Here is a 68,764-nt window from a genome sequence, read left to right on the forward strand (position 1 = left end):
CCGCTGTTGCCCCCGCTTAAATGCCATGCCCTCTCCTGCCCTGACCCATGGCCAACTCCTCCTCATCCTTCAGACCCCAGCTAAAACGTCACCTCCTCCCAGAGGCCCTCCCAGACTGTCTCACGTAAAGATGGTCTCTCTGTGTAGGTTTTTTAGAATCGAGATTTTTGTTTGTTTGTTTTGCTTTGTTATGTTTTAATTAATTGATTTATTGAGTTGAGCTGGGCCTGAGTGTAGGTGTGTGCGATCTTCAGTCATCGTGGTGGCACGCAGGATCTTTTAGCTGTGACATGCAAACTCAGTTGCGGCCTGTGGGATCTAGTTCCCTGACCAGGCATGGAACCCCTAAGAGCATAGCATCTTAGTCACTGGACCACCATGGAAGTCTCCAGAATTCAGATTCAATGAATTTTCTTACCATAAAAATCCCATGTACAGAGGAGCCTGGCAGAATACAGTTCATGGGGTTGAAAAGAGTCAGACACAACTGACCACACACACACACACACACACACACACACACACACACCCCATAAAACTCACCCCTTTAAGTATACAATTCAGTGGTTTTTAGTATGTCCACAAGGCTGTGCAACCACCATCGCCCTCTAATTTCAGAATGCTCTCATCACCCACAAGAGAAACCTCCTATCCATCAGCACACACTCCCCATTCTCCCTTGCCCCAGGCCCTGGCAATCACCAACCGGCCTGTCTCATCTCTGTGGGTTTGCCTCTCTTGGACATCTCACATGAATGGAATCCTACAATACAAGGTCTTATGCATCTGATTCTTCCACTTAGCATAATTATTGTCAGGAGTCAGCACCTCGTTCTTTTTTATGGCTAAATAATATGCCCTTGCAGGGGCTTCCCAGGTTGGGCAGTGGTAAAGAATATGCTCGCCAATGCAGGAGACAAAGGAGACCTGGGTTTGATCCCTGGGTCAGGAAGATCCCTTGGAGGAAGAAATGGCAACCCACTCCAGTGCTCTTGCCTGGAAAATCCCGTGGACAGAGAAGCCTGGTGGGCTACAGTCCACCTGATCCAAAAGAGTCAGACGTAACCGCACGGCTAAGAACGCAACATGCCCACCAACTCCCGGAGCCTACTCAAACCCATGTCCATCAAGTTGGTGATGCCATCCAACCATCTCATCCTCTGTCGTCCCCTTCTCCTCCCACCCTCAATCTTTCCCAGCATCAGGGTCTTTTCCAATGAGTCAGTTCTTCCCACCAAGCGGCCAAAGTATTGGAGTTTCAGCTTCAGCATCAGTCCTTCCAATGAATGTTCAGGATTGATTTCCTTTAGGATAGTCTGGTTGGATCTCCTTGCAGTCCAAGGGACTCTCAAGAGTCTTCTCAAACACCACAGTTCAAAAGCATCACGTTCCAACCCACCGCCCAAACTCTGTCTTGGGCTCCCAGCCCAGGGGGACCTGGGTATGCTTGCTTGCCCTGGAAAGGCCTCAGATTCCTCCCAGCCTGACACAGCCCCCTGTCTCCCAGGCTCTCATTCAGGCTCCCAACGGGCCTTCTCTCCAGCAGGCACCCCAACCGAGAAGGCTTCTGGGCTCTGCCCTCCTGCCCCTGCCCTGCTGACCCTCATCACCCACAACCCTTCCCTTGGCCGCCACCCCAAGCCTCTCGGTTCCCAACGCGACCAACGACCCAGGTCTCCCCAGATTCCTGCTGTTTGTGTCGCGTGTGGGAGAACTCAAAATAGCCAGTGCAGTCTGCCCAGCCTGGGAAGCAGACGGTTTTCCCAGGGGCTGGTCCCCAGGGCACACATGATGTCTTGCTCACCAACGCCCCGGCTTTTGGCCCGATGCTCAGCTCACATACTCTCTTCCCAGGCTCAGGCAGGCTCGATGTCCACTGAGGCCCTCACTCACTCTGTGGCTGTAGACAAAGCATGCGGCCTCTCTGAGCCTCAGTTTCCCGAAGTGCACAGGTAGGATCGTTGCTTTGCTAATCTTGGTGGTCATTTCAGGAATGAAATATGACAAGGGCCTTGAGAATTCTCTGTGATCTTAAAACACTGAGTTACGTTTCTCCCAGAGATGGTGGAGGAGGGAGGCAGGGGAGGAGCAGGAACGGGGTCTGAGGTCCCTTTGAATGTCCTTTGTCTCTGCAAATGGGAGTGGCCACTCTCGTTGCCTCCATTTTATGGAAATAGAGACTGAGGCTTGGCAAGGGGGTGGGGCTACTTGAGCTCAGGACAGTGGTTGTGGACAAGGATGTGAATTCAGAGCTGAATGATTTTCCCTTTGAGGATGGGTGATTTAAATGTTTTTCTACTTACTTTTTTGTTTTGGGTGTTGCCTTACTTGCATATGGGATCTTAGTTTCCTGAACAGGGATTGAACCCGTGTCCCTTGCTTTGGAAGTTCTGAGTCTTAACCACTGAACCACCAGGGAAGCCCTTTCTGTGTGCTTTTAGGAATCATTTGAAACTGTTCTGAAGAGCAGCTTTTGTCTTATTCAATCAACAGGAATGATCCCTGGCATGCAGAAGGCCCTCAATAGATGCATGGATGAATGAGTGACGGAATGAATTAAACCATGAAGCCACATTGGCTTTATGGGCACATAAACCATGGACAGAGGAGCCTGGTGGGCTATAGCGCATGGCGTCATAGAGTGGGACACGACTGCGTGGCTGAGCACACATACACACGCGTGCACAAACCACAGGTGTCTGCTTGCCGCTCCTGCAGCTGACAGGGGAGGCCCAGCCCCATGGTGAGCATTGGCCTGGTGCATCCAGGAAGGAAACGGATGTGGCCAAGCAGTGTCAGGAGCAGGCCCAGGGCGCTGGTCATAGCCCCAGGCTGGGAGGGTGTCTGGGCCCCTCTCGGGTCTCCTCCGTGTCCTGGCGGCCTCTCCAGGGCAGCTCCATTTCTTGCTGCTGTTCAGTCTCTGAGTTGTGTCTGATTCTTTGTGAACCCATGGACTGCAGCATACCAGGCTTCCCTGTCCTTCACTATCTCCCCGAGTTTGCTCAAACTCATGTCCACTGAGTCAGTGATGCCATCCAATCATCTCATCCTCTGTCGTCCCCTTCTCCTCCTGCCCTCAGTCTTTCCCAGCATCAGGGTCTTTTCCAGTGAGTCAGCTCTTCGCATCAGGCTGCCAAAGTATTGGAGCTTCAGCTTCATTAGGGCAGAGTTTCCATTATTTCTCTGTGAAACAATGTGGGAATGAGACATGGAACTCGTTGCCCAAAATAACATGGCTGCAAGCATGCATACAGATGCCGAGGGGGCATTTCTATCATTCAAACCAAGTTTGGTGTGACCTGTGGGAGAGAAAGTTCTCTGTTAACAGTGTGAACCTCTAATAGTGGCCCTGATATGGCATGAGGGATGCCCGGGCTGACCCAAAGTCGCTGTCCCCACCAAGAGGATGCCTTCTTCCACTGCAGGTTCCAAGGGACGCAGACGACAAGAGCTACACTGGAAAGGCAGCTTTGGAGGGTGGGTGGAGTCCTCATTCATTCGTGGCATGTGTGTGGGGGGGTGGCTGGAGACAGGAGGACCCTGGCCCCTGTTGACTCTCACGTCTGTTTTCTTGCCTAGGGGCAGGGCAGGAAACGGAGTTTATGACAAGGAGGCGCTTTCTTGTCTGTGTTGCAAACCAGGGATTCTGTGACTGCCTGTGGCTTCCTCTGGGTTGGTCTTGTTTGCAGGGGAGAAGCTGCTGCTCTGTGGCTTTGGAGGGTCACCTGGGCCCATGCCCAGCCCCCCTTGGCCCTGCCCCAGGCCTGGTCTGATGTGGCCTGTCCTCTTGGGTGGCCTGACTCTCTGGTCTGCATTCCATCCTGAGTGGGTCCTGCACTCAGGTGGGCTGCATCTGGTGACTCGTTCTAACCAACAGAACACAGTAGGAGTGATGGGTGTTGCTTCTGAGATTAGGTTCTAGAAGATGGCGATTTCCATCGTGTGAGTCCTCTCTCACTTTTCTCACTTTCTTGTGCTGATGAAGCCGGCTGCCCTGTCATTGGCAACCCTATGGAGAGGCCATCAGCCAGGGAACTGAGACTCTTGTCCACCAGACCTTGAGGAACTGAACTCAGCCTATAGCCACTGAGTGAGCCAGGCCCCTGCAGATGTCTGCAGCCTTTGCTGCACCTTGATCACAGCCTGCAAGAGATGCAGGGAGGCATCCAGCCAAGCTGCCTTCAGATTCCAGTCTTGGAAAAGCTGGGAGACAACAGACGTGGTTTTAAAATGTGACATTTTGGGGTTATTTGTTACGTAGCTGTAGATAGCCATTGTACATATTTCATTGAATGTGTCTTAGGAAACACATAAGCAGCATGTGAAATTGGAACATTTATTGCTTGTCGTTGTTTAATTGTTGTTTAGTCATTAAATTGTGCCCGACTCTTTGTGACCCCATGAACTGAGGAGGCTTTTGGGATTTCCCGGGCAAGAATACTGGAGTGAGTTGCCAATTCCTTCTCCGGGGGAATCTTGATTCAAGGATCAAACTTGTGTCTTCTGCATTGCAGGCAGATTCTTTTCATCTGAGCCACCAGGAAAGCCCATAAACAGCACATGAAATTGGGATATTTGTGCACAGGAGACCCACGGGGCCCTGCTCAGCATCAGGCTGAGGATGAGGGCCAGCAGGTCTGTGGCAGAAAGAGGAAGGAGAGAGGAAAATGGGGATAGAGGTGTCAGCTGACACCCTGGGTCTCCTGCAGGCTTGCTTCCCAGTCTGGGGCACCAGAAGGACCCACAGACAGAGCTGGTAAGAAGCCTGGTGACCTTCTACAACCTCATCCACAGACAGCAGGAGACCCTGGCGAGGTTTGTCACCTCTGGCCTCAGTTTCCCCATCCCATGGCCTTTTGCGGGGGGTGTGAGAGAGCCCGCTGGGTCTGCCTCCCTCCCTGCAAGCTTGGGGAATGCTGTCACAGCACTCTTTTTTCCTTTTCTGTCGGCCTTCTCCATTGGACAGACAGACAGGGAGCTCAGAGGGCTGGCTGGCCCTCGTCACTGAGCGCCCCACTTTGTCCGGCGCCTGACATGCGTCACCTTGCTTGAACCTTCTCAACAGTCACGTGTGTATGATAGTTGCTCAGTCGCGTCCATCCAACTCTTTGTGATCCCAACGATTGTGTCCCACCAGGCTCCTCTGTCCATGGGATTCTCCAGGCACTAATACTGGAGTGGGTTGCCATTTTCTTCTCCAGGGGATCTTCCTGACGCAGGGATTGAATTCCGGTCTCCTGCATTGGAGGCGAATTCTTTACTGTCTGAGTCACCAGGGAAATCTAACAGCCACGTGAGGCTGCTGTAAGTCTCTCCCCACATTATAGACGGGGAGCCAGGCAGAGGGGGTGTGTGGCATGCCCTCAGATAGTCCAGCAGCAGGAGCAGCAGTCACAGTGTTAGCGTCCCAAGCAGCTGTTTTGTTCACTGCTGCACCCTAGCACCCAGCCTGATGTCTGCGGCACAGTAGGTGCTCAGTACACGTGCTGGGCAGGACTGGCTGAGTGACGGCTCCTGGTCAACCTCACAGAGTGGCTAGACTTGCAGGAGGCAGCTCATCCAAGGGCTGGACTTCAGCCAAGGTTACATTGCCTTTGACGGGTGGGGAGCCGGGGAGCTGTGAGTGCCCAGGGACTCCTGAGGGCCAATGCAAAGCTTCACAGCTGTCTTGGTTTTGTTTTGATCCTATTTCACAGAAGAAGAAACTGAGGCACCCAGAAGGGCCATGACTTGCCTGAAGTAGTCACATCGAGAGCAGGCTGGTGTCTCTCTGGTTTCACTCCCAGGCCAGCACTGTTGCCTTGGCCCTGCCCCTCCCAGGAGGTCCACACATGGCACTGCCAGCAGCCTACCGAGAGGACCCTCCTAGGCTTTACTCTGCCCACAGTCACCTCGAAGCATAAGGCTGACCGACTAACTGAAAGCTAGTAATGGACATGGCCCAGAGGCCATCTGTCTGCGCCCCAGGGACAGTTTGGTTGTACCAAGGACATACACTGGCATCTCAGAAGCCTTGTTCCTATTTTCCCTTTTCCTAGAGCTCCTTCTGTTAACCCTGTGTTCAGCATCCAGACCAGCCTTTCTTGAACCAAAAAGTCCACGTAAATGCTTACTCAGCACTGCATTCCATTGTGGCCTCGTGAGTTTGTATAAACACCAAAGGAATTCTTTAATTGCAATAAAGACGAGTGCTTGGGGGATGGGCCATTTTTGCAAAGTGTTAGTTGCTTAGTTGTGTTCGACTCTTTGTAACTCCATGGACTGTAGCCCACCAGACTTCTCTGTCCATGGGATTCTCCAGGCAAGAACACTGGAGTGGGTTACCATTCCCTTCTCCGGGGGATCTTCCTGACCCAGGGAATAAACCCGGGTCTCCTGCACTGTAGGCAGATTCTTTACTGTCTGAGCCAAGAGGGAAGCTCAGACCTGTGTGCATCTATTATTTGCTTTTTCAGAATAAAAATATCTTACTTTTTCCTAGGTTTGAAGATACAAACTGATTAAAAAAAAAACAACAAAACCCAAACCAAACCCACAAACACATCCTGCGATTTTTCTCTACCATCCTGGGATAACCACAGTCTTGCCCTCCAGGACTGTATCATCTTTTAAATATTTGCCAAGTGATGGGCTCACTGATTTCATTGTTATTGCAATTTGTGTATCTTTATTTTAATGAGGTGGAGCTTTGCTTCAAGCATTCATTATTCATATTTCTTCTTTTGTGAGCTTCTCGTTCTTATCCTTTGCCCCTTTCCCATCACCATGATGCTGGGAAAGATCGAGGGCAGGAAAAGTGGGGGACAGAAGATGAGATGGTTGGATGGCATCACCAACTTCAATGCACAGGAATTTGAGCAAACTCTAGATAATGAAGGACAGGGAAGCCTGGTGTGCTGCAGTCCATGGGGTCACAAAGCATCAGACATGACTTAACGACTGAACACCACCACCTATGGGGAATTTAATCTTTTTCTTATTGATCTTTCAGAACTCTGTGGGAGGCAGAATTTTGGGTCCCATGACCTCTCCCTCTCCAGTATGCTTGTGGTTGTGGTGGGTTAGATGGCAAAAGAGATTTGCTGATGTAATTAAGGATGCTAATCAGGTACCATTCAGTTGTGTCTGGCTCTTTGCAACCCCATGGACTGCAGCACGCCAGGCTTCCCTGTCCATCACCAACTCCCAGAGCCTACTCAAACTTATGTCTGTTGAGTCAGTGATGCCATCCAACCATCTCATCCTCTGTCCTCCCCTTCTCCTCCCACCTTCGATCTTTCCCAGCATCAGGGTTTTTTCCAGTGAGTCAGTTCTTGGCATCAGGTGGTCAAAGTATTGCAGTTTCAGCTTCAGCATCAGTCCTTCCAATGAAGGCGGGTCGAGCCGGCCCAAGAATGAGCATTCCTAACCTGTGCCCACGTGGGGCGGACTGAGCGGGCTGGACCACCCGTTAAGAACGCGCTTTTCCCTGCCTCTAGGCCTTTATAGCCCCGCCCACCAGGAAGTTGAGCCCCGCCCACCAGGGGGCGTGTGGGCGGGTAAGTCCCGCCTCCACGAGCAAGCTCTCCATCCTTACTGGCTGGTGGGAAGGGGCGCCCCTTCATCACAGTGCTGTCCCCGCCTCCGCCCGAACCCGGGGCAGGGGCACTGCGCCTGCGCAGTGGAGCTCGCGTTTAGCGCCTCTGCGCGGTCCGGGTGGCAGGCGGAGACCCTATGGCGGACACCCGGGAAGAATCGGAACCCCTTCTGAGCCGGGCCCGCGGCGGCAGCGGCCGCGACTGCCCAAGGGGCGTACCCGCTTGCAGCAGCGTCCAAGAGAACCCTGGTGAGCCGCGGCCTGGGGAGGGGCCGGGCCGCGCGGGGGCGGCGCGTCGGGGTCCCAGCGGCCCGAGTCGCGCCCCTGCTGTCGCTGCGGGAGCGCCCCGCCTCCCCCGGCCGGGGTCCGATCGGGCCTTGCGGAGGGCTGGGCGGCTGCGCCCTGCGGACCTCGATCCCGGCCTGGGCATGGAGCTGGGGGCGCGGGGTCGCTGGGGGGAGTGGTGGTCTCGCCCTGCTCCACCGACCGGCGGGACAGAGAGGCCTCGCTCAGCCCGGGAGCAGCCAGCCCCCCCCCGCGCCCCACCCCCCAGTCCCCTCCGTGGGCTCGGGGCCTCGTACTTTCCGTGGATCGTCTTGGTGACTCCTAGGAGGACGTACTTCCATTTTCTCCAGTTCTTATCGGGGAAAGTGAGGCACAGAGAGGGGCGTTCCCCTACCCAAGGTCACACAGCCAGGAAGTGGCCGAGGTGAAATCCAGCTGGGAGTGAACTGTGAGGCTTCCCAAACCGGGGCGGCTTCCTGCCTTTGCCCTCTGCAGCTCTGGCCTGCCCTTCCTGTTTATCCGCAGGAAGACTGCTTATTCCTGGGGAGGCCTGGGGGGGTGGAGGCCTTCTGTCCCTGTCAGATCCCAGGGGCATTGGGTGCTGGATTTGGGAGGGAAGGGCCTCAGCCTCCTTTTATGGAGGGGGAAGCTGAGACCCCGAGAATGTCCACAACTGGTGCGAGCTCACAGCCCTGGGGCTTCTGCTGCCCCGCACGGGGTGCTCCTTAAGGGGCCTCCTGGGCTCCTGCTTGCAGGGGTCTGTGCCGTGTGCCCGACTGTTGGGGTGGGTGCCTGACCGGAGATAGGAAACATGCCCACCTGCCCATCTCAGAGCCTGTCCCAGGACAGTTCTCCGTCCAGCCTGTGCCAGGCCTCCCAGGGCCCCGGAAGAGGGACATAGGATATGGTGGTGTTCAGGGGGAGCAGACTTTGTGTCTGGAGGTCCAGGTGCCTTTCTGGTGCTGCCACTGCCCAGCTGTGTGACCTTGGCAGGTCTAACCTTTCTGTGGTTGTTCAGTCGCTCAGTTGTGTCTGGCTCTTTCCGAGCCCATGGACTGCAGCACGCCAGGCTTCCCTGTCCTTCACCATCTTCCTGGAGTTGGCTCAAGCTCACGTCCATTGAATCGATGATGCCAGCCTTTCTGAGTCTTGGTAAAACAGAGGTGGTCACTAGGGGTGTCCTGAAGGGGGCCCTGGTGAGGATTCAGGGAGAGTCTAGGTGCCCGGCCAGGTGGCAGAGCTGGTGTTCACTGGTGCCGATAGCTGTTCTGAGCAGAGAACTGTGATCATTGCAGGTCCAGCCCCGGGAGAATGCACAGCCAGGCAGATGAGACCCTCACTGCAGAGATAAGAACTGGGGCAGGCAGTGTGGCTGGTGCGGGGGGGACTCTGGGGAGGGCTCTTTGTCCCGACCCTGTGGCCTTGGTGAGGGCTTCTGTGAACACAGACAAGACACCCTGTGTTCTGGATTCCCATGGCCAGGCTCTTCAGCCAGGCTCTGGGGACCCTCACTGAGGTTACCCCCAGCTCCCATGCAGGGCTGCTGGATAGGACCCTGAACTCAGGGTCTGTCTGGCCTACAGCCAGGCTGTCCTAGGAGCAGAGGTGGGGGAAGGCTGCTGCTGGGTGCCCCTCGCCCCCCAGTGGGCCCCTGTGGTCAGGTCCCGATGCAGCCCCTCCTCACGGACCACGACTTCAGGGTGGGGATAGTCGTTTTCTCTTCCCCTTCCTGGTCAGGGAATGACCCTCCTACTGGTTATGGAAAAGTCAGAGGACAAGGGATTGCTATGCTGTGGAAGGGGCTGTGAGAACACTGACAGCCAGTGCTGATGAAGGGCTTACTGTGTGGAGCACACTAGCTGCAGCAGCCCGCTCGGCCTGCACGGCATTCCATGTGTAGGGGCTGCAGGAACTGAGGCGCAGCGAGGTGAGGGGACTCGCCCAGCGTCATACGGGCCCAGCCAGGGGCTGAGGCGAGCTGGAGCCAGCGGGGGAGGGGATTTATTCTGGGATGTTGGGGCAGGGGGACCAGCGCAGGGCTGACGTGGGGCACAGTTTCTGAACCCTCTTGTCCCCTGTGCTCTGACATCCTACCCTGGTGTGCCCAGTGGGGAGACGGGGGTATGGACAGGTGGTTGCCCAACCCCCGCACCCCACCCCGGGGCAATGAGTTCCTAGACCGCCAAGCTGCAGGATGGTGCTCCTGGCAGGGCTGACGGGGCCTGGGCAAGGGCGTGGAGGCTTTGGAGAGCTTGGCCTTGGTGGAGCCAGGTTCGGGGTGAGTGGCGAGGAGGGCACAGGCTGGAGGAAGTGGCAGGCGAGGAGGCAGGTGGAGTGTGGACTCTCTCCTGGGGTGAGGGGGACCCAGGGGAAGCTATGAGGTGCATGTGGAAGGCTGCTGCAGAGGGGGACAGGGCGGGAGGGCCCTGGGGGGTCTGGCGCTTCGAGGGCCGGGTGGCCGGAGTTGAGCGAGCCCCTTCAGCGGCCCCCAGTCTGGGTCCTGGAGCGGGCTCTGGGGCCTCTGGCTGCCTGTCTTATGCAGGCAGCTTGTCTCCTTGGGTCCCCTCAGGCCGAGCTCCGTCTCTCACCTGGGTTTTCACGATATGGGGGCCCTCAGACCATTCTGCCTCCCCGGGTACCCCTTGGCTGTGGGTCGACAGGCGTCCCCAGCCACTGTGTGCCAGGCCCTGCGGCGGCCTGGGCTCAGTGGACGCAGCAGGGAGCAAAACCGAGCGCCCTCAGATCGCAGCGTGCCCGGGAGCCTTTCCGGGGAAGCAGCGGTCGCCACCCTCAGAGCCTGCCCCGGGGGAACGCCTGGGCCCCTGGGGTTGAGCATGGAGGTTGTCTGTGGGGGGACCCCGAGGTGCTGACGGACATGGTGCTTGTTCTCGGTGACACAGCAAGGTGATGGCACAGTCCCGTCCCCTGTCTCTGTCCATGGTCCCCCATGTCCCCCATTGGTCCCTGGACCTGGCTGCACGGTCCCAGAGGACAGTGGCATAGCCTCCCTGGGGACAGCAGACAGGAGTCGGCAGTGGTCTGGAGCTCTGCCCAGGCATCCAGCGTCCCCTTTCCCGGGCACATCTCTGCCTCTCTGTCTCCTCCCGGTACCCGTGAAGGGTGGTTTTGGCAGCTGCCGACCTCCAGGGCCCAGAGGTGAGAGCAGAGTCTTCAACAGGGATGGTGACTGGTCAGTTCAGCTCGTCTCAAAGCCCCCGAACCGCTGGGGGCTGCACGCCGGCTCTGCTGTCCTGGGTGCCCGGGCTGCACCCTGCCCGCCCCCCGTGGCCTCTCCCGGGGCGCTCCCCGTCGCCCTGGGCTGCAGCTCCTCACGCCTTTCTCACACCCCTGTGTCAGGGAGTGGTCCCGGGCAGAGTCGGAGCGGCGCCCGTGCTCACCAGGCGGCAGGCAGCACACCCGGCCAAGGGGACCGACCAGGTGCGCAGCCCAGAGCTCCCTGATGGGGGGCCTGGGGTGCCGGGCTGAGGTTGGAGCCGCCCGACTCGTCCTGCCCGAAGGCCCCTCGTAGTCGATCTTCCCTGGCCTCCGAGGGCCCCTGTCTGGTTGGCGAAGGCTCCCTCGGCTCCTGCCCTTGGGGTGACTCGGCTGTGGCCCCCGGCCCTGTGGGCCCGTGACACGAGCTGGGGTGGGGGGCAGTTAGGGGGACACGATGACCCCAGAAGGCCCTTCTTAGGTCTCCGTATCCGGTGGAGGTCACGCAGCACCTCGGGCTTCTAGATGTGGTGTGTCACTGTGAGACCCGTGCCCTTGTTTGGCAGAGGGCTGGCTGGGAGCACCACCCCATCTCACAGTTGAGGCAGCTGGGCCACGGTGTCCTGACAAAGGCCGCCCGGAGGCCCGCGGCGGGATGGGGTGGGGAGGGCGACCAACACAGTCCGTGCTCCGTGCGCCACGCCGGCCCTGGGGCTCCTGCACTCGCCTTGGGGGCCCAGCTGGGCGGCTGTTAACATCCCCCGTTGGACAGGGGGCGATGGGCACCGTGGCGGCCGCTCCTGTCCTGGGCCCGGAGCCTGTCGTTCGGACCCTGACTACCTCCCCCCCCCCCCCAGCCCCCAGGGCACAGGCATCTCATTCCACAGCCTCTGGAAGGTCGCAGCCGGGTCCTCACCTTGCTTTCCCCAGGAGTCCTGGGCTGGGCGATCGTCTCCCAATCCCACTCCTCACCTGCCATGTTCCCTCTGCCCGCAGGCACCGCAGCCAGGCGGGATCTGTGCTTGGACCAGGCTGTGGTCCTCATCGAAGACGCCATCCAGGTGGGTGGGCCTGTGCTTGCCCTGGGGCTCGTGGGGCTGGGCGGGCGCTGCCCCACTGGCCCCTTCGCCCCTGCCGTCCTGGGGCCAGGCTGCATTTGCTGGGCTGTACGGTCGTCGCCCCCGTGCTGACCGGGATTTAAGGCTTGGTCCCCTCCAGCCCTCCTTAGGAGACGTGCGCCAGGTGCCCTTCTGGGTCCCTGGCCACTCATTTCGCCGGTTCACCATCTGCCCCAGCCTTCGTGTGCCGTACTGCTCTGGGTTCTTTGAAAGATACCCAGAGGTGGCATGACCTTCCTTCACCTGCAGATGACACCCCGGGTTAATCAGGGAGATAGACTGTGGAAGCGGCAGTACCCTCTGTGAGGGATGAGGCTGGGGGCATCCTGGAGGGTGACCAGCTGAGGCGGGGCGGGGTCGGTCTTGCACAGAAGTGAGGAGAGCCTCACGGGCAGACCTAGCTGTGTGCACAGCTGTGCATCCAGCAGGCCGGGGTCCGTCCACCGGCTGGCCCCGGGGTCTGGCCCTCGGGTGTTCTCCCTCTGCCGGGAAACCTTGTAGCTTGGGAGGGTGCGACCCTGCTGGGTGGCCATGAGCCCCCAGTCTCTGTGGAGCGGACTCTGTGATCCCCGGGTCGTGCCCCCGCTGTGGACGTGTCGTGGGGTGAGGGGCTGCCCTGCACGGGCTGGCTGTGCGGTGCGGCCCCGAGGGGACCCTCACTACCCCGTGTGGCCTCCACTTCCAGTATCGCTCCATCAACCACCGCATGGACGCCCGGTCTCTGTGGCTCTACAGGTGGTACTACTCCGGCAGCAGCCAGTGGTGAGCGGGCACGCGCCCCACGGGGCTCCTGTGGCTGGGCTTGGGGGGGTTTCGGGGGGCAGGCAGGCTCCCCTCCCTGGGGTGGACGAGGAGCTGCTGTCCCCCCTCCTTACCAGAGCAGAGGCAGAAAGGGCCCCTCTCTGGTGAGGGCTCCTTTCCAGAATCTTCCGGCCAGCTGTGGCACCTGAGTCTGGACTCGGTGTGTGTGGTCTGACCACGCACGGGTGGCCCCAGAGCAGGAAGTGGGCCCCGGCCTTCGGACCCGTGGCGTCTGCCCCGCTGCTTTCCAGGCATCCCGCCTGCTGGTCTGCTCTCTGGGCCCCCGAGCGTGGCTGGTTCGTGCCTGCTGACCAGTTTCGGTTCCTTTTCCAGGATTCTGAGCTTCACCATTTTCTTGATCCTGGCTTTGGCCTTCGTTGAGACCCCTTCCTCGCTCACGCGCACCTCGGACGTGCGCTACCGCCTGGCCCCCTGGGAGCCGCCCTGCGGCCTGACCGAGGGCGTCGAGGCGCTCTGCCTGCTGGTCTTCGCGGCTGACGTCTCCGTGAAGGTGAGGGGCCGCCTCGCCCACCTTGCCCTCCCGCCCTGCCGCAGCTTCCCGGGTTCACCCTTCCCCCTCCCGGAGCCAGCTGCACCGTCCCCACCTGCCTCTTGGACGGCCCTCCCCCTCCCAGACCATTGATGGGGGTCGGCCGAGCCATGGGGGCTGCGCAGCCTCGCGGGACCCGGGAAGGGCGTGGTTGAGGGTCCGCAGTGCCACCCTGGGGAGAGACCCCTGCTGAACAGCGGGCCCTGGAGGGGGGCTTTTCATAGCCCTCACTGCCCCGGCCCAGAGGGGAGGGGCCGGCGTGGGGGGCGGGGCAGATGCCCGGCCAGTGTGCCAGCCTGGCTTCCATGACCCGGATCTTTCCAGAAGCCGGGGTGGGGCGTGAGCTGGGCTGTGTCAGGGCGTCAGAGCCACAGGGACTCGGCAGTGAGACCCCGCTGCTGGCCACGCCTCCCGTCACTTCTGATAAACAGCGGTGACGCCACTGCGCCAGCCCTCATGGCTACGTCCAGGGCTGAGTCAGCTGCACCCTGCCTGCGGTCCCTTTAGGGGGCAGTTCAGCCTCTGTGGTCTGACCCCAAGGGGCATGGGCGAGCCTCAGTGCGTGTGTGACCAAGAGCCCTGGGCAGTGTCTTATTTCTCCTTTTTTAGCCTATAATGTGGTTAGGAGGTCAGGGGGTTTTAACCTGGAACTGAAACTGGTGAGTTTTCATTGGCTTTTTTTGAGTGGCCGGTCCGTTGGGGAAGTCTTGGAAGGTGGGAGAGAGGGTGGGTTTTATCTGCAAGTGGTGACCTCTGGGGGGGTCAGTGATAGAAAGTTAGGCGGCGGCCACCCAGATGACAAACCCGCATTCCCAAGGCTGGCCCCTGGGCCACTGCGCTGGTTCCTGGCATTTCTGGAACTGTCCCCACGCACAAGCCTCAGTGCTGACCGGACAGGCAGGACGGCTGTGAGGACTGGTTGGAGCGGGTCAGTGCCGCGCCTGTGGTCACGAGGAGGCTGGGTGAGGCGTGTGGCCTCCCGCCCACCCAGCGCCCAGCTTCCTGCTCTGAGTCACGCGGGGACCACGTGGCTCCCCAAGGCTGCCCAGCGACCCCCGCGTCCACACGGTGCAGGCCTCGCACCGGCTGCCCCCGCTGAGCCGCCGTCTGTCTTGCAGAGCTACCTGATTGGGTGGGCCCAGTTCCGGAGGAACCCCTGGCTGCTGGCCTACCTCGTGGTGCTGGTTGTGTCTCTCCTGGACTGGATCGTGTCGCTGAGTCTCGTCTGCCAGGAGGTGGGTGGTCAGGCGGCCCCAAGGGGGAGTGTGGAGCTCTAGAGGGGGTGAGGGTGCAGATGAACGGTGTGGGTTACGGGGGAGAGCCCTGGGGCCCTGCAGAGGGAGTGGCCAGGCGGCTTCGAGGGTGGCAGGGAGATTTTGGGGGTGGGGGCGCAGGTGAACAGTGTGGGTTACAGGGGAGAGCCCTGGGGCCCAGCGTCCCTCTGGCCCAGCTCTGCGCCATCCAGCCCATGTCAGTCACCCACAGGCCCGAGCCTTGTCCCCACCTTCAGGCCCAGGGAAGGCGTGAGGCCCTGGGGGTGAGTTCCAGGGTCCAGTCTGCCTGCCATCTGCAATCCTGCCCCCAGGTGCGCTGCCTGCCCAGAACACCCAGAGGCACCGCCCTGTGATTCAATAGATCCGAGCTTGCAGATGTGGGTTTGGGGGCGTCTGTAGCCCTGAGGGCCGGCTGGGGACACACAAGCCCGGCGAGGTGCTTTCAAAAGAATTTACCGTATGGGCTCAGACAGGGCTTGAGTAAGAAAGCGAGAGGGGAAAGCCCCTGCCCTGGGGCTGTGGAGCTCAGGGGAGAGGCTCCGGCCCTCTGGGGGATGCTGGTGCTTCCAAGAGGTGCGGCGGTTACTTAGTTCTGGGGGTGCTGGAGGCCGGGGACTGGGGACACCCTGGGTGCTGCCAGCAGGAATGGCATGTGGACAGAGGCCGAGGGGCACCCCTGCCCCTCCTGGTGCCCTCCCGCCCAGTGGGGCAGCCGATGCAGGTGTCAGGGGTGTTAGAGGTGGGTTCCCAGCTCACAGCAGGGCTGTGGGGGTGGGGGGTGGTACCCCCTGCAGCCGCCCTCACCCCCGTGCCTCCTCCACATCCCTGCATGAGCACCCTCCTCCCTGAGGAACTGCTGCCCCCTCCCCACCAAGGAGAAGGCTCGCCCCCTCCCCAGACGGGGCAGAGGCCAGCCCAGCCACCGCCAGCTCCATTTCTGAGTGGTGGTCACGGTGTCCATCAGGTATCCCCGAACATTCTGGGTGAGGGTCGTCCGTGAAATTAGGGAAGAGAGAGGCATGAGGGCCCTTACTGTGCACAGACACTGTCTGTGTAACCAGCAGGGAGGACCGAGTGGCTTGTGTGCTGAGGGGCTGGGGACCTGAACTCACACTTGCAATCTCCCTGCCCCTGCCCCACATCCCTGGGTCTCTGTACACAAGGACCTTCACTCCTGAGGGTCTCAAGTCCGTGGCAGTCCTGCCTCTTTATTCCTGGAATTTTGTGACAGTTGTTTGTCCTGGATGTCCCTCGGGGGAGCCCACACAGACCTCCCTGTTCCTCTGGGCGGCAGCTTCCCAAGCCCGCCGTGGTAACTGGAGCTCTGCGCCCTGCCTACCGGCCCCGAGTCCTCTTCACGGACAGCTGTGGTGCAGAAACACCGTCCTCGGGGGTGGTCCTGGGAGAGGTAGGGGGGCAGGGGGCAGAGTCCATGCCCGCCCACTTGCCTGTCTGCTGAGGACAGCTGACTGCCTTGCTTGGGGTGGGGCTGGCGAGTCCCCCTGGGGGCCACAATGCGGCCGGTGCTGGGCCGTGCCAGTGGCCAGGGTGGGGAGGTCTGTACTGTTGGCCCCGGGCGTGACCCGCAACCCCATCCCCTGAAGCTGCAGGGGACAGGCGACCAGCTGAGCAGAGGCGGGGGTGAGGGTGCCCAGTGGGGCTGCCAGCCGGAGGTGAGGGGAGGGTGCCCTGGGCTTCCAGGCAGCCGTGGAGGGCTTGGGCAGGGAGGGGAGGCCATCAGCCTTGTGTGTGTGAGACAAGAAGATGCCCACTAGGACATGTCTGGAGTTGACAGCTTGGGTTGCAGATTGAACGGGGAGGGGCCCTTAATACTGCAAGGACAGACCAGTTCCCTGGGCCGTGAGGCCAGCGAGAGGGGAGGAGGGGCTCAGGATCCAGCACATGGTTGGGCACAGAGTGGGTGACCCAGGTGTCAGGCAGGGGGAGGTGCCTGCCGGCCAGGCTGGAACACAGGAGGTGATCTTGGGCTCAGAGGCTTGGCAGTCACCGCGGGCCGGTCCAGTGCCCTCGGGCAGGAGGGCGGGTTGGCTGGAACAGGGACAAGGAACACACGAGTGAAGGGGAGTGTGGATTTTTTGTTGTGAGTGGAAGGTATTGAAGCGCGTGGTGTGTGCGCGTGTGGGGACGGGGTGAGAGCTCTGGGGGGCCTCTGAGGGGCCAGGGTCCTGAGCACAGGGAGGAGGGCCCTCGGGTGTGACAGGAGGGGGAGAGGAAGGGGTGTGTGTTGATGTGTGTGTTTGTGTGAGCATGGAGGTGCAGGTGTGTGTAAGCACGTGGAGGGGTGGGGGTGGTGTGTGCGTGTGTGTGTGCGGAGGTGCAGGTGTGTGTGTGTGTGAGCGTGGAGGTATAGGGTGTGTGTGTGTGAGCGTGGAGGTATAGTGTATGTGTGCGCACGTGTGTGAGCATGGAGGTGTGCGTGAGCATGGAGATGCGGGTGTTTGTGTGTGAGTGTGAAAGTGTGGGTGTTTGTGTGTGTGTGAGCGTGGAGGTGCGGGTGTGCATGTATGTGTGAGTGTGGAGGTGCGGGTGTGCGTGTGTGTGAGCGTGGAGGTATAGGGTATGTGTGTGCACTTGTGTGAGCATGGAGGTGTGCGTGAGCGTGGAGGTGTGGGTGTTTGTGTGTGTGTGAGCATGGAAGTGTAGGTGTGCGTGTGTGTGTGAGCGTAGAGGTGCGGGTGTGCGTGTGCGTGAGCGTGAGCATGGAGGTATAGGGTGTGTGTGTGAGTGTGGAGATGTGGGTATGTGTGTGAGCGTGGAGGTGTGGGTGTGTGTGTGAGCGTGGAGGTGTGTGAGTGTGTGTGTGAGCGTGGAGGTGTGAGTGTGTGTGTGAGCGTGGAGGTGTGGGGGTGTGTGTGAGCGTGGAGGTGTGTGAGTGTGTGTGTGAGCGTGGTGGTTTGGGGTTCCTGCTCACTTTCTGCCGGTCTGGTCTGTGTGGGAGGCTGTGACCCAGAGCATATGAGGGCCTGGGGGCCGCAGATTGAGGAGGCCTGGGACAGCCCCTGTAGGGCAGGACAGCGGCTTCCCAGACAGATCCAAGGGCGCCCATCCTCTGTGAGAGCTGGGTAGGGGGGCTGGGGAGACAGGCTGGTCACCCCCTGGCCCGGTGCTGGCTCGTCGGGGGGCCTGAGGGCCCTGGGTTCCGACCTGGGCTCGGAGGGATGTCGACGTCAAGGTCGGCCGAGTGGGCAGCCTGGGGATAGCCGGGGCCGTGGCCGTCCTTACAGAGCGTCGGGCCTCTAGGCCCATCCTGGGGGCTGTGCTCAGGGTCCCGGGTGCGGGTCTCTTGCAGCCCCTGCGAGTGCGCCGGCTGCTGCGCCCCTTCTTCCTGATGCAGAATTCCTCCATGATGAAGAAGACGCTCAAGTGCATCAGGCGCTCGCTGCCGGAGATGGCCAGGTGGGCGCTGGGCCAGGTGGGCGTGGGGTCAGATGGGCATGGGGCCAGGTGGGCGCTGGGTCAGTTGGGCATGGGGTCAGGTGGGTGCTGGGCCAGGTGGGCCGTGGGGTCAGGTGGGTATGGGGCCAGGTGGGTGCTGGGCCAGGTGGGCCGTGGGGTCAGGTGGGCATGGGGTCAGGTGGGCGTGGGTCAGGTGGGTGTGGGTCAGGTGGGCGCTGGGGACAGATGGGAGCTGGGTCAGGTGGGCATGGGGGCCAGGTGGGCCCTGGGACAGGTGGGTATGGGGTCAGGTGGGCCCTGGGACAGGTGGGTACGGGCTCAGGTGGGCACGGGGCCAGGTGGGCGCTGGGGTCAGGTGGGTGCTGGGTCAGGTGGGCATGGGGTCAGTTGGGCATGGGGCCAGGTGGGCGCCAGGACCAGGTGGGCACCAGGGTCAGATGGGAGCTGGGTCAGGTGGGCACTGGGGTCAGGTGGGTGCTGGGTCAGGTGGGCATGGGGCCAGGTGGGCGCTGGTATCAGATGGGAGCTGGGTCAGGTGGGCGCCGGGGTCAGGTGGGCGCTGGGGTCAGGTGGGCGCTGGGGTCAGGTGGGTGCTGGGTCAGGTGGGCATGGGGCCAGGTGGGCGCTGGTATCAGATGGAGCTGGGTCAGGTGGGCGCCAGGGTCAGGTGGGCGCCGGGGTCAGGTGGGTGCTGGGGTCAGATGGGCGCTGGGGTCAGGTGGGCGCTGAGTCAAGTGGGCTGGCAGGGCGGGGCGGGGATTTCTGCTCCCTGCTGGGGGCCTGGGGCTCCCTTCCTCTGGCCAGGGGAGCTTATGGGCAGGAGGCACTTGGGGGTCCCTGTCTCGCACCTAAGGCAGCCCTCGTAACGGCCTTGCTTGACCCCTGCCCCCTGCTCCATGCTGCATGCGCTTCCTGCCTTGGCTGTGGCTGCTGACTTCCCTCCGTCCCTGGCCCCCCACCCGCTCCCTGCACCCCCACCCCCATGGCTCACGTGGCTGACCCCTCACTGCTGGCCCAGGTTGATGGCAGTGGCCTTTCTCCTCTGCAAGTCCTGGGGGTCCTTGGAACTATCTGTCCTGGGACAGGTTTGCTAGGGCTGCACTTCTGCCAGAGTGCACTGAGCAGGCGGCTGGGTCGGGGCAGGGAGCTCCCCGCTGGGCCGGGTCAGCGGGGCCGGGACCGCGTCCTCCCGGCACTGAGTGCCGCCCCCCCCGCCCCCAGCGTCGGGCTGCTGCTGGCCGTGCACCTGTGTCTCTTCACCGTGTTTGGGATGCTGCTCTTCACCGGCGAGAAGGTACTGCGCTGTCTGCTCTGCTCCGCCAGGCAGCACCCTGCCAGGCGACCCACAGTTGGCTGTTCACGGACCCTCCTTCTCTGCACCCCTCTTAGATGGAGGCCTCTCAGACTGGCCATCAGGGAGCCCCTTTCAGCCCCTGCCTGTTTCTCCAGAGGGGACCCCTTCCTGCCGGGACCCCTCCCCTCTCAGCCCCTCACTGCTTCCCAGCCCCCGGCAGCTTCTTGCTGCGTGGAGGTGTCCTCTGTGTAACTCTGTGCGCGTGCTGTGTGTGTGTTGCTACCTTTGTGTGTACACGCGTGGGGGTATGTGTGTGTGTGTCTGTGTAACTGTGTGCCCTGTGTGTGTGTATGTTTTATCTCTGCGTGTGCATGCACGGGGGTGTCTGTGTGTGTGTTTCTATCTCTGTGTGTACATGCGTGGGGGTGTCTGTGTATATGTCTATGTGGCTCTGTGTGCTGTGTGTTTCTGTGTGTGTACACACAAGGGGGTGTCTGTCTGTGTGTCTGTGTAGACTGTGTATGTGTGTTTTTATCTGTGTGTGCATTCATGGGGGCGTCTTGTGTGTGTGTATGTGTAACTCTGTGTATGTGTGTGTGTTTCTGTCTCTGCCGTGTGCATGCATGGGGGTGTCTGTGTCTGTGTGTGTGTCTATGTAACTGTGTGTTTCTATCTCTGTGTGTAGATGCATGGGGTGTCTGTGTGTGTCTGTGTGTAACTGTGTGCTGTGTGTTTCTATCTCTGTATGTGTGTGTGTTTCTATCTCTGCCGTGTGCATGCATGGGGGTGTCTGTGTGTATGTAACTGTGTGCGTGCTGTGTGTTTCTCTGTGTGTACACGCATGGGGGTGTCTGTGTGTGTGTCACTGTGTGTGTGTGTGTGTCTATGTAACTGTGTGTTTCTGTCTCTGTGTGCATGCATGGGGGTGTCTGTGTCTGTGTGTGTGTGTCTATGTAACTGTGTGTTTCTATCTCTGTGTGCATGCATGGGGGTGTCTGTGTGTGTGTCACTGTGTGTGCACACATGGGGTGTCTGTCTGTGTGTGTGTGTGAGTCTGGGTGGCAGGGGCAGCTCGGCCAGGAGGTGGGACCAGTGAGTGTCTCAGGACCCACGTGTCTGCCCAGTGTCACCGCTGTTTATGGAGCGCAGGACGGGTGGGGTGGGTGAGGGTGCCTCCCCGGGAGTGGGGGAGGGGTGGGCCTCTGACCTGGGAACACGGAGGGTCCCGAGGTGTCTGTGGAGGGCTGGCCCTCGGGTGGCAGCTAGGACAGTGGCCTTGCGAGGCTCCCTGAGTGATGAGGTGGTTTTCTGTGCCTGGGTGAGCGCCTCCCGCCCACAGTGTCCAGGGCACATGCACGGCCCGTGGACTCTGGCTGGGAGCGGGTGGGCCGCCCCCCACTGGGCCCTCTTGGCCCAGGCTGTGATGCTGCCTGCCAGGCTGGTGAGAGCTGTTCACTGTGGCTCCGAGCAGGCCTGCCCAGTGGCTGGTGTCCGTGTGGGGCATCCCTGGACACTGCCTCTCAGGCCCAGAGGTCCTGAGTGTGGTCTGCCCGGCCTGGAGCTCGGAGCCCACAGGGAGGAGATGGAGAGATGGGCTCTGAGGCTGCGCAGCCGTAGCGGGAGGTCCGCGCTTGTTGGGTCTGGGGCCTGAGCTTTGTGGCCTGAGGCCCGGTGACTCCTCAGTGCTGCCGTGTCTGCTTTTGCAGGACGCCGGGCAGGACCGGGAGCGGCTGACCTACTTCTTCAACCTGCCTGAGGCGCTGACCACCCTCCTGGTGCTGCTGACCACCGCCAACAATCCCGACGGTGCGGGGGCCGGGAATAGGGCGGCACTGGGGGGTGGGCGGGGGCACGGAGCTAGAGCTGAGCCTGGCACTGGGCGTGGGGGCCCCCGAAGCCTCTTTGTCGAGAGCTGGGGATTAAAGGTGGAGCCCCCGCCTCCTCTTTGCTGGTTTTCTCTTTCCCCTTTTTCGAGTATCCTTCTCTCTCCTACCCTCCACCCTCTTCTTCCCTTTTCTTTCTGGTCTTCTTTTTCTGTTCCTTTTCCTCTTCTGCTCATTTTCTGAGTCCTGAGAAGCTCGAGGTGGACACACTTCTTTGTGGTGATGGACCGACCTGGGCTCAGCGGGCCCCTGGGCTCAGCGGGCCCCTGGTGGCCTCCTCCTCTTTGAGGCTCAGCCCCACCATGTGTGAGGCCCCGGGGTCTCTGGTGGCTGTGACATTGACTGTGTCAGGGTTGTTGATAGGGCCTTGGTCTGCTTAGGCCGGGTGTGTGGCCAGGAGGTGAGGGTGTTGCGGTCCTTGGGCTCAGCTGTGGCCTGGCCAGCCTGGCTGGGGCCTTTCGTCTTGGGCTGGGGTGGTCACCCACCATAGAGACCCTCCCAAGAGGTCAGCCACTGGCTTCCATACTGGGTGAGAGCTGTGCCCGGGACCCTGAGCACTGCCCCCACGTGTCCTGTGAGTCCTCCAGTCACTGAGGGGAGGGCTGGGCTTTGTCTGCAGGGAGTGCTCACAGGGATGTGTACAGGATGAGCATCCCCCGGAGGTAGCGAGTTCCCCGCCCCCACTGGTGTGCAGGCAGAGGTGCGAGGGGCAGAATTTGGGCAAGACGGCCTTCCGGGTCCACCAACACAGGGCCCTCCTTTCTGTTGAAAAGACAGTGGTTTAAGACGATGAAAGGGGTCGGCTGGACCTTGGGCTTATGCGTGTTTTATTTGCTCTGGTTTCTTTCAGTGATGATCCCTGTGTATTCCAGGAACCGAGCCTACGCCATCTTCTTCATAGCCTTCACCCTGATTGGTGAGTCGGGGCGGGTCTGCAGGGGTCACCTGGGGCAAGGGTCTAGGTGTGTTCCCCAGCCCTGCGACCTCCCCTCCACGTGACTCTGTGCGACCGCCAGTGCCTCAGTGCCTGCTGGGCAGGCCAGGTGGCGCCCCCATCTATACACGAGGGCCTCGGGTCCCTGCCCTGCTCCCTCAGCCAGCCTGCTGCTGGCGGGCTGGCGGCCGCTCCTGCCCGCACGGTCCTCGCTGGCCGTGTGGTCCCGCTGACCATGGCCTTTCCTCTCCCAAGGGAGCTTGTTTCTGATGAACCTGATGACGGCCATCATCTACAACCAGTTCCGGGGCTACCTGATGGTGAGCGGAGCTGCCCCCCTGCCCGGCTGTGCCTGGAGCTGCCCCTGGAGGCCTGGCAGGGAGCTGGCCGGCAGGGTGGCCCGGGGCTGTGTGGGTGTGGACGTGGGTGGGAGGGCGGGGCCTGTGGCGGTCTCGGCATGACCCCCGCCTCTCTGCCGTGGGTGACCTCCCTCTCTGCTCCCCGGGGGTGCTGGCCCCACAGCCACCCCTGGCCCCTTCCCTGCCCCACCTCCTCTGGGGGGAAAGCAAGAAGACTAAAACCCCCGGGGCAGTGACCACCCTCCCCACCCCCCTTGTAGGTGGGCCAGGGGCCCCAAGTCCACTGAGAAGGGATGCGCACCTTAGTGAACTTCACAGTGGTGGCTGTCGGCAGGGCCTGGCCCTTGTCCTCTGTGACTGCCCCCCGATGCCCTCAGGGCGAGGGGCTGCTCCCTGGGCTGCGAGTGAGCCGGGGCTGTCTGGGGCGAGGGGCAGGGTGGCCAGGGACAGGGCTGGGCCAAGCCCCTCAGCCCCATCCCCTCTTCAGATGTCTCTCCAGACCTCACTGTTGCGGAGACGCCTGGGGACCCGGGCTGCCTACAAGGTCCTCTCGTCCGTGACAGCGGAGGGAGAAACCCACCCCGAGCGGTGAGAGCGGGGGCTCCCGCCCCTCTCCCGAGGCTGCTCTGGGAGGGGTGTTCATGGAGGGGCGCTTCCCGAGATCCCTGCTGGCAGTGGATAGAAAGGCTCCTTTGGAGTCAAGCATCCCTGGGCGGGTTCCATGGTCCTGGTGTCCGAGTTAACTCATGTCCTCATGACCTGCTTGAGATCCCGGTCTGGCGGGGGTCACACATTCTGGCCTGTCCCCCTGGCGCCCTTCCCACACCCGAGCTGTGACTTGGGGTCCAGGACGAGAAAGGCCTGGGATGCACGTCCACTCTGCCCCCCACTCCGTGACAGCTTGGAGGCAGTGTCACAGAGCAGCTCCGGTCCCCACCACTCACTGGCCCCGGGGCCTGTGGTTGCACGCTCTAGCCGCTCCTCTCTAAGGCAGGACCACGGGGTCTCGGGATTTTGGAGACAGGAGGACCATCAAGCGCTCCTTCCTGGAGAACTTGTCACTGCCCGGGTTGCTCGGGGCAGCGGTCAGGGCGCCTGAGGGTGCTGAGTTGGCTGGGCTCACTGAGGGCATCTTCCCCGCAGACTTGGGGTGAAGCCTGAGGATTTCTTGCAAGTGCTCCAGAAAGTCCAGCTGGACAGTGACCACAAACAGGCCATCACAGAGGTACTGGTCCCCCTTCCCCCCGCCCCACCTGTGCCTCTGGGCTCCCTAGGCCATGTGGGGGTTATTTCAGACCAGCCCGGCTGGCCTGGTCCTGGTGGGCCTGGGGCGGCTCCCTTCCTGCCCGTGGCCTGGCTGCGCAGCACACCCGTGTGCTCCTGCTTTGCAGAAGCTGCATTCCCGTGGCGGCGGCCTGCTGTCAACTGACGAGTTTCAGAAGCTCTTCGACGAGTTTGAAAAGAGGGTGGTTAAAGAGGTAACTATGGCCGGGCCAGGGGCACCTGGGGTTAGCGGGGAAGTCCTTGGTGTCTCTTGGCGTAAATCGCCTGGGTCACTTTTAGTGACCGGCCCCGGGACTCATCCTCCCAGGGTTTCTGGCCCCTAGGGTGTTCGTGGGAGCAGAGCTGGTGTGGCTCTTGGAAACTGGGGAGATTTTGTGATCTCACGAAATTCCCAGGCCACAGGGACCGTAGTCCTGACCCAGAGGAACTTCCCAGTTTTCTCCATTCTTCATGATAGACTTCTCTTCTCCTCTCACATGTCCTAACCCAGGAGGTGCCTGAGTTTGTCTGAAACCTTTGTCTGTTGTCCTTGACGCTGATTTTTAAGGTTAGCGGGTGGGCTTCAGTATCCAGCTTAACACTGTGTCCACAAGACCCCGGCCTGCCTGCATTTTATGTGGCAGGTGTCTAGGAGGTGGCAGGGGAGGAGGTGCAGGGAGACGGCTGAGCTGTTCCCAAGCAGACTGTGGGGCCGTGGAGGGGGCTGCCGCTCCAGCCGCTCCAGCCACCTGGCCTTGACAGGGCCGAGCTGGGCTTGAATGCGGATTGAAGAGGTGGAGTCAGTCGTCTCCTGTTGATCGAATCCCTCGCAGCTCAGTGTCACCATTGAGCCAGTCAGCTCAGCTGCTGTAGCGAGTATCACAGCCTGGAGGTACTTAAATACCAGGGCTTACCGTCTCCAGGTCTGGAGGCTGGAGTCAGAGGCCCAGGCGTGGGCAGGGCCGGCGTGTGGACGGAGGCTGGAGTCGGAGGCCCAGGCGTGGGCGGGGCCAGTGTGTGGATGGAGGCTGGAGTCGGAGGCCCAGTCGTGGGCAGGACTGGTGTGTGGACGGAGGCTGGAGTCGGAGGCCCAGGCGTGGGCCGGGCCTGTGTGGATGGAGGCTGGAGTCGGAGGCCCAGGCGTGGGCGGGGCCGGCGTGTGGACGCCGTATGCTCCCTCTGTATTCGTGTGGGTTTCCCTCTGTTGTGTGTCTGTGCCCTCATCTCCCCTTCTTTTAAGGTCAGCAGTCCTACGGGATTAGGGCCCACCCCAGTGACCTCATTTTAACTTAGTTGGCTCTTGAAAGACCCAGTTTCCAAATGCAGTCGCATTTGAGGTCCTGGGGTTAGGCTTTCAAAATATAAACTTTGGGGGATGCACCTTAGCCCACAAGTGTGTTCTCCAGGTCTGTGGTCAACCTCTGTGGCATCAGGCCCCAGTCAGAGGTGGTTTTCCCTGAGAACATGAGGCCTTTCCAGGTCCCCCCAGAGGCAAGTCCTGTTTGGCCTGGAGCTTTGGGTGCTGTACCCTTGGCCCCTGGGTGGTCAGCAGCATCCTCACTGCAGGACCCATGGGGGACAGGAGATGGTTATGGGGACAGACAGGCGGGCACTTGGTATGTTAACATACATGATACTGTCTGTGTCCAGGTGACTCGAAGGAGATAGTAAGTACGTGCAGGTTTTATAGAAACCATGACGATGGTTTTCAAAGGATAGTAAATCCGGAAACACCTTTCTAGATGATGGTCCTGGGGCAGGAGGTTTGCTGGGCCCAGGAGGCAGCTCTTGGCAGCTGTTTGTTGTTTTGATTTGCTGTGATCCAGCCCCTTTCTGGGTGCAGCCTGACCTGGGTGAGAAAATGTTGGGAAGGTGGGCTCCTTTCTCAAGGTTCACTGGGCCAGCCAGACCCTCCCTGGGCACTTGCCAGCTGGCCTGTAGGATGCTGCTGGGTCCAGGTCGTCCAAGACCAACTCTCCCCTTGTCTTCAGTCAGGATCTGATATCAAAAGGAGGTTCCTGGTTGTGGTGGTGGCTGATGACTGGTCGCCCCTGCAGGCCACCCCCCTCATCTGGCCACAGCCCCATCCGGTCACGCCCCTCCATGGACCACACCCTCAACTGGTGACGCCCCTCCTCTCACCACACCCTCCGCTCGCCATGCCCCTCCATGGACCACACCCCTTTGGCCACACCCCTCTCTGGCCACACCCTCCGCTGGCCACGCCTTTCCTGCTGTGGTTAATAAGATGCTCTTTTCCCATACGCCCTAGATCTGAAGCGCAGAACTATGGTTTGAGGTGGGAGTTTGGGTCCTAGAAGTCTGGGGAGCTGTGATGTCCTTGTCGTTGTTTTATGACGTCCTCCTTCCCCCTCAGCGGGCAGGCAGGTGCTTCAAGGATTGTTAGCACGTGAGTGCTTGTTCCAGGTGCCCTGACAGGCTGTGATTTTGGAATCACTTCTGAAGAGAGGCGTTCTCTAGGTGGCTGATAGCAGGACATCAGGAGCCTTCATGAGAGTCCTCCCACATACAGTCACCTTCTGCCATCACCCAGGCCTTGGTCCAGCGCTTGTCAGTCCGTGCCAATTGGCTGCAGAGAAGGCACCATGCCAGCTTCTGAAAGCCTGTTTCTCTCTTACTTTTGTTGGCTGCGTCACACGGCATGTGGGATCTTAGTTCCCTGACCAGGGATCGAACCCGTGACCCCTGCAGTAGAAGCCCGGAGTCCTAACAACTGGACCACCAGGATGTCCCTGTTTTTGTTGCTTTTGAGGTTAAAAACATAGTAGGCATTCATTATAGATAGTAGAAAGAAATAGAAAAACCCACCTAACTGTCCACCTTCCGAGAAGTCATTTCACGGAAATTGTTTCAGGGTCTGTTGTTTTCCTAATAATGATGTGATGAATGAATTCATCCTTCTTGCAATAGTTTAACATAACGGATAATGCTGGAGTCTCTTTTGGCCAATGTATCAGTCTGGGTTCAGGCAGGAGACAGGAGTCACGTAGAAATTTAACATTGAGAAGTATTAACTGTGATAAGAGAGTCACTGTAACATATGGGGAAGCTCTGTGGTCCCCGAGGGTGGAGGAAGATGCCTGGGGAAGAACAGACCTGGGAGGGGACCCCTTCCCCAAGGCCAGGGTCTGGACGCCTTTGGAGAAGTTGTGGTCCAGAGCCCAGGGGGACAGAGATGTTTGCTGGTTTACCTGGGCTGGAGCTGTTCTGCGGTCACTAGGCAAGCAGGATGCCACCATCTAGGGTGCAGCAGGCGCTGGCCATGAGCAGAGCGTGTGGAGTGCAGAGGGAGCTGGGCACTGGGGCCGGCTGGCGGCCTCTGGGCACCAGTACCCACGTGGAGGACATTCTTACGGGGTCAGGCTGTGCTGTAGGTCACCAGGGAACCGTGCGTCTGAGTGTGGGGCTGGGTCAGAGCTCCACAGGTGTCCTTCCCCGACTTGAGGCGTGGTTATTGTGACAGAGGAGCCAAGTGTTCCGTTTGATCAAATTTAAATTTGAATCAAGTGGTCATGGCCAGTGAGTGGCTGCCCCGCGGGATGGCCCATCTCGTGCTGCAGTGATTGCTTTGTGCCTCTGTCCTGGTGCACAGGCAGGGGCCTCTCTAGGGGGGGCAGGTTGGCGTGGGTCTCTGGGAGGGGGAGCAGGGTGGCATGGGAGTGCAGAGTCTCACAGGCATCTTCATGGTGTATTTGTTGCCCAGCTGCCCTCCTCTGATCAGGCTCTACTCCAGCCTGGTGACAGTGTGTGAGTTACCTCCGTTCTGTGCTAAGTTTTCATAGTTATTAGCGAATAATTTATGCGTACATTTTCACGTGACACTTGGCACGTTTGAGACGACTGCATGCCTGTCCGTCTCGGGCCGCTTGCAGCATCAGTGCCCTGGGTTATTTCCCCATCTCTCGGTGTTAGACGACTGTGGCGATCATCTTTGTGCATAAAACTGACGCCATTTGAGAGGCTTTCCTGAGGCTGGAGAGTCTGGGTGGCAGGCAAGGTGGGAAGACTGAGTCCCAGGAGAAGAGGGTTGGGCGTCTCGGTCCCCCGTGGCCGAGGCCGGCTCCATTGTGTTTCTGAGTGTGCGTGTCCCCCCAGCACCCGCCGCGGCCCGAGTACCGGTCTCCGTTTCTGCGGACCACCCAGTTCCTCTTCGGCCACCACTACTTTGACTACCTGGGCAACCTCATGGCCCTCGGAAACCTCGTGACCATCTGCGTGAGTGCGGTTTGCCCTGGCGTCGCTGCCCGGTGGCTCTCTCACCGGCCCCCGGGCTGAGCTGCCGACCGCTTTGGCTCCCCAGGTGTTCCTGGTGTTGGACGCACACGTGCTGCCCAAGGACCGTGACGACTTCGTGCTGGGGGTGAGCTCTGCAGTCATGGGGCTGTCATCCAGGGTGATGGGGCGTGAGGAGGCAGAGCACACAGCCTCCCCACCTCGGGCCCCGGTCCCTGGGAGGCAAGGCCATCCTGGTGCTTCACAGCAGTCTGTGGAGTAGGGAGACGTAGGGCGTGGGGTTTGAGGGCCTGTCTGATGGCCGGGGGAGCCTGGATTGGGGGGTACAGGTGTGCCAGTTGTGGTTGAAGCCGTGCCTGGGGTACAGGTCCCCTGAGGAGAGGATGTGGAGCAAGAAGTGGGTGCTGAGATGCCCATGTCTGGGGGTAGGGGGCTCAGGAAGAACCTCCCAGAAGGGTGTGAGGAGCACCAAGGAAGTGGGAGGGGAGGGTCACGTGGCTCCAGCGTGGGAGGGGGTGTCTGTGCGCCACAGGTTTCACCATGTGCAGCAGGCCGGGACCCACGGGGCCCTGTGGACAGAGGCGCATGGATCTCATCGGCCCCACTGTGGGTGGGGGACATTGAGGGAGGTCGGGGAGCTGGGTGGGACCCACGGGACCTTGTGGACAGAGGCGCATGGATCTCATCGGCTCCACTGTGGGTGGGGGATGTTGGGGGAGGTCGGGGAGCCGGGTGGGACCCACGGGACCTTGTGGACAGAGGCGCATGGATCTCATCGGCTCCACTGTGGGTGGGGGACGTTGGGGGAGGTTGGGGAGCCGGGCGGGACCCACGGGGCCCTGTGGGCAGAGGCGCATGGATCTCATCGGCCCCACTGTGGGTGGGGACGTTGGGGAGGTCGGGGAGCCGGGCGGGACCCACGGGTGGCGCCGGCATTGAACGCTGGGCACGCTTCTCCCTCTCAGATTCTCAACTGCATCTTCATCCTGTACTACCTGCTGGAGATGCTGCTCAAGGCGTTCTCTCTGGGCCTGCAGGGCTACCTGTCCTACTCCAGCAACGTGTTTGACGGGCTCCTCACCATCGTCCTGCTGGTAAAGTCTGAGACGGCTGAGGCGCAGCCTCTCGGGTGGGTGGTGTGCACTCAGCCTGTGCACAGGGTCTCAGCTGCCCCTGGACCCCAGGGGGCCGTAGGGCCTGGGCCTCCCGCCTCCGGTGACAAAGGGGCTGACTCCCCCAGGTTCGGCTGCCTGGCGGGGGGCTACAGGAGGCTCATTTCCGCTGCCTCTGTGGGTTGTTGGGGCTGGGGCAGAGTGAGGGCAGGCTGCCTCTCCTGACACCCCAGGGACGCCTGCAAGGAACCTGCAGACCCCGCCAGCCAGCCCAGCCCCCCCAAGGACAGTGGGGCCTCGGCGTGTGGAGGGACGGGCAAGGTCTCAAGCACTGGGGGTCTTGGGAAGTGTCTCCCTGGATCCCGGGGGAGTGAGGGGTTGCTCCTGGTGTGCACATCACAGCAGCAATATTAGTGCAATATGTATTCGCGTTTGATAGATCAGAGCCGTGGGCCCTCGGCAGCAGCAGGGAGGCAGCTGAGAGGAGGGCCTTCCTGTCCATCCTGGACCGCAGTTTCTCCTGAGCCCGGAACTCCGAGGCCCTGTCCTAGCCCTGCCCTCCGCACGTGCAGCCCCACTCCTGAGGCCAGGGCATCCTCAGCAGCAGGACCAGCTGAGGGGCAGGACCGGCTGTGGTTTCTCCCCAGATCCCCTTGGGGCCCACGTGTTAGAGCCGCTGGTGGGCCTGCCGTAGCGAGCCTTCTTCTCTTTTGTGATTAAAGGTTTTGGAGATCTCCACTCTGGCTGTGTACGGCTTCCCACACCGGGGCTGGTATGTGTCACGGAGAATCTGGGGAGGCCTGGCTAGCGCCCCAGGGAAGGGTGTGCGTCCTGCCTCCAGCCACTGGTGCAGGCCCCTTTAGGGCCGAAGGCCTGACTCGCAGGCGAGTGGCCACAGCTCCTGCCCCGCCATGGCCTGTGGGGTCAGACGCCTTCTCTGCTCTTAGGGACTCTGCCTTAAAGGCCTTGTGGCCGCCTGCAGGACGATCGTGTTCCCAGAGCTGGGGTGGGAGGCTCTGGAGGTGCCCCTGCGATTGGACCTGGGGCCCAGGTGTGCCGGGGGCCAGAAGCAGGGAGGCCCCCGCCATCACTTCCCACTCTGGGCATCAGTTCATTTCCCTGTAGACGTCAGGGTGGCTCAGGGCTTGCTGAACTCACGCTGCCCCCAGTTCTGGCCACACGTTTGGCCAGGGGTCCCAGGGTGCCTTGCGGCGTGGTGTATGGCAGCCTTGGGGGTCTTACTGCCCAAAGCACAGCTGCCCTGGTGAACTTGCGTGCTGACCTCGTGCCCTCAGGGGGCCTCTTGGTCCGTCGGCTGGGCTGCCTTTGTCTTAGTGGCGCGCTTCTGAGTCGTCTGACGAGGGTGGACTGGATAAGTCCTGCCCCTTGGGGTCTCGGCAGGGGTCTGTGTCGAGGGGGACGGAGGTGGGAGCAGTGAAGTCTCGAGGCCGCCCGGCGGCTGTGGGGCCAGCTCTCCGTGTTTCTTACGTGCACTGAAAACCCACAGGACGCTTCTGTTGGGAGGCGGTGAGGGGTGTGTCCTGGGTGAGAATGGGTAAAATTTAAATAGAAACGAGAGCACAGTAAGGCCCATGAGGGACACCCAGGGGACAGGGTCAGAGGATAGGAGACGGGTCTGGGGCCATGTCTCTGCCAGCTCTGCTGGGGCCAGAGCTGGGCGTCTGGAGCCCCAGGGTTCTCCCGTCACATTGCCCTGCGCCCGGGGAGGTGTTGCCACGAGCGCCCTGGGCTGCGGGCTCAGGCCCTGCCCTCTTGTCTCGGCAGAGCTCTTCCGGTCAGTGGCGCCTGTGGGGCGACTTCCTGGCACCCCTGGTGGCTCTCTCTGCGTCTCTGTCTCTGGACTGCGCGTCTCTTGGCGTCTCCTCGCCGGCTAACCCGTCTCCGCGTGTCTCTGCAGGAAGCCGGCGATGCTGGGCCTGCTGTCGCTGTGGGACATGACACGGCTGGTGAACGTGCTCATCGTCTTCCGCTTCCTACGCATCATCCCCAGCATGAAGGTACGCCGGCGCCTGCCGGGCCTCGCTCTGGGGGTGGGCGTGCCTGCCGGGCAGGGACTGGGGCTGAGCACCGTCCCCCCAAGTACCTGGGGTCCCTCTGCATGCACCCCAGCCTTGCGTCCTGGCTGGGCGATGCTGGAGGCGGTTGGGAGCATAAGGGCGTCCAGCCCAGACAGCAGGGGGATGTCGGTGGGACCCGGGGGAGGTCACATGCTCCTCGGGGTCCCTGGCCTTTGTGTGGGGCCAGTGTGCCCTCAGGCATCCTGAGTTTATGAATGGCCTTGGCATGGGCTGCCGGTGGCTAGTGGTGCCCCCTCCAAGGACCTCCAGTGCGGGAGTGGAGTGGCTTGTGACTGTCTCTGAGCCCCGGTTTCTCATAATGTTCCCGCCAGGAGTAGCCCCAACTTTGGGGTGGGGGGACGGCCCGGGCGGGGGTGTCTCTCCCATCTGCTTTCCTGAGCACTTCTCTGGAGAAAAGAATCCGAGGACACCTGCCCCCTTTCTGAGTGTCCAGAGTGTCCACTTCCCCCTAGCCCCCACCCGGCACGGGGCAGAATGGGTCTCTCCCATCTGCTTTCCCGAGCACTTCTCAGGAGAAAAGAACCCGAGGACGCCTGCCCCTTTTCTGAGTGTCCAGGTCCTTCCCCTGTGTGCGTCCTGCCAAGCTGTGCACCTGGCCTGGCCGGGGGTGACCCATCATCACCCAGCGGTATTTCCCATCGGAAGGGGTTCCTGGGTGCAGACTGTGGCCCTGAGCCCTCCATCCATACACACACCTGTGTGACCCTACATGTGCAATGCACACAGGCACGTGATCACACACACCCAGAGCACACACAAAATCATACACATGTACACGTAATCACACCCTCATATAATCACACACATCATCTCACACATGCATGCACACACCAACAGGTGCATTTGAATGTAACCACAATTACACATGCGTGTAACCACACATACACATAATCATGCAGTCGGGCGCAAAATAAGCACAAGTGTATGTATACACACGTGTGCGTGCTCACACAGATACAGGGTTATCTACACACATCTACACACATGCGTGTACACATGTGCGTATAATCACGTGTGTGCACACGTACAGCAGAGTTCCTGCCTGCTAGCGTCCGGTGCTGTTTCTCCCGACTTATCAAGTGGGGAAACTGGCTGCTTGGAAAGCTGGCCTCTGAGGCTTAGATTCACGTGAATCAGGGTCCCTGGCTGGGTCTCTGAGGCCCCACACCTCAAACCCCGTCACCCAGGGCTGACTGGCCGTCTCCAGGTCGGCCTTTCTTGAGCCTCCAGATCAGCTTTCGTGGGCCGGTGGGCAGTGTGGGCCAAGGCCCTGCACATCGTGGCTTTACCAGCAGTCTTGGAGGTGTCTGCACATATAGGGGTTTATGTGTGGGGGTAGGCAGGTGTGTATAGTTGTGAGAGTGTGGGGGTTGGCGTGGGTGTATGTACAGATGAGGCAGGTGTGCGTGTGTGTACAAGTGAGGTGTGTGTGTGTGCAGGTGAGGTGGGTGTGCATGTGTGTACAGGTGGTGTGTGTGGGTTTGTGTACAGGCGATGTGTGGATGTGTGCAGGTGTTTGTAGGTGTGCAAGTGTGTGTACAGATGTTCATGTGTGTGCAGGTGTTTGTGTGCAGGTGTGTGTACAGGTGAAGCATGTGGGTGCATGTACAGGTGTGTGTACAGGTGGTGTGTGGGTGTGCATGTGTGCAGGTGTGTGTACAAGTGAGGCAGGTCACCCGCTCTCTTGCCATCTCAGCTGATGTCCCTGGTGGCCAGCACCATCCTGGACCTGATCAAGAACATGCGGGCCTTCGGCGGGATCCTGGTGGTGAGTCTGGCCGCCCGTGCTGGCCTCTTGGGGGAACAAGGCCAGGCCGCTGGGTGGGCAGCTAGAGCTCCGTGGAAAGTGGCGGCCTTCAGAAGGAAGGTCCCTGCGTTCAGGTGGCAGTGGGTGACCGAGGCCTGGGGAACCCAGGGCAGGGCAGGACACTGGAGAGAGGAGCTGGGGTGGTCTGGTGGAAGGCATGGCCTGACCATACCGCCTTCCCAGGCCAGAGAGCCTCTTGGTCACTTCCGAATCCCTCATGTGTCCTAGGCCCTAGGCCACACTGAGAAGATGAAAAACAGAGGGACCAGGGACCCCCCGGGACCCACAGAGGCCCCAGAGTGGTCAGCCATCCTTGCTTGAGGATCAGCTGCTTTTGCTGAGAGAATCTCGATGTACCCTACCCTGGGCCAGGCGCCCCCCGGAGCCAGGCCTTGAGCAGGGGGCCCGGGTAACGCTCTAGTCACGAGGCCTGGCAGTAAGGAGAGAGGGTGATGAAACCCTGCTGTTGTGGACACCAGGGGGCTCCGTGGTGCCTGGGGCTGTCATGGGGCGCTCAGGGGAGCTGCTTCAGGCACTGCCCACAGGCCCTAGTCTGCCTTGTGGAGGAAACAGGTCCAGAGAGGGGTTGGGTTAGCCTGGGGGTGCGCCTCGTCCTCCGCCCCCCAGACACATTAGCGACGGGTCAGGGGCAGCCGGCAGCCCCTTCTCTGACTGTGGCACACAGCTGCCCAGGGGTGCGTCTCAGATGCCTGCTGTTGAGCGTGGGGAGGGCGGTAGGCTTCTCCCAGAGGGACGTGGCCGCTCCTGGCCCTCTTCCCGGGATGCCTTCTGCGGCCCCTGCTGCCCAGTTCTCCGTGGGGCCCGCCTTCTGCTGCACCTGCCCTGGAGGAGGGCTCACAGCCCCAGCTCTCCCCCCACGCTCCCTTGTATCCCCAGGGCTTCCCTCTGGGACAGGTTGGTGGCCAGGAGGGGTGCCTGGGAACAGAGTCCCCGTGTCCCTGGGGAGAAACCCCTGCTGGCACGTGGACCCCAGCAGGCCCTGCCTGGCTGTGTGGGGCCCCCACAGGCGTGCGACGCCGACGGCCTGCCTGCCTCCCCAGGTGATTTACTATGTCTTCGCCATCATTGGCATCAGCCTGTTCCGGGGTGTCGTCGTGGCTCCTAGAAACAGCAGGTGAGCTGGGTCCTGGGGGTATAGGGGGAGTGTCTCTGGGGATGCTGGAGCCAGGGTGAGGCCTCAGAGGTGGTGTGGGGTCAGCTCCCCAGGAGGGACCTCCTGGGTCCCCTTTCTTACTTGGTCTCCCTGCTCTTCTCCCCCACCCCCGCTCTAGCAGCCCTCTAGAATCTGAACTGAGGATGACCCCTGACCCCGGGCCCCTTTCTGGACCTGCAGCCCAGGCTGCTTGCTGCAAAAGGGATGTCCAGGGCCTGGCCTAAACTGTGCAGCCCTCCCCCACCCGCGTCTGCCCGTGTGTCCACAGCACTGGCCTCACTGCCCTCCGCACCTCCTCGGTTGGCGGGCATGTCCTCTTTGTCCCCCTTTCTCAAGGGCCCGCTAGGTCTATGCAGAGCAGGGGCTGAGCCGGGGCTGGACACGCGGGCGTGTGTCCCACCGCGGCCCCGACACTGACTGGATTGTGCCCTCCCACCCCTCCCCGCAGCCTAGCCTCTGTTAACGGTTCCATGCCCTGCGGGAGCTTTGAGCAGCTGGAGTACTGGCCCAACAACTTCGATGACTTTGCGGTGAGTCCTGTGCCCCCTGCCCCTCGGCACCTCACCCGCTGCCCCTGCTCCCTGCGGCCTCCTGGAAGCCCCGTCTGCTCCCTGCAGGCCGCCCTGGTCACTCTATGGGACGTGATGATTGTGAACAACTGGCAGGTGTTCCTGGACGCCTTCCGGCGCTACGCGGGCCCGTGAGTGACTCGGCCTGGCCGCCTCGACCGCGGCTCTGCGCGGGGTGCGCGTCTGTGTCTAACCTCCTGGGGTCGCAGGGCGTGTGGGGCAGCAGGTGGCTCCTGGGAGGGCCTGTGACCTGGGGTGAAGGGGCCCAGCCCGGAGCTCCGAGAGCTCAGACGGCCCCCACGCTGGGCCAGGTCTGAGCTCCAGCCCCGCTCTTCCTGGCCGACTGCCCCTAAAGGCCAGTCTGGGCCAGCCTGGGGGTTCGGGCAGAAACAGTGACGTGGAGCAGAGAGTGGCGGGTCCAGAAGAGGGTTGCGCTGGACTCAGGGGCGCCCCCGGCCTCCTCATTCTCCACAGGTGGTCAGAGGTGTATTTTGTGCTCTGGTGGCTGGTGTCGTCGGTCATTTGGGTCAACCTGTTTCTGGCTCTGATTTTGGAGGTAGTGGACACCCCTGGCCCAGACTCTTCTCAGTTGGAGTTTCTAACTTGATGAGGTGGGATTCACCTAGAACTTGGTCGAAGAGCTTATGCTGGGTTCCCATGGCTCTGGGGTGCGGCTCTGCCCTCCCTCGGGGCAGCTCATCCTGAAGGCTCCTGACCTTTGACCTGTGGGGTGGCCCTCAGGGAACCGCTCCTGTAGCCGCCGGGGGTCTTGTCGGGCCTTGGGTCCCTGTATCCAGGGGGAGATTCTCAGCCAGGCTGGCACGGGCGGGGTTCATGCAGGGCCCGGGCCTACCCGCCACCCATCCCTTTGTCCCTTCTGCTAGAACTTCCTTCACAAGTGGGACCGCCGCAGCCACCTGCAGTCCCTCACGGAGGAGCTGGAGGACACCTCTGAGATGACCGAGGAGCTCCCGTTCAGGTGCGTGGGGGCGGGCATGGGGGCGGGAGGCAGGGTGAGAGGGAGGGTGGGGCCTGGGGCGGGAGGTGGGCCAAGAGGGAGGGCGGGGCGTGGGGCAAGAGTCTGGGCTGAGAGGGGGTGGGGCAGGACCAGGAGGTGGGGCGAAAGGACGGGGTGTAGGACAGAAGCGGGGTTGACGGGGGGCGGGGCGGGAGGCGGGGCTGAGAGGGGCGGGGCGGGGCCTGGGCCGGAAGGCGGGGCCTGGGCCGGAAGGCGGGGCCAGGAGGGAGGGTGGGGCGGGAGGCGGGGCGTGGGGCGAGAGGCGGGGCCGAGAGGGAGGGAGGCAGTGGGCAGGTGCTCCCCTTGGGACCTCCTCCTGCCGTGGAGCTGAGTTTCTCTCACCATGAGCGTAAGTAGGGAAGCCTCCTCAGGTGCCGTTAGCCTCCAGGTGACCCTGTTGGTGGGTAAAGTGAAACCTCGGCCCCTCTTTCCCATGGTAACCTGGAGCTTGTTCCTTTGGTGGCTCAGAGAGGTGACGGCCGCACCGCCCTCCCTGAACGTCTGTGTGTGTCGCAACCGCACAGAGTGGGCTTCTGCCGGCCTTTGAGGGACACCCCGTAAACATCCCAGAGGTGGACCCGAGCCCCCTGCGGGTGGTTCCGCGCAGCTTCTGGTCCCGAGAAGCCCTGACGAGGCCTCTCCGTCGTCCCTGCACACCTGCTCCGCTGCAGGCGCCCAGGGCGCCCCGTCCATCGTCTCCCCCGTTCCGCAGGGACGTCCTGGAGGAGCCCACGGAGGAGGAGCTGGTGGAGAAGCTGAGCCGCCACCCGCACCTGCAGCTGTGCAGGTGACGTCCGGACGCCTTCCCGGCTGCGGCGGCCGGCGGCCAGGCGGCCTCGGGAGGCTCTCAGGCCCGGGAGGAGGCGGCCGCGGCCCAGAAGAGGGGCCTTCCCCTTGGGCAGAGCCGCTGCGCGGACCGAGGCTGGACAGGCGCAGGCCCTGATTCGCAGCCGAGCAGGACCGCTCCGCAGCCCCTTGGGCGCTGTTCGCGCCACTCTCCTTTATAAGCTGCTTCCGAGGGACTTCCTTTTCTAAATACAGCGGGTGACTCCACAGGGACCACTGACGTGTGAAAGGAGACGCAGCGGCCTTTGCCTCACGCCCTGCCGTTTCCGTGGTGCCTTTGCTGCTGGTGGCCTTCAGGGACCCGGGGCCCGCACAAGGCCCACACTGGCCGACTGGCAGCTTTCTGGGGCATGAAGCTTGGGATCCTGGTTTTACACAGGAAGCTGGGCTGTTGTTTTATTGTTTTACGGCTCGTGTGAATGTGATTGAGTGTGTTTTCCTTCTGGGTGAGAATGCCAGTCATCCTTATCAGTAGGCCTCAGGAAACGTGAGGTTGTTGCCTACTGGAATGGGACTGCTTCTGTGGAGCGGGGCTGGCAGGGCTCAGCCAGTTGGAAACCAGTGCTGTGGCCAGACCAGCCCTCGCGGTTCTTACTGTGTTCGCAAGAAGCCTTTCAGCAACAGCTGTCAGGAAACTGAAAAAAAATAAAGATTTATTATCTACAAGACCTGGAAGTTACCTACTGCACCTGGGCCCATACAGCGAGGTCACAGGTAGAGAGAGACCATGGGCCTGGGGTTCTGCTTTTATTGGGATTGAGGGTTTCAGGGGACTCACTCTTGGTGGATTTAAAACATAAGAGCAGGAATTTAAAGTGAAGGAAGAAAAAAAGTGGCCCAAATGGTTAGTTATCAAAATCAAAGATTTCTAAAACAAATCTCAGAGCAGAAAGGTGGGCAGTGTGTTTGAGATACTCTGTTTGAAGTGGATGCCTCTGTAATCAAAGCTTAAGAAAACTATTGCTAGGGCTTTTGCTACCCCAGGTATGGTTGTATAGGTTGTGCACTGCACAAGAGTAGCCAGCTACAAAGATGTGTCCTGGCTTTGGCTGTCTACCCCATAAGAGGGACCCTCTTTCTAATTTGCATAAAGACACATGTAAGTCAGGGATGGCCCTACTTTGTGTGTGACAGGGGGCTGGGGTGGGGAGGAGGGGAAAGCGAGCAGTGTGTGGCAGGCCACGTTGCCATTTGGTCCATCGAAGATCCAGGTTGATAAACAGGATTCTCATTTCAAGGGCCACCTCGAGTGGTTTGTTGGTGGTAGCCCCCAGAAGGTCTGTTGAGAAGGATTGGAATCTTCGTGGGAAGGAGTGCTAGGATCTATTAGTGATGTCTGCCATGAGCCCCAGAGGGGAAACCAGGGCATGGATGCTGACTCCGCTGCAGGAAGTGAACCCAGTCTTCCCCAGCTTGTTTGGGAAATGGGATGAGAGGAAAGTTCAGCTTAAAAAAAAGGAACTTCTGAAATGTCTGCAAACCCCAGTGCTTGAGGTGTTCTGACTCCTGGTAGTGTTTTGTGTATTAACTGCCTTGTAGTTCCTGACCCCAGTTTATCTGAAATTTTGGGTATTCATCTGATGCTCCTCAGGTGTAGGGGACCTCTGGGGGTAGTGAGGCCTTTCCCAGGCTTGCTCCTCGTGCAGCCCGCCTTCTTGGAAGGCTGGTTTTGGGGTGGGGAGACCTCTGCGGAACAGTGGTTTAGAAGTCACACCCAGCTTGGTTGGCTGCCTTGTTTGACCAGTGTATTTCCACCCCAGCTCGAGGTCTGAGCGCCACCTAGTGGTGGATTTAGGTTCAAATGACTGTCAGCTTAACGCTGTGATCCTTGGCTTAACCAGGTGGCACACCTGCCAATGCTGGGTTTGATTCCTGGGCTGGGAAGATCCCCTGGAGGAGGGAATGGCAACCCACTCCAGTATTCTTGCCTGGAAAATCCCACGGACAGAGGTGCCTGCCAGGCTAGAGTCAGGCACGACTAAACTCACTTAACATGCACACACATGTGATCCCCAGGGGTTAGCTCATTGTTTCCCCCAGACCCCTGGAGACCTGCTTCCTCTTTGGCCCTCTCATGGCACAAGGCTGGGGGCCCAGCCTCACCGGGTTGCAAGCCTGTCCACCCAGGCCTAGTTCTAGTGGGCAGTGTGCTCGCTGCCCTGTCCTCAGGCTGGTCCCAGCCCTGAGGGTCCACCGCACCCCCATTCCACGGCCTGTGTGCAAAGAAGCCCCCTGTAGTTAGCCTGTCACTCAGCAGATCACTCCAGACAACCCACGCTGGGCGCGGGGACAGGGCTGTCCAGAGAGGCTGGCTCTGCCCGGGGGGGAGTGACAAGCTGGCGCTGGTCCCACTGTGCTGGTGCCTCGTGACCGCTGGCTGGGGCACCTCTGCATATTGTTTCCCTGTGTCAAGTGATGTCAGCCTCAGAACCTTTGTCTAAAAGAGCTAGGGCTGAAGTGAAGGCTGATCTGGGGCTGGAGTCTTGTCCAGCTGGCATGTGCAGCCCCCATCTGGCGGAGGAGGTGTGTGTGTCTCACCTCTCGCCCCACCCAGCTTGGGACCACCAGCTGCCTGGAGCCTCGGCTGTGAGCTGGTTTCCTGATCTGCAGGGGAGGGCTGGGGTTGGCAGGAGCAGGTTCACACCTGGGCATCTAGCTCAAGAACTTCCTGTGACCCCAGCTTCCCACTGGAGGTGCTGAGGTCATGTCTACGATCTCCCAGGACAGATGACGTCAACACTTTTAAAATATTTATTTGGCTGTGCCGGTCTTAGTTGAGGCATGTGGCATCTTGGTTCCCTGACCGGGGATCAAACCTGGGCCCCCTGCAGTGGGCAAGCAGAGCCTTATTCACTGGATCACCGGGAAGTCCCAACCTCAAAAGCTTTGAAGAGCAGCCAGCGATAATAGCATGGCTCCCAAACTGGGTTTTTGTGAGGTTTCCTTACGCACTGCAGGTTCTGTGGTCCTTGCAGGAATACCGCCGGAGTGCATTCTGGCAGGTGGTGTGCAGTTTTTGTTTTCCACAGCTGATGGCAGCCTTCCTACTTGGTTGGGGTGGTGGATGCTAGGCTGCCTGGTATAAAGTAACTTGTTCTCCGTTTATGATGAATGAGTAGGGGAGGAGCTTTGACCCCGTGTGAATATCCTGTTTCTCACTCAGCTTTCTTCTCCCGCCCTGCTTCCATCTGTGTGGATCGTGGTTTCTTTTATTCAGTGGGTTATAGTCTGTTACTGGATTTTATTTCAAGCTCAAATCATCATTTTGGCAGGGGGAAAGGCCTTCACCCCAGCTTTTGTGTCCGTTAGCTATGTACCTACTGTCCTTTGAACATTTCTTTTCCTTTCTGACATGAAAAGGTATTTCAGGTCTATCTTGTACCTTCCATCTCCCAGCCCTGGTACGAGCCATTTCTCCAAGGACCCCTGTTCCTTTAAGTGAGAAAAGCTTTAGGAACTAAGGTGTGGTTCTGAGATGTGCTCACTGCCGTTGAGGTTTTGCGGCACCCAGACTCCCTCAGGGGACAGAGCTAGGGAATCGATGCGCTCATCTGTCTGTCTGCCTATCTTTATCTGTCTGTCTGTCTCTCTATCTAATCTATCTATATCTATCCATCTCTGTTGTACTGACCGCTAAACTACACCAATCCCTCTGATTTCAACCAGCATCTCCGATTTCTCCCCTTCCACAGCTATTAAGCATTTTTCTCGATTCCCATTTCCCTTAATCTATGCACTCACTCGATCAATTTCCCTGTAAATAACTAGTCTCCATCACCACTGCCACCCTGCCCCCACAGAGATGTCCTCCTTACCCCACCTAGTGCTCTGTGGACACCCAGATCAGAAACCTCCAGGAAAGAGCTTTCCAGATGGTTAAAGAAGTAAATAAATAGAACTACAAGCAATGTAACTTTATTCACAAATAAGGTGATCGTCTAGCTAGAAAATCTAAAATTATCAAACGTGGTAAGAATTCAGCAAGATGGTTTATCGTAAGATTAATATACTGAAGTCCACTGTTTTTCTAAACACTAGCAACAATCTGTCCTAAGTTTATTTTAAAAGACACCATAAAAAGTACTACTTGAATCAGAGTAAAATCTTCAAGGTCGTTAAATTGAACAAGAGATGTTCAAGGCCTGTATAGGAAAACTATACCATTTCTTTAAAATCTGATTGTAGGCTTGAACAGAGAATGTGCTGGTTTTCTTTTGCTGTGAATCTAATTGATGGAAGAACTGATTGAAAAATGACATGAAACTTACATGCAAAAACACCTAAGTTACTTCTGTTTGTTACTCTTGGGGCTTCTCGGGTGGCGCTAGTGGTAAGGAACTCTCCTGCCAATGCAGGAAACGTAAGAGACCTGGGTTTGATCCCTGGGTTGAGAAGATCCCCTGGAGGAGGAAATGGCATCCGACTCCAGTATTCTTGCCTGGAGAATCTTGTGGACAGAGGAGCCTGGTGGGCTACAGTCCATGGGGTCACAAAGAGCTGGATGTCCCTGAAGCAACTTAGCATGCGCGCACTTCGGTATACACAGATGTGGTAGCCAGGATGGCCTGACGCTGGTGCGGGACAGATGGACAGATGGACAGATGGAATGGAATGCAGAGCCCACAGACAGCCTTGCACATTCATAGAAATTCAGTGCACAGCAGAAAATCACGGGGACAGGATAGGTTACCCAGGAAATGCTGGAAATTCCAGTCTATGTGGAAAAAGAGTGAAATTATGTCCTGGTCTCACACTTAACACAAAATTCATCCCACCTGGATTAAGGCATTAGATATAAAGGGTAAACTTTTCAACATTTAGAAGACAATACAGAAAAGGAAATATTGATCAAATGAATACAGTCATATCAAGAACATCTTTCTTTAAAAGATACCACAAAGTCGGCAAGGCACAACCAGAAGAAGGTATGTGAAACAGATATAACTGATCAAGGACTTGTCTCTAGACCACATAAAGAGCCCCTACAAGATAGCAAGGAAAATACAGACAAGTTAATTTTAAAAAAGGGGCTTGAACTGGCTTTTCACAGGAAAACAAACTCCGAAGCGTGGCAGGAATGTGATGTCACGAATGATTAGTAAGGCACAGAGCGAGACCACCGCCATCATTTCACGGTCACTACAAGGTCAAAATCGAACAGGTCTAGCTCTCTTTGGAAAACCATTTCACTTTATTCGTTTTAGTGGAATATGACAGACGTTATTCCCCTGCTTCCCTGGTGGCTCAGACAGTAAAGAACCTGCCTGCGATGCTAGAGACCTGGGTTTGATCCCTGAGTCAGGAAGATCCCCTGGAAAGGGCCATGGCAACCCACTCCAGTGTTCTTGCCTGGAGAATCCCATGGACAGAGGAGCTTGGTGGGCTGCACTCCATGGGGTCACAAAGAGTTGGACATGATTGAATGACTAACACAGCAACAGCAACAACAACATTCTCTTGCTAGGAACACACTCAAGAGAAATAGCCTGTCCACATGAGACAGGTGGTAAAGTGCCCAAAAGGGCAAAGGGAGTCCAGCAGAGAGCTGTACACAACACAGACGCCCCCAGTAGCATTGTACGCACCACGGAATATTATACAGCACCGAACCCAGTGAACTCCAGCCACAAACAACCTCATGACCAAGTCTGAGAAGCACAGTGTTGAGAAGACTCCACGTGGCATCATATTATTTACAAAATTCAAAACCGCAGTTAAACACTATAGTGTGGGCATGCACATGTGGGCATTAGGATGACTTAAAAGTGAAATATGAGGCCCCGGGAGGTTGGGTCCGGGGAGACAGGGGCAAGGTGAGAAGGCCCATCTGGATGCAGTGGGCATGTAATTGAACTTACGTGCAGCCCGCCAGGCTCCTCTGTCCATGGAACTTTCCGGGCAAGGACACCGGAGTGGAGGCCATTCCCTTCTCCAGGGGACCTCCCCAGACCGCAGATCAAATCCACATCTCTTGCATCTCCTGCTTTGGCAGGCGGATTCTTACCGCCGAGACACCTGAGAAGCCCTTTGTAACGGACACACATTTGCAAACATTCTTTAAAAATTTTTTAATCTATTTGGCCATGTTGAGTCTTAGTTGCTGCATGCAGGAACTTGTTATTGTAGCTCGTGGTCTTAGCTGTTCTGCGGCATGTGGGATCTGATTCCTTGACCAGGGATCCAACCACATCTCCTGCATGGCAAGGCGAATTCTTAACCCCTGGCCCACTAGGGAAGCCCCAAGTATTCTTTTATATATGAGCCACATGTCATATTAGAATACAATGAAGAAAGATGGAAAGAGGAGGGGAGTGAAAGATGAAGGGTGTGGGTGGCTCCCCCCAGGAATTGGCTGCCCAGGGGAGCAGAGAAGGGGGTGATATCAGAGGGCAGTGCGGTCAGCTTTCTTTTTTTCTATAAAGAAAGCTGAGCGCTGAAGAATTGATGCTTTTGAACTGTGGTGTTGGAGAAGACTCTTGAGAGTCCCTTGGACTGCGAGATCCAACCAGTCCATCCTAAAGGAGATCAGTCCTTGGTCTTCATTGGAAGGACTGATGCTAAAGCTGAAACTCCAATACTTTGGCTACCTCACGGGAAGAGCTGACTCACTGGAAAAGACCCTGATGCTGGGAGGGATTGGGGGCAGGAGGAGAAGGGGATGACAGAGGATGAGATGGCTGGATGGCATCACCAATTCTATGGACATGAGTTTGAGCAAGTCCCGGGAGTTGGTGATGGACAGGGAGGCCTGGCGTGCTGCGATTCATGGGGTCACAAAGAGTCAGTTATGACTGAGCGACTGACCTGCACTGAAGTGGGGTCAGGAGAAGGTCAGTTACTTATGTGGAGAAATTGTGTGGCCAGCCGGGCAGCACCCAGTGCCACAGGAGTGAGGACGGGCGCAGCAGTCACTTGGCTGTGGGTGCGGGACAGGCGTGACCCCTGGATAACGGCAGAGGGAGGTGGCGAGGGCGTGGGGGCCAGCTGGGCAATCTGCGTGCCTCCGGGGTCCTGGGCAGCATCTGTGAGTGTCCTCCAGCCCCGCAGGCCCAGGGTCCTCATGGGAGCAACAGCGGCCACCGAGGTCCTCTCCCAGGCCCTGCCCACAGGCCGCCCCCCAGCCCCAGCAGCTGGACGGGGTCTGAGCGCAGGCCCGACCTGTCGCTGGAAACTCAGAGCCAAGCCCTGGCAGGCGAGTTTGGGCCTTTCATGTGGTCTGCTCCGAATCTTGTCTTTCACCAAAATGGCCAGGGTTTGGTTTCCTGCCTTTCTGATAATTGGTGGTTCTTATCAAAACGTTAGACCGATTCCTCGCTTAAAACAAAAAAATGGGAAGGCAGGCGCCTTCGCTGCTCTTAAAAACCAAAGAAGGGGGCGTGGGGCGCACGACACCCCCCACATCAAAGTGGCTGGTAGAGGCCACACCACCCAGCTCCTCCCCCCCGCCCCCAGCATGTGGCTGAGTTATTCTCCTGGGAAACAGAACTGGAGCCACCCCGGGCAGTCAGCCCACACCTGCGGGTCCCAGCCGCTGCCCCGGATCCCACAGCAGTTGCCTAATCCGTGCCTGGGCCCCGCAACACCTGTCGCCAGGTGAGCCAGACTTGCCAGACCCGCCCTCCAACTTTGCTTTTCCATCGTGGTTAGCGGGCACGAAGACGTGTGGGGAGACAGGAGCCTTGGATACCCGCAGCCACGCCGAGCGGCACCCGCTTCTGAAGCCAGAGGGCTGGGCGTCGGGCAGGGGTCTCGGCCACTGGCTCTGACCTCCTGGGGCCTCAGAATCCCCTGGAGGAGGCCTGATTAGCACCAGTCCTGGGCCCCGCCCACATGCCATCTGGGGGCCTGGGAACCTGCACTTCTAACAGTTACCGGGTGATGCCGCTGCTGGTTCAGTGACCACACATAGGAAACTTTCCTCCTCATCTCCAGTTTGCTTTCTTTTAGCAACAAGCACGCAGAGCTGTTGTTGATCAATTTTTGCTTTTTAAATTAAAAAGTTATTTGTTTATTTGGCTGTGTCCGGCCTTAGTTGAGGCACGCGGGATCTTTGTTGAGGCACGTGGGATCTTTTGTTGGAGAGCATGGATTCACTAGTTGAAGCGTGCGGGCTTAGTTGCTCTGAGACATGTGGGACCTTCGTTCCCTGACCAGGGATCGGACCCACACCCCCTGCATTGCAAGGCAGATTCTTAACTACTGGTTGGTGTTTAGTTGCTAAGTCGTGTCTGACTCTTGGCCACCCCATGGACGGCAGCATGCCAGGCTTCCTGGTCCTTCGCTATTTCCTGGAGTCTGCTCAGACTCATGTCCATCGAGTCGGTGATGCCATCCAACCATCTCATCTTCTGTCGCCCCCTTCCCCTCCTGCTCTCAATCCTTCCCAGCATCAGGGAGGTCTCTGTGAATTTTTAAAAAGCAACGTTTTGGGAGGGGGCCGTTACGGAGAGAACCTCTTCCTGGTGGTCAGAATTGCCCAATCCGTCCTCTCTGGGCAGAGGGTTCAGGGAGATTCCAGCTCAACCGGACACATGTCCTGGTCGGGAGGGTCCAGGCTGCCCATCCTTGGCTCAGGCCTGTGTGCAGACCACACGACTGGCCATGGGCAGCTGGCTGGACTCTTGGGGTCCCGCCCAGTCTCGGGGGTCCCACACCCCCACTAAGGGCCCCTGGGCGTGAAGTGGGGAGAGCTGGGCTCCAGCCTCACACCCCAGCTCCGCAGTCCTGGGATCCCCTTGCTGCACCCCCGCCCCCGCCAGGGCTCCCCCTGCCCACAGTGGGATGCTTCCACTATCTCCTCCGCGCTCAGGGCCTGTGGTGTTGGTGGGGCAGCTGCCAGGTACCCACCGACTCCCAGCCTCAGACCAGACCTGTCTCCTGGGAAGTGAGCCCCTACCCGCAGCAGCACCCTCAGCCTTGGTCTGGTCATCCGTGAGTTTCAGGGCTTGGGGTGGGGGCCCGAGGGGTGACGATGTGCAGTCGCCTCCCATCAGTCCTGGGAAGCAGCGCACACAGTGGGTGTCAGCCTTGCATGTCCCTCAAGGGACCCTCCCGAGAATCAGTAGCAGCGATCATGATCATTGGGAACAAGGAGAGCCGCCGTTTGGGGGGCTGCTCACTGCAGGCGCTTTTCTGAGCGCTCGACGCAGCAGTGCGCTGTCTTGTTTAATCCTCAGGCGGCCTTGGCTGTGGCACCCCTGGCGGGGTGGCCCGAGTCCCAGAGAGGCTGAGTCACTTGCTCCTGGTCACACAGGGGGTGAAGGTGTCGCCTCTTTTACTGGGCTTGTCTCCGTCTCCATCCCCCTATCTGTCAGCGTGCGTGCTAAGTCGCTTCAGTCGTGTCCTGACTCTGTTCGACCTTGTAGATTGCAGCACCCCCAGCTCCTCTGTCCGTGGGGTTTTCCCAGCAATAATACTGGAATGGGTTACCAGGCCCTCCTCCAGGGGATCTTCCCGACCCAGGGATGGAACGCGTGTCTCTTGTGTCTACCAGCATTGCCAGGCGGGGTCTTTACCGTCCGAGCCACCTGCGAAGCCCGCACATCACGGGGGGGGGGGGGGGGGGGAGGGGATGCAGAGAGCCAATGCTGCAGCGTCAGATGCAATCTGCAGGACCGGGAGGGTCGGCACGGCCGTGGCAGGCTCCGCGTGTCACCACGGGAGGCGGGAGGTGGCACGCAGGTGACAGGCGAGCTCTGGGGCACAGGCTGGGTTGCTTGTGACTTTCTCCCGTCTTGGCCGCCATTCAGAGGAGCCCGGGGCAGCCAGAATCTCAGCCTGGGTGTGCGCCCCCGCTGGCCGCCTGCCGTGACCTTGACGCTGGTCTGGGCTTCCTGGCGCCCTGCTTCCTTCGCTGGGAAAGGAGGTGGGCGGGTGGCTGGAGGAAGCCCTTGTGCCAACTCTGGTGCAGGACTTACTCTGCAGGCGCGTGGCTCCATCTCTGAGCTCCTTGGAGGTGGGGCTCACTGTCCCTTGCAGGTGGGGAAACTGAGGCGCAACCCATACCCACCCACTGGTGGCAAGGCAGAGGGTGGGCCCAGGGCTGGCCTGGAGCCCCCCTCAGTCCTCTGTCCTCACGGCTGCAGCCACGGGTTCCCGGGTTGTTGGCTCCGGGTTTCCAGCCCTTGGCTCAAGCGTAGAGACTGGGTCTCGGTGGATCCCTGACTTCTCTCGTGTCCTCAGCTGTCAATGGGCAGCTTGGTGAGCACTCTGTCACCCTGAGTTCAGGGGCGGCTGAGGCAGGGAGGGGTTCAGGTGTGCCCCACCCGGAAAGGCTGAACCTTTCCTCTGGAGTCCCCCTGCCCCAGTGCTGGGCACCTGGTCTTACCTGGGGCGTCACCTGTACTTGGATGCTTCGGAGCCTCCCCTCCACCGTTGGAGACAGAGTCCAGACTCCTGGGCTTGGTCACCGAGGCCAGGAGCTCCCCTCTCTGGAGGTTTCATCTGCCACCTCCCTATCCCCGTGAGCTTTCACGAGCTCCTTTTTTCGCTTAGGAGAAAGACAGGGTCCAGTCCTGGACACGGGCGGGGTTGAGGGACCCACCCAGGCCCACAGACAATTGAGCCTCTCCAAGATGTCACGGGCCCCCCGTTTAGAATGGATGGAAGGTAAGACTCTGGCTCTGAAGGTCAGGCTCCGAAGTCCTCCTGGGTGTCCCACCATTCAGCAGGGGCGGGCACAGAGGACCTTGTGAGCGAGGGCAGGATGGCACGGGCTGGTGTGCCCTCCTCTCTCCTGCCCCATGGCATCACGGAGAGGGTGCTGCCTCCTGTGACAGGTGCCCTGCTTGTCCTCTGACACGACGCTCGCTGCCGGAGACCCTCGTCCTCCCCTGGTCCCTTTGGACAGATCTTCAGGCAGTTTCACCCCAGGGTCCCCGCGCATTCCCCCTTCACCCACACCTGGCCCCGGAAAGCCTCGGGTGTTCCTGCCCCCCCACCCCCGACTGGAGGCTGGGGGTGCCTCCAGGCTGCCTTGGCCTCAGTGCATGGTCCTTGGTCATGGGGTACGGCCTGCCAGTGACCCCGAGCCCCGGGACAGGAAGTGGTGTTGGCAGATGGGGGAGGGCTGTGAATCCAACTCTTCCCCCTCTGGGCACTTTCTAGTTTCAGGAGGATAAGGGAGCATAAGAACCAGGGAGCTGGTTTACCTGACTCCTTTGTCAATCGTTTCTGAGTCCAAAGGGCTGTGACCGTGGGATGCCCCAGCTCTGGGGTGCAGGTGGAAACGTCGTTTGTGGCGTCCCCTGCGGGTGTGTCTGCAGAGATGCAAGCCTGGAAATTCTTGGGCCGGTGAGGCTGTCCTTGGGCTGTTCACAGAAAGGGCTGACCGCCTACCCTTCCCTGCTAATTCTGCCCCCGTTTAGGAAATGTAGGTGCAAACTGCTTCACAATGAACCAGAAAGCTCTATCAAACTAGAGGGTTCCGGTCTGTAGCTCTTGTGGTGCCAGGGCCCTTGGGCACCTGCTGTACCCATAACCTAAACAACACGGGGATGTCCCTGGTGGCCCAGTGGGTAAGACTCCACTCTCCAGTACAAGGACACTAACCAGATCCCTGGCTGGTGAATTACGATCCCACGTGCTGCACGCACAGTCTTCAACAAAGTGCAACTCCCAGCGAGACTTTTTTTTAAAAAAGAGATTCATTTATTTTATTTGACTGAGCCAGGTCTTGGTCGCGTCGTGTGGGGTCTTCCAGCTTTGTTTCGGCACGCAGGCTCTTCAACTGTGGCTTGGGAACTCTTAGTTGCGGTGTGTGGCACTTAGTCCCCTGACCTGGGCCCCCTGCGCTGGGAGCTCGGAGTCTTAGCCACTGGCCCCCCCGTGAGACTCTTGTGTGTATGGGTCTGTGAGGCAGAATGGGAGGCTTCTGGGGTCTCTCAGGTGGTCCCCAAGCTTGAGCGCTCCTTAGGATGCCTGGAGGGCTTATGGAGCATGGCTCACTGGGCCCCACCTGAGTTTCTGATTCTGGCCTGTGATGGTGAGCTTATGTGGAGATGGGGTCTTGGCAGGAGGGAGTATGCTAAGGGTCTTTAGGTGAGGTCACCCTGGATTCAAGGTGCACCCTGAGCAGAGCGGGGTGCCTGACAACAAGAGGAGAGAACGAGAGACACAGAGAGGAGGCTGAGGGGCGCTGCCGCGGAGCCCAGGGATGCCTGGAGCCCCCAGAAGCTGGAGTAAGAGGGGAGGACCCTCTCCTAGAGCCTTCGGGGGGAGCGCGGCCCTGCCCGCACCTTGATTCTGGACTCCGGTCTCCAGACGAGGAGGGAATCAGTCTGTTGTTTCGAGCCAACAGTCCGTCCATGGCACCTTGTCACGGCCGCCTGTGGACACTCATGCAGCCCCTGACAGCGTGCACAGCGGCTGCAGATTTTGGTTTTCGCGAAGCTCGTGGAGACGTCCGATCACAAGCTCCAGGCAGCCCAGACCCATCCACAGGGACCAGGGCTCAAGGGGCAAAAGCACCAGGCGGGGTTCTGCCCTGTTCCCCGCTGCCTGTAGGGAGGCAACCCAGAGCCGCTGCTGGGACACCTCTAGGCCCCAGCAGCCTGGGTCTGAGACTCTTCTAAGTTAGCCATCCCAACCTTTTGGGCACCAGGGCCCAGTTTTGTGGAAGATAGTTTTTCCGCAGACTTAGGGCATGGGGGTGGTTTGGGGAGGATTCAGGCGCATTGCGTTTTGGTCCATTTTATTTCTATTACGAGTACCTCAGCTCCAAATGGCACCCCACTCCATTATTCTTGCCTGGGGAATTCCATGGACAGGAGCCCGGTGGGCTGCAATCCATGGAGGTCACAAAGACTTGGGCACAACTGAGCAACAAACACATATACACACACAGCCCTCAGATCATCAGGTATTAGATCCCAGGGGTTGGGACCCCTGCTCTAAGTGGTGGCCTGCGGGGAGCCTGGGTGCAGATGCCAGCGGGGAGAAGATGCACAGGGTGGGTGACTTGCAGGGCTTCCAGGTACTGAGAGCAACCTGAACAGCCTGCCCTGGGCCCAAAGGCACGGGTCCATAGGTCAGGCAGGCTGTTGCACGGTGCAGGTGAGTGTCCCAGCCCTCCGTGGGTGACCAGCCATCCTGGTGTGGTCCCTGAAGCCACGGGGGCCTGGGGGGCCTCCCAGGGGGCCCACTGATTGAGGGGGAGGTTTGCTGATCCACAGTAAAGCCCAGGACAGTCTGGATTGGAGGTCACACAGGCTGGGGCTTGACTCCAGCCCTGCAGGAGGCCGCTCTGTGCCCAGGCCCCTTCCCTCCTCTGGTCTCAGCTTCCTGGTGTGTGAGGTGGGCCTGGAGTGGGCACCTTGTCTGTCCACCAGAAGGCTGAGCTAGCTCAGGTGCCAAGAGATGCAGGTTCCTCCTGCTGCCCCTACTGGCAGGGAGCTGGGGGCCCCATGGGTGATTTGCATACAGGTGAGGCCCTGGGTGTTTGGGGCAGGGCCAGGTAGAGGGCCAGGTAGGACACACCTGGAGAGGTGGCCAGGCACACACGCAGTACCAGAGCTGGCCAGCAGAGGGAAGCAGAGCCCCAGCAACAGGGGTCCCTGGAGGCCAGGCCTCGACCACCCCTGCCCACCTCAGCCCAACTCCAGCCCCAGGCCCTGCTCAGCCCAAAGCCGGTTCCCCGCTCTCCACCTCCCCTCTCCCTCTCCACAAAGGGTCTCCTCTCAGAGCCTTCCTGGCCCCAAGGCCTGTGCTGGGAACTTGCTGGGGCGGACGCTGTCTACATTAGGGCTCACTTGTCACTATTTTAAGTCGTCTGAGGACCAGCGAGGTGGCAGGGACGTGTTGGGGCCAGCGCTGGGTACACAGGAAGCAGGTGCTGAATTGCAGGCCAGGGGAACTTGGCCTGAAAGTGGGGAGATGTGTGACTGTCCTCGGAGGGCTGGGACATGGCCCAGGCCGCTCTGGGGGCAGGGACCCCTCTGGGTAGGTCTGGAGTGACCTGGTGCCGGCCCCACCTGCCAGCCCCCGTGGAGGCACCTGGAACCCCGTTTCTCTGGGGCGGGCACCTCCGTCGCCTGCAGCGAGAGTCTGGGTGCTGGGGGCGGGGACAGTGCGGGTCCCTCCATCATGGCTGGGAAGACCTCGCGCTTCCAAGGATGCTCGATTCACACGGCCCTATTTCCCCAGGAACCTGGGCCTCAGGAGGGCTCTGCCGTGACCCCTGGCCTTGGGTGTGGCCCCTCCCCACGGAGCCTTGATTGTGTCTCGGGGCCTTTGCACATGCTGTCGCTTCCCACCCCTCCCCAACTCTGATTCTTTCTGTGGCATTTCTCGCCCTCTGGCGTATCTTTGGGGGGCGTCTGTTTGTTGCTTGCCTTCCTTACTGGAATGTAAACTTCGTGAGGGCAAGGACGTTATTGTATCCATGGCCGAGTCCCCAGAACACTGCTCGGCGCAGAGCGGGTACTCCATAAGTAAGCCTCTGTCGACGGAACGGACAGAGAATGGATGGATGGATGCCTGACCTTGTGCCCCGCACCCGGGGCCGCCCAGTCCAGCTCCTGAGCTGCGGTGGGGGGTGGGCGGTGAGGTGAGATGAGAGGATGAAGCTCCCTCTTTGCACTGGCTGTTCTTCCTGGTGCCCCTCTGTTGCGTGGGTGGGGCGGCCACCCAGCCCAGGCAGGGTCAGGCAGGGTCGGGGGGCGCCGGGAGGGGAAGGGTCCCCGGCTGTGTGCCAGGGCTGCACGCCCGGTGCTCGGGCCTGGGGCCTGCTCATCTTCTTACTGGAGAGGCTAGCTGTTCCCTGGGTCTGGTCACACCCGCTTGGCAGAGGGATTCCAGTCTGACTACTCTGGGCCCGGAGGTGCCAGGCCACAGGCGAGTCAGAGACCTCGGTAGGGGAGGGCTGAGCGTCTCTGGCTCAACTCTTGTTCCTGCTGCGGAGCGGGGGAGGGGGCTCTGCCGGGCGGGTGCCCGGCTCAGTGGTGCCCAGAGGGCACCCAGGATGCAGCCAGGACAACTGGCCACAAGGAAGCAAGGGGACCATCCCGCCTCTTCTCCGTGCAGGGCCAGCCCCCAGGTCCGGGCGAGGTTAGGGGGCCAGTGACAGAGTCCAAGCTCATGTCTGCGGAGAAACTGTGAAATAAACCCCTGGGGGCTGGGCCTGCAACAGGGCAGACCGGCGCTTGCTGGGGGCATCTTTTTGCCCCCATGTGCTTATGTGTTCTCATTTCTGTCTTACAGAGGAAGAAACAGGGGCTGAGAACATTCCAGAACTACCCCTCGCCACCCCCAGCCTTAACACCCCCCCTCCTGAGCGTGCCTGGCCGGCTGCTTCCAGAAAGCAAAGTATTGGCCACTTACTTCGGGGATTGTCCAGGGTTAAAGGTCACCCCAGTGAGACTGATTTTGGCTCAGGACGAGGCAGACATTGTCGCTGTCAGAAGAGTGTGAGGGTGTCGTTGGGCAATGGGCTTGGGGAAAACAGGCCTGTTCCCTTACAGGCCCGAGGGGCTGGCAGCGGGTAGGGGACTGGCCGTTGCTGGGGCCTCTACAAAGGTTTCAGAGGACAGGGTGTTCCGGCTCCGGGAGCAGGCTCACTCATCAGAGGCCTTTGGCAGCGTTTTGAGATGCGAGGAATGTGTTTGGGGGTGCTTGGGCCTGGATGGATTTGCTTTCCACTGGGCACATAGCTTTGCCGCATAACCGAAGGGCAGAGACTTCGGGACCACGGGCCACCGGAGCTCTGCCCTGGTCTGTGGGAGACCTCAGCCGGGGACGGCGGGGCTCCAGGTTGGACCCCGAGGAGGGTGGGAGGCTGGCGCAGGCTGGCGAAGGGCCCCTTCGGGCCTCTGGTGGGAGGAGCAGGGGTTCCTGGCTGCATCCTGGGTGACTTCTGGGCACTGCTGAGCCAGGCCTCCGCCCCGCACAGCCCCCTCTCTCGCTCCAGGGGCAGGAACAAGAGTTGAGCCAGAGATGGTCCCCAAGGGTCTCTGGATCGCCTGTGTAGCCTGGCACCTCCAGGCTCAGAATAGCCAGACTCGAGTCCCTCCACCAACCAGGTGAGACTGGGCCCAGCGGACAGCAAACCTCCCAGTTAAGAGGAGACCCTAGACCTGAGCACCAGACACGCAGCCCTGGCCGATGACCAGGGCCCTTCCTCTGCTGACCCTGCTGGACCCCGATCCTGCCTGGGCTGGGTGGTCACACCCCCCCCCCCCCAAACAGGGGGAACCTGGGACCCATGCTCCTCAGTGCCGAGTTCTGACACCTGCTCCTCTTTTTCCAGAACAAATCCCACCCACGTCCCCCGTCAAGGGTCATGCGCAGGGTGGGAGCTGACCTGCCTGGCCCTTCTGCTTGGAACACAGGACGCTGGGGTGCTTCACTAACTTCCTGCGGTGGGGGGGGGCTGTGATAGAGAGTCACAAGAGGGTGGCTTTAAACGACAGAGGTTTATCCCTCCACAGCCTGGAGCCCGAAGTCCTAGCTCAAGGCCACATTCCCTCTGGATGTTCAGGGGGAGGATCCTTCCTGCCTCTTCCAGCTTCTCCCCCAACTCCCCCCGCAATCCTTAGCTCGTAGCCGCATCCCGCGAAACTCTGCCTCATCTTCACGTGGCCGTCCGTCTGTGTCCTCTTTTCTTGTAAGGATGCTAGTCGTTGGCTTCAGGACTCACCAGACTCAGGGACCCCATCTTATCCCTGTTTTCAGATACGGTCGTATTCTGAGAGTCGGGGGACGTGAATGAACACCGCAGAGCTCCTGGTGGCCGCGTGCTGGTCACAAGACGCCACAGCCTGGGGGGGCTGCCGGAATCAGGGCAGGAGCTCGGTGCTCCGTGTGGGTCCAGCGCCGGCCCTGCCATTAGGTCGGTGCATCTCTGAGCTGCTTGGCCTCAGTGTCTTGGTCTGTATAGTGGGTCTGCTGTTTTCCTCCCCCATCGACGTTGGGCTTGACCCTCTGAAGGAAACAGAGAAGACGGAGAAGAAATCACATCGGACCAGGAACGGCATCCTCGGGAATGGTTGAGGGGCCCAGTCCTGCCGTGGGTGGCCGCGCAAACCCCGTCGTACCTGCCAGATGGGGTTACAGCCGTACCCTCTTGGCCAGCCTGCAGGGACGGCAGAGCAGAGACCAGCAGGAGGAGCCCCGTCACCGGTGCCTGGCGCTTGTCCGCCCGGATCCCTGAATGTCTTGGTCCAACATGGGTTTTGTCCGCATTACGAGTGGTGAGTGCCAACAGCTTGAACCTGGGCAACTATGGTGACGCTCAGCACCTCAGGAGATGGGCTGTCCTGGACGGCTGGCTCGGGAGATGAGGGGAGGGGGAAGGGCAGGGTTTCTGGCATCCGCGACATCACAGAGTCTTTCCTTGGACGTTGGGCTGCGGGAACGCTGGGCCGTGTGGTGCCCACACCCTTGGAATAACCAGCGGGAGTAACCCCTGCACGATGAGGCACAGGCATCTGTCTGCACCCAGCCCCCTTGTTCAGAAACGGGGCTCCGTGGAGCGGAGCTCATGTTGTGTCGGGTTCCCAGGACCCCTTTGCACTCACACAATTGTCTTTCCTTCTGGTGTCGATGCCACGTTGGCTGGCAGAGCCTCCCTTCTTGCTGGCGTCCCAGCCCCTCACCCTGGGGCTCTGTCAAACAGCGGCTGGTGTTGGAACATCAGGCACCATACAGATTCCTGCAGCCCCCCAGGCTGAGTCCTCTTGTGACCAGCACACGGCCACCAGAAGCTCTGCGGGGTTCATTCATGTCCCCCCGACTCTTCGAATATGACCATATCTGAAAACAGGGATAAGATGAGCTAATGATCCCAACGGAGCAGTTCTAGGGGAGCTCTTGTTTGCAGGGACCCCCTCTGTGGATCTTGTGTGACAGGGGGTTTCATGGGACCCCTGTGTGGTCATCTGGGTCAGACATCCCTGGCCTCACCCGCCCCCTGGTACCCTGCAGTGGACTCACCTGGCCTAGAGAAACGGGGATGAGCAAGAGGGGGGCTTTTGATCTCAAGAAGGCAGTCGCTTTTGCCAAGAGCCCCCGACGGCTCTGCCTGGCTCAGGCCCAAGCCAGCCCTTCGGAGGGCAGCCCCTTCTAGAGACATTTGGGAAACACCTTTGACAAATGGCTTTGTGCGGGGGGCCGGGAGGGCGGACCTCGCCCCAGGGCTCCTCCTTGGCTCCCCGCCTTGGGTCCCTGGACGCAGGACCATCTGGCGAGTTCGGACGTGCGCCAGGCTCCACATTCCTGCGTGGCGACCCCGAGACCCACCCCCCCACCCCGCCTGCAGCCCCTGCCCAGCCCTGCCAGCCAGGGAGCCCTCAGGGGGCTTCAGGGCCCTTGGGGTAGGAGGGGGCCGGGCTTCCCCGGGAGGTGGCAATTTGGAAACATGCTCGAGTAAAATAGACCGAAAGAAAGGCCCGGCCACCTGCTCTGGAGGCCGCGGGGCTCCACTTGGTGACTCGTGAGCTCTGGGCATCAGCGCTGTGGACGAGGGCTTAATTTACTTGCGTCCCGTTCGGCCCAGGGGACAGTCATCGCCAAGGCCATCGCGAACGTTTCCTTGTGGCTGGCTTTAAGGAAGCGTTTGCGCAGGGAGCGCTTTCCCACAGCCCAGGACAATGTGGTGGCCTTGCCAAAGATCACTTCTGCCATCCTCGGCTTTCCTGTGGCTGGAGGTGGGCCTGGAGCCCGGCCAGGCCTGCGCTGCCAAGCTGCCTCCATTGATCATGATCAGGATGCGTTTGATTAATATCCGACGTGGAGAGAGAGGGGCCCGCGCCTGGCTGGCACTCGGAGGCCCCCACTCTGAGGGCAGGGCCCGGGAGCTGCTGGCTGGCGGGCAGCAGGAGTGACCGCTCCCTTGTGACCCAGCTGCCTGACCCTGCTCCCGGGCCTTTGAAGCATTTCCAGGCCTGGCTTGGAACGCCCAGTGCAGAGCTGCGCGTTTCCAGTCCATCCGGATCCTTGAAGCCAAACCGAACTGGCTGATCCCCCAGGGCCCGCTGGCCCGGCCGCCCGGGGAAGCTTCTGTGGGAAGCCGCCTCCGGGCGATTCTCGGAGCCTGCTCCGGCCTCCTGCCCCACCCCCGCCCGGGGACTCAGGCCTCCTTCTCACCGCTGTCCAACCTGGGGCTGCTCAGAGGCCAGCTCCCCAGCCAGCCCTTGCCCACGGTGACAGAGACAGCGTCTGGCCACGGGGAGCCCGGCCTCAGAAAGGCAGAGGGGACAGGGGCCCGTGGTGATGGGCCTTTCAAGGATCACAGCCTTCAGGCAGCAGCAGGACCAGGACCCTATGGACGGGTTCAGGGGCAGGGGGGCGGGCTGGGGCTGGGCAGGGCCCCTGGGACGCCTGGGGGCTCACCCCCAGAGCACGAGCTCTCTGTTCCGTGAGCCGGTGGGTGACGTCTCTAGCGAGTGGGTGTCTAGGCAAAGCGAGCCCCACATGTCCTTGAAATTGGAGAACTTGAAGCAGGAATGGGCTTTGGGGGCCTCTGTCTCGGACCCCTGGAGTTGGGGAAGCCGAGACCCAGTGAGGGAGGAAGAAGACATCCCAGGCCACGCTGCTTGGGAAGACCCTGCCCCCCTATGCCCAGAGCTCATTCAGGGAGGGTCCTCGGGCCCCCCCACGGCATGTGCCCCAGGGCCTGAGACACTGTGTTTGTGCTGGGACTTCAAGGAAGGCTCTGCCATTGACGCTGCAAACGTGCGCTGGGCCTGGGGTGTGCTCAACCCCACGTCAGCACCACAGAGACATTATTTTGCCAACAAAGGTCCGCCTAGTCAAAGCCATGGTTTTTCCAGGAGTCATGTACAGATGTGAGAGTTGGACTATAAAGAAGGCTGAGCATCAAAGAATTGATACTTTTGAACTGTGGTGTTGGAGAAGACTCTCTAGAGTCCCTCGGATAGCAAGGAGATCCAACCAGTCAATCCTAAAGGAAATCAGTCCTGAATATTCATTGGAAGGACTGATGCTGAAGCTGAAGCTCCAATACTATGGCTACCTGATGTGAAGAGCTGACTCATTTGAAAAGACCCTGATGCTGGGAAAGATTGAGGGCAGGAGGAGAAGAGGGCGACAGAGGATGAGATGGTTCGCTAGCATCACTGACTCAGTGGACATGAGTTTGAGCAAATCCTGGGAGATAGTGGAGGACTGGGAAGCCTGGTGTGCCGCAGCCCATGGGGTCACAAAGAGTCGGACGCGACTCAGCGACTGAACGATGATACGTCAGCGCCGTGCCCACCTGGGACCTGCGGTGAACACGTCCGGCGTGGCCCGTGCCTGGATGCTCCTCTGGGTGGCTTTGTCTCCTCTACTTCAGGTCGCATCCGTGGGGCGGGCTTCCTGCGGCCCCCACCCCTCAGCGCTGCGGGACAGTCACACCTGGTCATGCTCCCTCTGCCCCGACCCCTGCACCTGTGAATGTGACACTATCTGGGTCTATAAGGGGTCTCTGCAGAGGTAACCAAGTCAGGGGATCACAGGCATCCTTATAAGAGACAGACGAGGAGAGACCATAGATTGAGGAGGTCCTGAGAAGACGCGGCCGAAGCTAGACAGACGAGGCCACAGCCCCGGGGGCCCGGAGCCCCCAGAAGCTAGGAGAGGCAGGAAGGATGCCCTTCCAGAGCCTTTGGAGGGAGCCAGGCCCGTCTACAGCCTGATCTCAGGCTCCGGCCTCCAGGCTGGGAGAGCATTGGTTTTCTGCTGTTTTGAGCCCCGGATGGTGTTCCTTGTCGCTGCCGCACCAGGACGTGCCTGACACGTTCCCTCTAGCCCACTTTTCAGGCTGCAGCTTCATCTCACTTCTGAGAGAGCGGCGCCCTGCTGCCCTCCCAGCTGTGCACCTACCTAGGAGCTCTGTCGCCATCCCCAGGCGGCTCTCGATCATGCATGGGTCCACGGGGACTCACATACTGATCACTGTTTGTTCTTGTTGTTCAGCCGCTAAGTCGTGTCCAACTCTTTTCGACCCCATGGGACTGCAGGACATCAGGCTTCCCTGTCCATCACCAACTCCTGGAGTTTGCTCAAATTTATGTCCATTGAGTCAGTGATGCCATCCAAACATCTCGTCCTCTGTCGTCCCCTTCTCCTCCTACCTTCAATCTTTTCCAGCATCAGGGTCTATTCCAATGAGTCAGCTCTTTGCATCACATGGCCAAAATATTGGAACTTCAACATCAGTCCTTCCAATGAATATTAAGGGTTGATTTCCTTTAGGATTGACTGGCTTGACCTCCTTGCTCTCCAAGGGACTCCCAACAGTCTTTTCCAACACTGTAATTTGAAAGCATAAATGCTTTGGCACTCAGCCTTCTTTGTGGTCCAACTCTCATATCCATACATGACTACTGGAAAAGCCACAGCTTTGACTAGATGGACCTTTATTGGTAAAATAATGGCTCTGCTTTGTTTCTGTCTAGGTTGGTCATAGCTTTTCTTCCCAGGAGCAAGTGTCTTTTAATTTCATGGCTGCAGTCACCACCTGTAGTGATTTTGGAGCCCAAGAAAATAAAATCTGCCACTGTTTCCATTTTTTTCCCATCTATTTGCCATGAAATGATGGGACCGGATACCATGATCTTAGTTTTCTGAATGTTGAGTTTTAAGCCTGCTTTTTCATTTTCTGCTTTCACCCACATCAAGAGGCTCTTTAGTTTCTCTTCGCTTTCTACCATAAGGGTGGTGTCATCTGCGTATCTGAGGTTATTGCTATTTCTCTTGGCAATCTTGATTCCAGCTTGTGCTTCATCCAGTCCAGCATTTTGCATGGTGTACTCTGCGTATAAGTTAAATAAGCAGGGTGACAATATACAGCCTTGATGTACCCTTTTCCCAGTTTTGACCCAGCCTGTCGCTCTGAAACTGTTGCTTCTTGTCCTGCGTACAGGTTCCTCAGGAAGCAGGTAAGGTGGTCTGTTATTTCTCTCTCTTTAAGAAGTTTCTACAGTTTGTTGTGATCCACACTGTCAGAAGCAAATGCAGTTCATGAAGCAGAAGTAGATGTTTTTCTGGAATTCCCTTGCTATCTCTATGATCCAATGGATGTTGGCAATTTGATTTCTGGTTCCTCTGCCTTTTCTAAATCCAGCTTGTACATCTGGAATTTCTCAGTTCACGTATTGCTGAAGCCTACCTTGAAGGATTTTGAGCATTACCTTGCTAGCATGTGAGATGAGCTTTCTTTGGGACTGGAATGAAAACTGACCTTTTCCAGTCCTGTGGCCACTGCTGAGTTTTCCAAATTTGCTGGCTATTGAGTGGAACACTTTCACAGCATCATCTTTTAGGATTTGAAATAGCTCAGCTGGAATTCCATCAGCTCCTCTAGCTTTGTTCGTAGTGATGCTTGCTAAGGCCCACTTGACTTCACACGCCAGGATATCTGGCTCTAGGTGAGTGACCACACCATCATGGTTACCTGGGTTAGTAAGACCTTTTTCGTATAGTTCTTCTGTGTATTGTTGCCACCTCTTCTTCTTAATATCTTCTGCTTCTGTTAGGTCCATACTTTCTCTGTCCTTTGTTGCGCCCATCTTTGCATTAAATGATCCTTTGTTATCTTTAGTTTTCTTGAAGAGGTCTCTAGTCTGTCCCATTCTGTTGCTTTCTTCTATTTCTTTGCATTGTTCACTTAAGAAGGCTTTCTTATCTCTCCTTGCAACTCTGCATTCAGATGGGTAGATCTTTCCTTTCCTCCTTTGCCTTTCGCTTATCTTCTTTTCTCAGCCGTTTGCAAGGCCTCCTCAGACAACCATCTTGCCTTTTGCCTTTTCTTTTGCTTGGGGATGATTTTGGTCATAGCCTCCTGTACAACGTCACGAACCTCTGTCCATAGTTCTTCAGGCACTCCGTCAGATCTAATCCCTTGAATCTATTTATCATCTCCACTCTGTAATAATAAGGGATTTGATTTAGGTCATCCCTGAATGGTCTACTGGTTTTTCCTGCTTTCTTCAATTTAAGCCTGAGTTTTGCAATGAGGAGCTAGTGATTTGAGCCACAGTCAACCCCTTGTCTTATTTTTGCTGGCTGTATAGAGCTTCTCCGTCTTCGGCTACAAAGAATAGAATCAATCTGATTTCGGTGTTGACCATCTGGTGATGTCCATGTGGAGAGCCGTCTCTCGTGTTGTTGGACGAGGGTGTTTGCTGTGACCAGTGCGTTCTCTTGGCAAAAGTCTGTCAGTCTTTGTTCTGCTTGCTTTTGTACCCCAAGGCCAAACTTGCCCGTTACTCCAGGTATCTGTTGACTTCCTGCTTTTGCATTCCAATCCTCTATGATGAAAAAGACATGTAATTTGGGGTGTTATTTCTAGAAGGTCTTCTAGGTCTTCATGGAACCACTCACCTTCAGTTTCTTCAGCATTAGCATTTGGGGCAGAGACTTAGATTACTATGATGTTGAATGGTTTGATTATTATTGAATTAGTGAGTGAATGAATAACTACCTGACCCATCCAGCCATCTATCCCTCCATTTATCTATCCATCCATGCATCTATTTATCTACCCAGTCATCCACCCATCCATTATCCATCCATCCATCCATCCACCCATCCATTCATCCATTCATCCGTTTATCCACCCACTGATCCATCTACCCACCCACCCATCCATCTATCCATCCACTTGGACACCATTTACTGACGCTTCCAGTGGGTGCCAGGGCTGCGGATACAGCTGAGCAGAGGACAGACAGGCGTGCCCACCTCTCCCAGTGTTCTGGCGGGGGCAGGCGGGTGGAGAGGAGCAGAGGAAGCGTTCAGTGTGTCTAGTGGTGGTGGGGATTCAGGCCGGGGCGCTGCTGTTTTCAGTGTCAGCAAAGTCCTCTCTGATGAAGGGCCATCTCAGCAAAGGCTTGAAGGAAGCATGGGCGGGAACCAGGCGGAGACCTGTGGGATGGTCCAGAGCAAGCAGCCTGTGCAAAGACCCTGAGGCGGGCTGACTGGGTGCGTCCAGGCTCGCCCAGGGGGCTGAGTGGGGGACAGAGGTGCTCAGGGGAAGGAGGGACTGCAGGCTGGCACGGGGCTTTGTGGGCAAGGGAGGCAGGGAGCCCATGCAGGGTTTGAGTGAAGGGCGGATATGGGCCGATGCACACTTTTAATGCTCACACTGACAGTTGGCAATCCATGAGCTGGGCAGTTGGAGGTGAGTGTCCATGGGGCTGCTCACGACCCTGGGCTCCAGGATTTTTCTGAGGTGTCAGAGCAACCCCTTTAATCAGGCACCGTGAACAACTGAAAGCAAAGCCGGGAGCCCCGTCTGTTTCCTTGTTCTCTTCAAGGTGGGATCAGGCTCAGCACCAACCAGGGGCTGAGATGTAACGATGGGGTCATGGGGGTTGAGGGCTCTGCCATGTTTAAGGGTGTCTCTGACCCAGCCTCCCTGAAGAGCAGCTCTCCCTTCGGAGTCTCAGACAATCAATGAGTTGACACGTGTGTTCCCTGTGTGTTGAGCATCTCCTGTGTGCCAGGCACCGCACTGGCGCGTGTTACTAGACTTAATCCTCACCACCTCCCCATGGGATGCCCTTCTTATAGATGAGGAAACGGAGGCTCAGGGAGGACCATCCACCTGTCCGTCCATCATCCATCCATCCATCCATCCATCCATCCAGCCGACTGCTCATTCAATTACTCTCCCGTCTATCTATCCATCCTCCCCCCTGTATTCTACAGCAAACAGTCTTCTAGACACTGAGGATACGGGACAGACCTGGCCCCTGCTCTCACCACTGAAGGGTAGCTAAAGACACGGAACACTTTATCACACAAATCGTAAATGTGCTAGAACTCGGAGGCTCACCAGGTGGGAAGATGGAGCTCCCGCTGAGTGGATGACCGTGGCCTCACCCCCTCCGGTGGTCAGGATGGGCTTCTCTGAGGAAGGGGCCTGTACGTGGGATGAGTCAGGGGAACCTGGTCAAGAAAGTGGAGCGGGCAACAGAGTGTGCCAAGCCTCTGGAGGCGGAAGGCCTTGGGGCGGCGGGAGCGGGTGGGGAGCAGGGGTTCTGGCCCGGCCGTGGGTGGGGGAGCCATCTCCTGAATCTTCTGGCCATGCTCACCTCCTCTGGGGTCCGTCAGCCATGCAGGGGGTGCCAGCACCTCCAGGTCTATTTCACAATCTTTGCTCTCTTAGTAGGCTACTCTGAAAGGGGACCTTAAGGTCAAGATGGACACTTGGAGGCTTCAGATGCTGAAGCAGTTTCGTTCGGGCCAAGTCAGCTGAAGGAGCACGTGGGCCTAAGTTTAGGCTGAGGCAGGTTCACACGCTCACAGCTCCCTTGTCTGTTAATGGTACAAGCTGTTCGGACCTTTGGAACATTCCTCAGCTTTTATTGAAGGTAGAAGAGTCATTTCTGGAATTAGCATTTAAATTGGCCCATGTCAGCAGCTCTGTGGGAAGCCCTTTCCCCAGGTGTCTACTGCCGCAGAACTGGAGGCTGGAGGATGCCCCGCCGTCCTGTCCAGGGACTTCGTCCTGCCGTTTCCCTTCGAAGGGCGACGTGTGTTCTGTTTAAATGACTCCAGGCCGTCTCCCCAGACGACAGCCTGGGAAAGGATACGTGTTCCCGAGCGGTAGGTCTCGGCTGGAGAGGGGAGATGTGAGCCTGGGAATCTTCTCCAGATAAGTGGTTGCCCCCAGGCCCTGAACTCACACCTCCACCGCCGGCTTCTAGCGCAAGGTTGTCGAAAGGGGAGACCGAGCAACGTGTACTCCCAAGCTGTCATGTCTAGTCTGGTCCAGGCCAGACATTTTACACACTTTATGGTCCTATTAGTCCTCAGTCTTTTGGAGAGGGGTGACCGGTTGATCATTAACTCTTTGCTACGTGTGGCATCCACATTCTGGCCCAAGATAGCTCAGGCCAGCATGCTGATTCTGCCTACCCATTGGGCCATGGCCGGGCAAGCCTGCCTTCTTGCAGCGGGTGGAGCAAATTCTCCTGATGCCAGGGGCTGGGGCCCTGGCCATGCCCTCCCCGGCTCCCCCGGGCACTGGCATAAAAGTGTAATTTTACTTTCTGGTAGTCCTCCCACCCCCTCATCTGCCCAAGGGTGCGAGTGTCCAGCCCTGGGGAGGCACACAGGCTCTGGTCTGGCGGTCTCCATTTCTGCTCACCATGTCCCGCACCAGGATGGGGCTGGCGTCCTCTTTGCAAGAGCTCAGCCTCGGGGCCTGGTCTGGGACACTGCTCCGTCTTCCTTGAATTCCATCTTAGATGTTCTTTCCCTACAAGAAATTCCTGCCAAAGGGCAAGCTTTGCTTGTGTTGAAAATCTCCCAAATCGGTTTCTTGAATATCAAGAGCTGGGCAGCTTGCCGGTGGGTGGGTGGGAGTTAGGGGGTCACGCTCGTAATCAGATGCTCATTTCTTACAGCCACTGAACTTTCTAACAACCATCTGGAAACATCCTTTTCTTGCAGAGTCCAAAGGCACGGCAAGATGTTAAAACATGCACCACAGTGAGCGAGGTCCTGGACCACGCCAGCTTGTCGGCCAGCCCTGCCTCCCACAACGAGCGCCCCCGCTCAGCCCCACTCTGCATCCCCTCCTGGCCTTGGGACCCACCCCTGCTTCCTCTTTTGGGCACTGTGGGCTCCAGGGACACTTCTAAATGGTCGATGGCCTCCCTTACCCTGTGCTTAGAACGTTCTATGTTTCCACCGAATGAAAGTCTAAGAGAGGCCTCAACTCCTGGCTTGACCCTAAATGGCAACTCCTTTTTCTGGCCTGCCCCCCCGGGCAGCTGTGAAGACATCCCTGGACATGGCACCTCCCTCCCTGCTCTGTTCCCCACTGGCCGAGCCAGACGCCCTGTCCTGGGGCAGTTGCTCTGATGTCGTGGCCCTTCACTGACCTCTTGCCCTTCACTGGTGGACCTCCCTGCAGGACTGTGCTCACCAAGCTTTAGGTTCCTTCTGAGGATCTTCCTGTCGTATGGGGGTCCCCGACGCCCTGCCGTTTCTGTGAGTTTCAGGCCCAGAGTCGGCTCTGAGCACTGCTGTGGAGAAGGGGCAAGCACATGCGTGACAGGGAGCGTGCAGGGCCCCGTCCTCAGCCTCTTGACCTTGCAGTCGAGGGACTCAGGCTCACAGAGTAGATTAGATGGTGCAGATGGTATGCACGCCAACGCCCATGGGAAGACCAGTTCAAGGGCAGTGGTGCCAGAGGCGAGGGCACACAGGCAGAGGTAGACGGGGGTGGCAGAGGGCAAAGGCAAGGGGGCAGCTGGATGTAGGCTGTGTGACTGTGAGCAAGTTAGCTAACCTGTCTGTGCCCAGCTTTCTCCTTGTGGAAGTGGGAGATGATAGCATCTCTGGAGGGACTGGCAAGTCCCTGTCCCACTCAGTTAATAGGGAGTCAATGAGGAGGTCTGGGTGGTGAGGTGAAGGCCCAGATCCAGAGTGAAAAGACAAACCTGACCCCCGGCAGAGGTGTTCTGTTGTTGTTCAGGCGCTAAGTCGTGTCTGACTCTTTGCGATCCTACCGACCACAGCGCAGCAGCCTCCTCTGTCCTCCACTATCTCTTGGAGCTTGCTCAAACTCATGTCCATCAAGTTGATTGATGCCACCCAACCATATCATCGTCTGTCACCCCCTTCGTCTTCTGGCTTCAGTCTTTCCCAGCATCAGGGTCTTTTCCAGTGAGTTGGCTCTTCGCATCTGGTGGCCAAAGTATTGGAGCTTCAGCTTCAGCATCAGTCATTCCAAAGAATATTCAGGGTTGATTTCCTTTAGGACTGACTGGTTTGATCACCTTGCTGTCCAAGGGACTCTCGAGTCTCCTCCAGCACCACAGTTTGCAAGCATCAATTCTTTGTAGCTCGGCCTTCTTTATGGTCCAGCTCTTATATCCATACATGACTACTGGAGAACCATGGCTTTGACTATACGGACCTCCTTCACAGGAGTGTTATGGGACAATGCTGTTTTATTTCTGCTTGACCCTCACATAGCCCTGGGAGGGCGATTGTGTCAGCCGTCGGGTTCCCGTTGGGCTCTCCTCACTGCTTGCTGGGTGATCTGGGGTCTTATCCTGGCCCCTCCAGGCCTCTATCCCCCGCTTTTCCTGTACAGGGGCGGCTGCCTCTGAACTACTGGGGGGCTGCTTGGGAGCTGCCCTTGGTGATACAGCAGGATTTCTAGGGTGTCTTCTAGGACCTGGGGCTGGGCAGTCCCTGGGGCCACGCCCCTCAGTCACTTTGTGACCACAGCGTGTGGCTGTCATTCACAGCCTCCAGTTTCTCTGGAACCGATGGCCCCGATTTACAGAACACTCCCCACCTGGAAACATGGTCTCCGCCGAGAACCACCGGTGCCGAGACAGACCCAAAGCATTTCCTTTCGTCGGCACCAAACTTTGGTTAAGAGATAGAAGCCCCTAAACAGAAAGGCTTTCATCAGAAGGGCCCTCAAATAGGAGTGCCCCACAACAGATCCATGGCGCTGCCTTCCTGGTTTCCAGTCTCAAAACATTGCTTTGAGTTAGAAACACATGTTAATTACACACATCGAAATTCATACCTTGACAATTTCTTTTTTTCACATCTGCACTCACACGTGGAGTACTTTAGTGATTGAGAACATGTGCTAAAGAACAATTTTGCCAATATTCACATACTCTGCTCTCTCTGGGGGTGATTCGCTTGGCGGATCCCCAGCCATGAGACCCTGCAAGAGTGTGGCCAAAAAAAGGCAAAACCAAACAAAACCAAGTGCTCTGTGCACGGCCTGGCCTTAGGAAGCTCACCTCCCTGTGCCGCTGGAGAAAACCAGGACCAGCCTGGTTCCAGACAGACAGGACCAAGGGGCAGCTGGACAGGCGGCCACAACGTGGAGAAAACAGGAGTGCCTGTCACCTGTCTTTATCAAGCGTTTTTACCAGGAGGCTGAGCCAAGGGCATTATCTGATTTAATTTAGAGGCTGCCAAACACCCCAGTCTGCCCCGCAGTCCCGGTTGATACCGGTCGCCTGGCGTCATCAATGAATGGTCCCCCTGAAAAGTGAGAAGTCCAAAGGGTCCCAGTTTGGATGATTAAGACCGCATGACTTTGTGTGTCCAGGGTGTGTCCCTGAGGGTCGGCTGGTGGAGGAATCTGCCCAAGGTCGTCAGTTGACTTCTGGGATTTCAAGTCTCAGAAATGTTCATTCAAGCCTTTCCTTTATGTCTGCATCTCCATTGCTGCCCTGCAAATATCAGTTCATCAGTATCATCTTTTTAGATTCCATATGTATGCGTTAATACGCAGTGTTTGTTTTTCTCTTTCTGACTTCACTCTGTATAACAAGTTCTAGGTTCATCCACCTCATTAGAAGCATATTCAATACCATATGTGAAATAAATAGGCCACAGAAGTTTGCTGTATGACTCAGGGAACTCAACCTGGGGCTCTGTGACAACCTAGAGGGGTGGGATGGGGTGGGAGAGGGGAGGGAGGTTCAAGAGGGAGGGGGCGTACGTACACCTATGGCCTATTCACGTGGACCTATGGCAGAAGTCAAACCAATCTTGTAAAGCAATTATCCTTCAATTAAAAATAAATGAATAAATAAAAATCTCAGAGGTGGGCTCTGAAGCTGGGTGGGGCTGACCCTCCAGCCTTCCCTGTAACCTTGGCCAGCAAGTCCTTGCCACAATGAGGGGGGCCTATGAGGGCCCTACTGCGGGAAGACCCCAGGGCGGGGTCCCCCACCAAAGCCCCACCTGCCCGGGAGCCCATCCAGCAGCCAGCAGCCAGGGTCCCAGGAAGAATTCTGCAGAGAGCGAGCTTTTTCCCCTTGAAGGAATAAAAAGCACACACACACACATTCCTGCGAATCAGAGGTGTGCCAAGTGGGGAGGGCGGGCAGGGCCCCTTGACCGGCTGGCGGCCAGCAGCCCAGGCACGTGACAGCGCCGAGAGCCACTGGCACCAACTCAGGCCAGGCGTTTGCAGTGGGCGGCGGTGCCAGGGGTGCGAGGGTGGCCTTTCACCAGCTTGGCACCTCGACCACGTGACGGCCCTGCTTCGGGGCAGGCCGGCGCGGCCGAGGCCCGGTGCCCGCACACTTGCCGTCTCTGGCTGAGAAGGCTGGGGAGGCGGCGTCAGAGAGTTCAAGTGCCGTGTCAAGTTCAGGAGGTAGGCTCACGGGCCCTGTCACGGCTCCTGGCGCTCCACGGGGAAAGACCTTTCACAGTCTTCCATGCCGGGCCATTTCCAGCGGGCCCATAGCTGCCCCACGGGGGAGGCGCACTCACTGTTTCCATCTGGGATGGAGCTACCTCTTGGGGTAGCACGGAGCTCCACCCTGGGGCTGCCTTCTAGAGTCTTGGCCTTGATGACCCGGCTTCCAGGCCCTGGGGCTGCTGTGTGCTTTGGTCTTCCAGAAACAGTGAAAGAAGAGCAGTGAGCCTTCATATACGTGTATACACTAAAGGTGGGAGATGTGTGACTGTCCTGGGGCAGCCATACATACCAAGTGACCACAAACTGGATGGCTTAACATAACGGAAACTGCTTCTCCGCCCAAAGTCAGACATGAAGGTGTGCCAGGGTTGCACTCGGTTCGGAGGCCCTGGAGGAAGCTCCTTCCTGCCTCTTCAGCTCCTGATGGCTGCAGATGGTCCAGGGCTTTCAGCTGCACCCCTCAGATCCCTCCCACCGTCGTCACGTGGCCTTCCTCCTTCCCACGTCTTAGCCTCTGTCTCTCTTATGGACCCCCTGCCAGGATGGTCTCATCTCAAGACCCTTAACTCTGCTGGGCCCACAAGGGTCTCGCCCATTTCACACCCCAACAGCCCTCTGCAGTAGCTGTTGTTCCAGTTTTACAGCTGGAGAGGCTGAGGTCTTAGGAAACTCATAGAAGGTCAGGCCACCCAGCCTTGGAACTAAGATTCAAAAGCACAGAGCAAGACCTCATAGGGCCTGGCTTTGAGCCTCTGGGACTTGGTTCCAGGTCGTGGGAGGGTGAGGAGGCCAATCTGGAGTCACTGAACCAGCTTGTTCATTCATTCAATCGCTCAACCACAGGCACGTTCATTCCTTCTTCATTCAAACACCTCCCACCGCCCAGGCAGCGCTTCTTGCGCTGGGGATGGCGTGGACAGACAGACCGAGCTCTGTCCTTGTGGCTGCATTCTCGCAGGACTGGGGACCCAGCCATTAGCGAAGCCCTCCCAAGGACACTCAGCAAGGAAGCAGGACGGGAGGACGGCCGCTTATCTTGAGGGTCTGGGGGTCCCCCAGGGGGCAACGTGTCCCCCTGTGGACTGGCTTTGCATCCCCACAGCCACTTGTTAGCCCTGGGACTGTGAGCAGAGGGGCAGGGCTCTGCAGGCCTCAGTTTCCCCATCTGTACAGTGGGGACACTGGCTCCTGGCTCAGGGCCAGCGTGAGGATGGATTGGCCCTCATGGGGCCCCCGGCCTTGGCCTGACTTTCTCCTTGTCATTGTTGTTCAGTTGCTAAGTCATGTCCGACTCTTTGCGACCTCATGGATTATAGCCCGCCAGGCTCCCTGTCCATGGGATTCTCCAGGCAAGATTACTAGAGTGGGTTTCCGTGCCCTTCTCCAGGGGAATCTTCCCGACTCAGGGATCGAACCCACATCTCCTGCACTGCAGGCAGATCTTTACCGCTGAGCCACTTTCTCCTGAGGGTGACACTAATTGGCTTCCAGCTGAGGGAGGCCAGGAAGGGGCCTGGCCGTGTCCCTGTCACTCTCCCAGGTCCTGCCAACGCCTGGCCAGTGGGCAGGGGTGAGAAAGGCCACATCTAGGAGGAAACCGGCTGGGTGCACTGGCCAGGACCCCAAGGCCGGCCAGGAGGGGCCTTGGGGGCCAGCAGGAACCCTCAAGTCCCCTCTGCTGCAGGGCCCTTGGTCAAGTGGCCTCACCCTCCTGCCCACTAGGGGAGGGTGAGTCCCCTGAGCTGGCGGGGCTACCAGGCCATCCTGGGGTCT

The 68,764-nt window shown here is 58.8% G+C and overlaps 1 protein-coding gene across 4 annotated transcripts; it reads left to right on the plus strand.

The window, feature by feature from the left end:
• Nucleotides 7,649-37,512, plus strand: TPCN2 (two pore segment channel 2). Of its 4 annotated transcripts, XM_018043361.1 has the most exons (25): nucleotides 7,649-7,825; nucleotides 12,071-12,135; nucleotides 12,878-12,954; nucleotides 13,327-13,504; nucleotides 14,662-14,778; nucleotides 18,128-18,234; nucleotides 19,456-19,528; nucleotides 21,235-21,334; nucleotides 22,262-22,327; nucleotides 22,601-22,665; nucleotides 23,192-23,292; nucleotides 23,848-23,929; nucleotides 24,096-24,182; nucleotides 28,084-28,203; nucleotides 28,289-28,348; nucleotides 29,187-29,315; nucleotides 30,056-30,105; nucleotides 31,252-31,351; nucleotides 33,129-33,200; nucleotides 34,301-34,374; nucleotides 34,862-34,943; nucleotides 35,031-35,113; nucleotides 35,457-35,538; nucleotides 35,867-35,961; nucleotides 36,713-37,512. In XM_018043361.1, the coding sequence occupies exons 1-25, from the start codon at nucleotides 7,714-7,716 to the stop codon at nucleotides 36,789-36,791; spliced, it is 2,256 nt and encodes a 751-aa protein (XP_017898850.1). In that variant the 5' UTR covers nucleotides 7,649-7,713; the 3' UTR covers nucleotides 36,792-37,512. The 4 variants fall into 4 exon arrangements, 3 of the variants coding, with proteins under 3 accessions (XP_017898850.1, XP_017898851.1, XP_017898852.1); XM_018043362.1 differs by lacking the exon at nucleotides 36,713-37,512 and having other exon boundaries at nucleotides 35,457-35,593; nucleotides 35,867-35,958; XM_018043363.1 differs by lacking the exons at nucleotides 35,867-35,961; nucleotides 36,713-37,512 and having other exon boundaries at nucleotides 35,031-35,157.

The sequence above is a fragment of the Capra hircus genome, chromosome 29 (genome assembly GCF_001704415.2).
Source record: "Capra hircus breed San Clemente chromosome 29, ASM170441v1, whole genome shotgun sequence".
NCBI classification, from domain to species: Eukaryota; Metazoa; Chordata; class Mammalia; order Artiodactyla; family Bovidae; genus Capra; species Capra hircus.

What these genes read in the sequence shown, in the direction of transcription:
- TPCN2 (XM_018043361.1), top strand. Translation starts at nt 7,714, where the DNA reads ATGGCGGACACCCGGGAAGAATCGGAACCCCTTCTGAGCCGGGCCCGC. An exon ending in CACCGCCAACAATCCCGACG is followed by an intron (nt 21,335 to 22,261) that starts GTGCGGGGGCCG and finishes GGTTTCTTTCAG; the next exon opens with TGATGATCCCTGTGTATTCC. An exon ending in ACAACTTCGATGACTTTGCG is followed by an intron (nt 34,944 to 35,030) that starts GTGAGTCCTGTG and finishes TGCTCCCTGCAG; the next exon opens with GCCGCCCTGGTCACTCTATG.